Genomic DNA, 70,282 nt, shown 5'->3' with positions numbered 1-70,282 from the left:
GGACCTGACCCGACCTAGATGTGAGCGTTCAAAGTCAGCGCGTTTGTTTAAACTTTCTCCTCCAATTCGTTGCAACTGTACAAGCGTTTCTTGCTCATCCGACTGGAGCGTAAGGCTTTATCGGTTAATATCTCTGGGCTCCTTGGGAGAAGCAAGTCTTTTCATGGCTCATTGGAAAGGGCTGCATCTCCCCTGTAATCGCCTTCGAGCGGCACGTGGAGCGGACACACGGTTTTCACGCTACGATTTTTTAAACGTGGCGGGCGGCGGAGAAAAGGCGGGCGCCGGACGTCATTGCGGCTTAATATCTCTGGGCTCCTTGGGAGTAGAAAGTCTGTTCATGGTTCTTTGGAAAGGGCTGTATCTCCCCTGTAATCGCCTTCGAGCGGCACGCGGATCGGACCCACCGTTCTCACGCTACGATTTTTTAATGCCGCCAGGGACGGGCCGAAAGCGTGGCAGGCGCCGTTCGTTAGGGAAAGTCATGGAGGTGATGCGCACCGAGTTGCAGGCCATTTGGACCTGGCCCGGTCTAGATGTGAGTATTCAAAGTCAGCACGTTTGTTTCAAAGTTCTCCGCCAATTCGTTGCAATTGCGCATGCGCGTCAAGTGTGTGTGTGCGTGCGTGCGTGCATGTGTGCGTGCGTGCCACTCGCGGTGACGCAACTTCTCGCTCATCTGTCTTGAGCATAACGCTTCATCTCTTAATATCTCTGGGCTCCTTGGGAGTAGAAAGTCTGTTCATGGCTCTTTGGAAAGGGCTGCATCTCCCCTCTAATCGCCTTCGAGCGGCACGTGGAGCGGACCCACGGTTTTCACGCTACGATTTTTTGACATGCTGGAGGCAAATGAAAATGAAGTCATTAGAATAGGGCGTGTCAAAAGAGGAGCTTTGAGTAGAAAGATGTTTTACATATAAAACTTTACCGATTACACCACTGTTTACACCACACATATTTAGATTTTTCTATTATTTAACAATGATTGACTTTTTTATTGTTGAATATTTTAATTGTCTGCATGTTTCCAGTTCAGAATGATTATATTAATGACATTAATATATTAAAAATATATAGAAAATATATGCAAGTAATCAAATTAGAGTAATGCAGGGTGGCCCGAGTGCCAAAGGGTGAGGGGCAGGACGCACAGGCTCCAGCGACGTGGACGAACATTTATTATCATGTGACAACGGCACTCACACGTGTGACAAACACGAGAGACATGAATGTAAAACGATTAACATTAAACAAGATAAACACGAATACAGTTAACATTACCATTAACACATCACATCAACATTAACATGCTATGTCAACATTGACCTTACATTAACACGTTACATCAGCAATGACCAACACTCTGCACACATCGAAACGTGTTTAAATACATATAAAACAAACAAGGTGCAGGTGTGTGCAGGTGTGGCCACAAACAGGTCCTCCCACTACAGGTGGCTGGCCAAACCACATGACTCGGGGGAGGCGAGCATTCTGTGACAGTTAGAAATCAAGCACACAGTTCATACTGTTGGTCTGTCATCCATTATATATATATATATATATATATATATATATATATATATATATATATATATACATATATACTAGTTTATTCCCTGTACTGTGCAATTTAATTTGTTAATTGCGTTATTGCTTTTGTCAATTATTTTACATTTTCAGTGAATTTGTAGATCACAAGTCATTCCCAGTCATACACAATTTTTGTCATTTTGTTTCATTTCTTGTATAGCTGCACTATAACTGAATCACCCAACATATCACCTCTACAAAGGGCTCTTTATCACTCTGCCACATGAACACCAGAGCAAAGCTCTGTAATCCCTCGTCTCTTGTATCTGGGATCAGATCTGTAATTCCTCGTCTCCTGTATCTGGGATCAAGTTCAAGTTCAAGTTCGGTTTATTCGTCACATACATAGTCATACACAGTATAACCCGCAGTGAAATGGTGGAGAGTGCTCTGTCCAAACTGAGGAAGAGAAACAGGGGTGCATAGAGAAAAATATATATGCAGATAAATATATATATTCTATGTATGTACAAAAATATATTAACAATGTATGTACAATATATGTATATTATGATTATATACACAATGTATATGGTTGGGTATATATGTACACAATCTACAGAATGTACAGATCCATTTTGTATAATAACATATCTACAGTTGTTGTGTAACAGGGTAATTGAGTATAAATCTATATATACACATGTACAGATATACAGTCATGTTACATGGTGGTGGTGGTGGTCCCCACAGTTTATCGGTTTCCCTGATTCAGGGCCCGAATGGCCTGTGGGAAGAAGCTCCTCTTCAGCCTCTCTGTCTTGGTCTTCAGAGAGCGGAAGCGCCTCCCTGACCTCAACAGAGAGAAGAGTCTATTGTTGGGATGGGTGGGGTCCTTCACAATTTTCCTGGCCTTGGTCTGGCACCGCTTGTAGTAGATGGTCTGCAGGTCAGGAAGTTCCGTGTGATCAGCTCTGTGATCAGCTCTGTAATCCCTTGTCTCCTGTATTTGGGATCAGCTCTGTAATCCCTCGTCTCCTGTATCTGGGATCAGCTCTGTAATCGCTCGTCTCCTGTATCTGGGATCAGCTCTCTAATCCCTCGTCTCCTGTATCTGGGATCACCTGTATTATCCTGTTACACCTCAGCTACTGACTACGCACTGTCATCTTGTACACTCTGCATATCACATTTCATGCATACCCACTTACATTATACAATTACTTTATTTGACACTAATTTTAATTTTATTCTTCTTTCTCTTCTATTTACAAATATGTAAATGCACTTTTAAATTCTGCATAATTATATTTGACTGTATCATCACTTTACTTGTGCTGCTCATACTGCACATCTAATTCAGTGTAATTTATAAGTTATACTGTAATTTATCATTTATACTGCAATTTTACTCTAACAGTCTATCTATCTATCTATCTATCTATCTATCTATCTATCTATCTATCTATCTATCTATCTATATAAGCTGCCTTGGGGAGCTTGGCAAACAAAATTTATTTGAAGTATAACAGCAATAAAGACTTACATTAAAGACTTACAATAAAGACTTCCTCTTATTTACTTACTTTAAGATGCCCTCTTGTGTTGATTTGCAGTAATGTAGTTTCAGTCCACTGTAGCATTTATTCTTTTTTTTTTGCATGCATGAGCACTGTTTTGAGAATTAAACTTTTTTTTTATTACATATTGTTGGCCATTGTAAGGTTATGTTAACTGAAACAGTCTAAAGGGTTTGTATCTAAGGGTCTCTTTTAAACCGCACTAGTCATTTGATTGTTGTGTTGGGGTCAGTCAGAGGAGGATGGCCCCTTTGATTTCTGGTATTCAGACGCATCATGTATAGAAACTAAAAACTGACCAGCCTCACCCTCATTCAGGTCATATCCAACCAAAGACAGTTTCAAAGGTTGTGCCATTGTTAGGTTGGAGAGTATCATAACAAATTAAGTGTTCAGAAAGAAAACAATTAGTTCCCTATCAGAAAATGAATATTTTTAGAGTTTACACAAAATCTACTGAGGAAACATTAGGAAGGTTACAGTATGGAGGGAAGGATTCAACAACCCTGCACCATTGCAGTATTTATCTCACTCAAAGCAGCGCACCTGTCTCACCTGAGCCATCTGTTCATCCTGACACACCCGACCTGCCTGCCCTACCTGACCCAAATACCAGACGTGTGTTCTCACCATGAAAAACTGACCAAGGTCTTTTACCATAATGACCAAAGCTGTTATTTTTGTCTGGTGCAGGAACACGGAGGCCATGAAACAGTGTGAACTGCAGCAGAAAGAACCCAGAAACTCGTTAGACTTTAACAACTTGTACCAGTTGTACAGAGTCTCTACCACAATGTCCTCCCTACACAGAGTCCACATTCACTTAGCCCCTCTGTGCTGGCTTCTGGGTGACTGAAGATTCAGATGGGCTCTGTGATCCTAAATGTGACCTGCATGTGGTATATATGGAATATTAAAGTGCAGGAACATGTGACATTCTCCTGATTACATCATCATTACATCATCATGGCCTCATCATGCTTCTCCTGCTCACTGCTATGCTGGACCTGCAGATGATGAGTGTCAACTCATCTTAAACCACACTGTTGACTCTCTAGTCTCAAATACCACAAGCTGGTCAAAATGTGCTCACAACTCCAAGATAAGGTGAGGGTTGGGGCTTTCACCTTGGCAAACTAACTGAGCTGCACTATTGTACAGACCAAATCTGCACATGTTATTGATGTGTGATATCATTCAAGACACAGCAGCACTGTCTTTTAGTAATATGTTGCCTTAATCTATAATAGGATTTAAACTGTCATTCCAATGGTTTGATTACCAGAACTAATTCTGACTTATTAAACGTAAACCTATTTAATATGATAAAAGTATTTCATGTGGTTTACAGGTTCATAGTGACACATGAGTGTCTAAGCCCTACAAAATAAAACATAGAGCTGTCAGGAGTAATAGCTTCTCTAGTATTGTTGCTGTCTGCAGTCTTTTATACCTTTAGGGTACTAAACCTTTATGTATGTAACATGCCTTTACTATCAAGCTTTTGAGCTGGTGAGACATAGTGATGCAGTTCTCACTTTCTCCTTTAGGTGTCAGTGTTGTATTTAATTTTGATAATTACATGTACATTTCAGACGTTTTCATATATAATTCTAATTTTATGTAAATAAATATGAAATTCAAATTTAGTGAAATACTATATTTAATAATTATTGACTTCTTTTTTTATTGTTGAACATTTTAAATATTGTCTGTATGTTTCCAGTTCAGATCTAATATATTTATAAAATATAGGAATAAATAGCAAATATAGTCCAGCTAGAAATCAAGATGTAAGGAGGCGGACGCAAGTGCAGAGAAGAGCAAGATTTATTAGGGGCAAATCCAGATTCAGAGTCATTATAATGGTCCAGGGTCATTGAGCCAATACAGAGTACAGAGATACATGACAAACAAACCAAAGCACACAAAGGCACACAGGGGAAGCAGCTATAACTCGGAGGCTAAGAAAAATGAGTCTAGGATAAACACAAAGGCACAGAGAACAAACTTGCATGCATACATACATACATACAGGTTTTTAAAGACTTCCATACAGACATTGATCCAATGAACAGCCAAGACAAAGGGAACCAGGCAAGGTTTAAATCCATGATCTTAACAGGACTAGAAAGGAGGAACAGGTGAAAGTAATGACGGGTGTGGGAAACCAAATGAGAGGTAGAGAAAACAAAATTACAGAACAGAACCAAAACACACGACAGGGAAACTATGGACCACGGAAGCTGGAAGGGACTAACCATGACACTGTAATGAATGTAAAGTAGAGGAAGATCCAGTTGCAGAGGTTTTATTTTAGCAACCAAACTAATACGTGCAATAGGACAGGTAAGCGTGGTCAGGTCGGTCCAGGGTCGATGCACAGGGTGGCATTCAGGAGGTGTCCAAGGGTGAGGCAGCAGACGAGGTCTAGAAAGCGAGCAGGAGGAGGAAACGCTCGGTACGCCACATAGGAGCAATACTTCATGACTGGTATGAGGGGAGGAGAAGCTTCTAAAGGGGTAGGTAATGAGGGGAATAGAAATCAGGTGTGCGCTAGAATTCCGGTGAGTCAGATCGAGGGTGTGTGCGAGTGGGCGTGGCTGTGCGGGGCTGAGGGTTGTTCCTGGGGTTCATAATAGACACAAGCATTCACACTGTTCATGCTGATGGTCTGTAATTTGTCATAATAATAATAATAATAATAATCTTTCGTTCGCCTATTGATTGTTTTCTGGTTGTATAGGAATTTCCCCTCTGCTTTTGTTTGGGGTCTATGGATGGAGTGTGAGATTATGTGATTCAACATGAATTTATTGTGCATATTTTATAAATTGTGACAAATAACTTCATATTTTTTTCTACTGTACTTTTGAATAGAGCACATTTCTCATGCCTCTTTGGTTTAAATATCCTTAAAGATGCAGTCTGAGCCGTTGCAGAGGTGGATAATGAGTAAGAGTTATATTATCAGTTGAGAAATACATTTCACTGTTTTCATCACACTCCAGGCATCTTATAAGACATTAAATCCTCTTTTTGGCAAGAAATACAATGAAATACATGTAGTGGATTCAGAAAGAATTCACACACATTCACTTTTAGCACATTTAATTATGATTTAGATTTAATTTTAAATGGAACAAATTGCCATCAATCTACACTCGATAATCCACAACAGAGAGAATACATATAACATCATTTAGATATTTATATTTATACATTATATTATACCAATGACAGATTTCAGTTTTGATTTTTAATAAATTTGCATAAAATTCTAAAAAACATATTTTAGCCTTTTCATTATAGATTATTGAGTAGTTTGACGAGAAATTTTATCCATTTAAAATCTTCACCATCAGCATCATCTTCATCTTTATTGTGTGCTGGTTTATTGTGTACTGGTTTACACTAAGGGGGTTTGGCCACAGAAAAGGTAAACAAGAAATAAAATCACATACATTTGAAAGACTAATTCTAATAAAATCCACTGATTAAAACAATAAGACAATACAACAGTAAATCAGTAAAACATTGAATTGTGATTTTAAAAAATCTAAATAGCAAAAAAATAAAAAATATTAAGATAATTAACTAAAAAATACAATCAGAGATAAAATAAATACAAAGACAGATTTTAAAACTTCTTAGAGAAAAATAAAGTCTACAACAATATGCATTGTGCATAAAGTAAACAGAGTTCTGAATCCACTGTACACATTTGATCAGTGACACTGAATTTGTTGTGCTTGCTCTGTTCTCAAGCACACTAGACATTGTCAGCCTCTTGTCATACACCATCCCAAAATGGCTTGTTATAACAGTCAAAATAGCCCCAACACCAAATTGAAGTGACTGAAGCCCTGTACAAATTCTGGTAACGAATTAGAAAATACATCAAACTATCAAAACAGGCAGAGCAGGGGAGTAGCAGGCCAAGCCACATGAGGACCAAATGTATAACTGAAACAAAATGTCATGGCAGATAAGTTGTGGATGGTGAACTGCTAATACCCAACATACATTTGAGTTGACATTGATTTATCTTCTGTACATACAATCAAACCCCTAACACAAGGAATGAGACAACTCCCACAGAATGCTAGCAAAACAATTCCTACCACTATGCTAGTTAACACAGACATAACGATACCCTTCCATTTTCCAAACAAGCTATCAAACCATGCAGTGACACGTGTATTGACCCCAGAGTTCCTGGCAACTTTGTGTCTCTAAGATTCCAGTTTGGACAGGGCTATAGTAATAGAACCATTCGGGACTGTGTTATTTCGATGAATGACTGTACAGCATGATTCACCAAACAGAACACAAACACCTCCCTATTATGCTAATAACACATCCAAAGCCATATGATGTTACCAGGTCGTTAGGGAAGTGGCCTGTAATTGCTCTGCTATGGCTGCATCATGAGTGTAATTAATAAGGCGCTGCTTGTTGTAATGTATGTAATGTATCTGGTCTACGTTTGTATTCATCGTAACCCACCAGAAAAGTGCTGATTCAAATCCCGCTGCAATTTGACTACTGGCCTTGAATTCATATGAACCCCCCTAGAAGCTCTGATAGCATCAAGGTGTTGTAACGCTGCCCGAATGCCGCAGGGCGAAGAGCAGGACGCACAGACTCCCGTGACGTGGACATACGTTTATTACCACAAATTGAAAAACAGTGGCACTCACACATAACATAAACGGCGATCTCGGATAACATATAATCCAAGAACTGAACATGAAGATACATACGGTAATCATAGACACTGTGAACAAACACGTAAACGAGGTGAACGACGACAATAACCAACAACCTGAACATTTCGACTGGGGTTTAAATACACAAACAAAACACTAACCCGGTGCAGGTGTGTGCAGGCCTGGTTACCAATACACAAACAGGGCCCTCCTACTGCACGTGGCTGGCCAATCCATGTGACATGCAGGAGGTGAGCATTCCATGACTGGTGTACTTTGTCATTGAAACTTCCTGCTACTACAGCACCTTTTTCAATGTGATCATGTATTTGTGGAGCATAATGATGAGTTTCCGTTAATGCTGATTCTAGTCCTGGAATCATAGAAAATGGCACTATTAGCATAACTCGGGCACATAAACCTGTCCAATTCGCAGTTAGGGTCACAAATAATGTCTTATGTCCACATACCCTATAAACATCAGGAACCACTACACTATCCCAATAAATGGTGATTTGGGCATGACTATGTGAAATTCTCAAGTATGATATTTTACTAGTTTCACTATCAAAATACACGGGGGTATCATTTATACCATACACATGGCTAGGGGAATGGTCTGAAATCCAAATTCTTTCACATTTCCCTGAAAAATTTCTCATCTTTGGACCTGTTCCTCCCATACTATATAAATCTAGAAATATTGTAGTGTTTATCCACTCTGCCTTTATGTCAGTTTCATTACCTCCTACAATACGATGTGGGATGGACGAAAGGACACTATTATACCTATTTAGGAAGTGCTTGCATTCTGGCCTACTTATTGAAATATAATGGGTGCAGCTTTTATCAGACACCAGAAGGCCCCCTAACGCATGTGGAGGAGTTGAAGGGAATAGGCCAAATGATTGGCTTGATTTTCCCATTAGCGCGTGCAATGCAACTATCTTATGTAACAGTATGAGCAGTGTAACGAACATATGATAACCATACATTATCTGGATGTTAAAATGCAGTATACATCTTTTGCTCCCGCAAAGTTGTGAGCAGATTTTGCATGGAGGAGGCAACAGTATGTTTATGGCCTACATACCTCTGGGTACCTGTCTGGTTGCTGTAGTTAAGAGCACTCGTGTGATTTGCGCCTTCTATTACAGTGAGATTATCACAGCATGACATGTTATCACAATCAACTGGGTTACTTCTGTGTGAAAACCAAATAGTAGAAACAATAACAGTACAAATAAAAACCAAATTAAACCATATGCAGTTCATTCTTCTCAGCCAATTCTGTCCATCAATGTCCCTTTGAAACTTCATGATTGACTTGTTAGTCCTTGATGTACTTGTAATCCAATCATCGCAGGATGTTTAATGATGACGGTATTGGTCGCGCTAGGTTCACACCCTTACTGTGTTATCTGCGTTGCAGTCTGAATGGCTGTTTTACCAGCCATAGTCAAGACTCTTAATTGGAATACTCATGGTCTGTAACTGCTCAACAGGTGGTGTCTGACGAGGGACACTTTTTGTCACTGTTCTGGAAAGTCCACTAGGTTCTGCCTCAGTCCATTCTCTTGTTGCTAGCAGTGGATACATTTTTGTTGTTTTCTTTTAGACCCTCTATGCTGGGTTTGGGGTCACTGTTTGATGAACTGTGAGGTTATGTTATTCAAAATAATAACAAAAACAACAAAACAATCCCTCTACACACTTTACAAATGACCACATGAGTAGATGAAACATTCATGCACATTGTTACACTGACAAGCAAGACTGATGAATAAAAATAGAATTGTTAGTATAGGTTGTGTTTAAGTCCAAAGAACAGTAACAAGTATAAAGTAATCTTCCAGGTAAGAGACTTCTGTAACTCCTGTATCTCAGCTAGTAGAGCAGGTAGGTCAAGGTGTTCACACCCACAAACTCATCGGCTCAGATCACAAGGAGCTCACGTACTCTCATAGTGATAGATATGTAGGTCACTCTGGATATGTACATGTGGAAGATTTCACTGTTTACTCCTAAAAAAAAATGTAATTTTTTCTGTTTTTAATTAATATATTTGTGATATTACTTTTATTCCTAAATACATTTAATATGACAGCCACAGTCTGTCCTTTCAAATTAGTTTTTCTTTGTATGTGTACAAACATTTAGTTTCTTGGTTGAGTTGCGGGTTTTAGTTTGTGTGCTGTTTGAAAATGAGTTGATATTTTCTGTGAAGTTTAGGTGAACATAAATCATTCTCTCACACAGAGCAGATCATGTCATTTTGTTAGTGTCTTACATCACTACACTTTTAACAGAATCATCCTACATCACATCTGTAAAGGAGTCTTAATCCCTCTACAACACAAAAACACGCACAGTTCCTCTATCAACTACTGTATCCTGGATCAACTGGATTTGTTTAATCAACCTGTTTTCATTTTATCCTGAAGAATTTGGGATTGATTAAGTAATTGTGTGGTGGTTGAGAGTAACACATTATCATAAAGACATTCCAGGATCTCTGAGAGTCTTTTTCTAGAAGAATAGGCTTTTGAAAATTGCCTTTTCTTTTCTGAAATGTGTCTTTCAGCCTAAGGTGTATGTCCCTAAATGTGTAGCGTTTGAGTGTGTAACGGTGACCGGTAAGAAGGCAGACAAAAGTGCAGAGAACAGCGAGATTTATTTAGGGAAAATTCAGAATCAGAGTCGTAGTCGTAGTCCAGGGTCATAGTACCAATACGAAGAGTCGGAGAGTACATGATAAAACACACGGAGGCAAACAGGGGAAGCAGGCTATAACAAAGACTAGGGAAAACCCGGGGTTAAGAAACACGAAGGATACACAGAGCACAAACCAACACAGCTATCCAAACACACTCAATGTACAGCAAAAACATAGGGATCAAGACAGGGATTAAATGCATGAACTAAACGAGGGACAGGTGTTGAAAATCAAACGAGGGGAGGAGAAAAAACTATGGAATGGAACTAAAAAACACAAGACAAGGAAAATCTCAACACAGTGTTACTTAAATCAGAGAGCAAAGAGACAAACTAGGGGTTTTTGGGAGCAGGGCAGGTGGATGGTGTGTGTGTGTGTGTGTGTGTGTGTGTGTGTTTGTCAGTGGGTGTTTCAAAAAAATATTTCATAGTTCTGTTTTGATTTATGGATAAAATAACAGTAGCTAGTTGAAAATACTTCTCAAGGGTCCTCTCAGCAGACTGTAACCACAAATGCTCACGCCAGTTCCTTTAACTACACAGATCATAGGCCTACGTAGAATGGCTGAATTGTAACTAAGTGCGTTATGTTTGTTTCTGTTCCTCTTTTCACAGGTGAACATTCTCTGTATGTATTTTCAACGTTCATCATTGGAAAAACACCGTTCCCAGAGTTCAGTTCAGTGGTGATGCTGGATGATATTCAGATGTTCTATTACGACTCCGATGTAAAGAAGTTAATCTACAGAGTACAAACCAGAACATGAAGAAACAGTACAGCGCAGTAAATTAACATTTGATCATCAGTCCAGAAGCATGAAATACAGGGCTTTGTATTCTGCAAAACAACTCAACATTACACATGAGCATATAAATACATTTCAAAAGGTAGTGTAATGTGATCAGCAGGAGCAGTGCATGCAGTAATTTCATGCCTGCTTTTAAGTTACTGCTGCCAATATAAACAGAAAGTATGAGGGCGGTCAGTGTTCCACTGACTTGTCAGGATCTGATTTCAGCAAAAAACCAGACAGAATTTTTTTTTTTTTTATTTAATCCTTGTGTTCGAAATGGCAGCAAGGAGCATAAAAGGTTGCAGCTAACTCAACTGATACCTCAACATCATCAATAAAACAACCATTACCAATACCTCAGCATCACCAATTAAACCACTATCACCTCATCACTAACCAAACAACCATTACCAATATCTCAACATCAATTAAAACAACCATTACCAATACCTCAGCATCACCAACTAAAACAACCATCACCAATATCTCAACATCACCAATTAAAGCACCATCACCTCATCATTAATAAAACAACCATCACCAATACCTCAACATCGCCAATAAAACAACCATCATCACATCGCTAATAAAGCAACCAATCACCATAACCTCAACATAACATCAGCAATTAAACAACCATCACCAATACCTCAACATCACCAATAAAACAACCATCACCAATACCTCAACATTGGTGGACAACAGTAAACAACTCCATGATCATACACCAACACTGCCTTGGACTGCAAATTTTCAAGTGCTGGTTCTTAAGATTCCAAAGATATTTTGGAATTTGATGAATCTGCAGTGACAGTGGGGGTGACTGTATATCATAACAGAGCAATGTAATGATTTAGATTTGAGCCAGAGATAGAAGAAACTGACCCAGAGAGCACGAACAACCTGACCCAGTAGTCAGAACTGGTAAAAACCTTTTTGTGTGCCATTACACTGAAAACTGATCCTAAAACTAAAAAGTATTACTAAAAGTAAACTTGTTTATTAACAATTATTTTTAGAAGGAGCATTTGAATAGCTAGCTAGCTACTGGATATATTTCTCATTTTACTGGATTGTCATGTATTTAGCTAATTAACCTAACTAGGCTAGTCAGCAGTGCTCCCTATTGCTAATAACCAATGTCTTTTAGCTAAGCTGGCTAATGCATTTGCCTTAGTGGTGTAATGTGTGTTTGGTAGGTTAATCATATGTGTCTAGCTAAGTGGGCTTTAGTACTTTAGTGGTCTAATGTGTGTTTGGTAGGTTAATCAGGTTAATCATATGTGTCAAGGTTATCTGTCTAGCTAAGTGGGCTTTAGTGGTTTAATGTGTGTTTGGTAGGTTAAACATCCTCTTTAGTTTCTTTACATGCCCATATTGTTAGAAAAGCAGCAGTCCTAAAATCATGTCGTCATGTGAGCTTGGTTTTCCACATCCCATAGTTGTGGTAATCTTCAGGTGTGAAACGAGCACTACAGATAACGGAGTGAACGAATGGTGCTTTTCCAGTGTGCCCTTTAGTTGGACACTTTTCTATTAGTTGGTGCTTAGCATTTAAACATCATCAGGTAAACAACCATCACCAAAATCTCATCACCATTAACTCAAATTCAGGAATAATATCATCAATAAATCATCACCAATAACTCAACATTGAACATTAAAACGATTAACTCAAATTCACAATACTTCTACACTTACCAGTAACACGAATAACATCAACGTATATACAAACAGAGTAGAGAGAATGAACTAGTGTGTGTGTGTGTGTGTGTGTCTGTGTATAATGAATATTTTACTAATTTTATGACTGGCCTTAAGTAGGTTACACACACAGTCAGTAATATTCCTAATTGTTTAATTACTGTGCGAAAATAAAATTAATTTAATATCGTTTTTTTTATGCCTTAAAAAATTTACTATTCCAAAGCCCATTGGTGATATAATTTGATTTTACACACACACACACACACACACACACACACACACACACACACACACACACACACACACACACACACACACACAGAGGGGCGATTGAGAGAAAGAACAGAGAGAAACTGAGACAGCAATGAAGAGAAAGAATCTTCCTGAATATACTGACTGAACTTTGCCAATATCAGTTATTCACAGTAAGATTCAGGAATGTTTTGTTTTAAAAAAAATAATCCACATATATTCCCACTGTTAGTCTGATCTGTTTCTGGATGGAGCATTTAGGCCTCATTCTTTCATTCATTCATTCTGCTGGACATTTTGATTCTGTTTCTCCACAGCTGCAGCAGTTCAGATTTTACCACCAGAGCCAAAGACCAGAGAAGATTTCCTGAAATGTAACACACACACACAAACACAGAGAGAGAAACACATTTATCTGATTTCAGTATGAATCTGCCGTTGCTACCATGGTAACTGACACAGAATAATCTTGAAATATTATACACAGAAATGTATGAAAACAGTAAGCAACAGAAAAATTTATCTTTACTGAAATTAATATAAATTAATATATTTTGTGAATTAAACGTAAAATGCTCTTTTTCAGATTTCTGTAAGATGACTCCCAACACAGCACATCGTTTCCTCATTCTGTCTGAGAAGAACAGAGTGGTGACAAACAGTGGGAGAGACCAGCCATACTCTGATCATCCAGAGAGATTTGACTACGAGACTCAGGCGTTGTGTAAGGAGAGTGTGTGGATCCTGTTACTGGGAGGCTGAGTGGAGCAGTGGGGGAGGGGTGTTCATATCAGTCTCATATAAAGATATCAGCAGGAAAGGACTGGGTTATGACTGTAGGTTTGGACACAACACTCAGTCCTGGAGTCTGCAGTGTTCTTCTACTCTCTCTTTCTGGCACAACAACATTAAGACTGAGATCTCAGACCCACCGTCCTCCAGAATAGGAGTGTATGTGGATCAAAGTGCAGGAACTCTGTCCTTCTACAGAGTCTCTGACACAATGACCCTCTTACACACAGTCCAAACCACATTCACTGAGCCCTTCTATGCTGGGTTTGGGGTCTATGGAGGACCAACTGTGAGGTTATGTGATATAAAATATTGTTTTGATATTTTACTATTCTAATTAAGTTTATTTAATTAGGAGTCAGATCAGTTTTAGTCTGTATCTACAGTACATACAATAGTCTTTCACAACACATTTACTCAGCCCCTCTATGCTGGTTCAGAAAAACAAGACGTTTCAAACAGAGGTCGTTCATCAGCTGTGCAAGCAAAGTGTTTCTGAAGTTCAAAGAGGTGAAATCATCTTTTTGTGATAATTAGATCATAAATCATATTGAGGATTATCTCTGAAATAAATTCCTCACAATACATGAGCCCATGTCACATCTACACAGGGCCCCACTAAACTTTGAAACATGTATCTGGGATAAATTGAATTTCTGTATTTTCTACTGTAAAACTGTATCAGATTGTTTACTTGTTATATTTTAATCAGTGAATTCTCTTCTCCTCTCCATCTGTAAAAAGCAGAAGTCCAATTAACCAGATGAATGTCAGTGTACTGTATGAAGGTCCTGTAGTAGATAAACCAGCAGTATCAGGGTCTTAATCTGCATTAGCTAAGAAATCCAAGAACAACAAAACAGGGTCACTACAACAAACAGGCAGTGGAATAAACCACTCACCATTCACTAAGAGTGGTGGCAATACTGCCCTAAGACAGGAACAAACAGGCAGGCTTAAATAGACAGGTGTAGCTGAATACAGGTATAATCAGCAGTCCAGTGATGAGGAACGTGAGAGTGTGTGATGACTGGATAATAGTTCTCCTTGGCTGTGCATGGGATTCTGGGACTTGTAGTGTCAATAGGTGTAAATAATTTTGTAAATAACTGTGTAAATAATTGTGTGACAAACTGTGTGACAAAGTGCTTCTGAAGTTCTAAGAGGAGGTGAAATCATCTTTTATTGTGATTATCATAAATCACATTGTGGATTAACACTGAAATAAATTCAACACGAACCAGTATCACCTCACATCACCCCTACAAAAGGCCTCACTAAACCTAGAAACCTGGAACTGGCATAAATTGTATTTCTGGAATTCCTTTATGCTCTAACTGGGTTAAAGTTCTATTCACTCAAACTATATTCTTGAAGTTTAGGTCTGATTGAAATTGAATGTGCTGGAGGTCTGGCATTTCCATTATTTAAAAGGTCAAATGGCCTGAAGTGTGCCCAGGCCCAGCTCTACTTTGCTGGACATGACCGTGCAACATCTTGGGCCTGGAAGTCTGTTTCTAGTTTTATTTAAAGGGTCAAACTACATGAAGTGTGTCCAGGCCCAGAGCTACTTTGCTGGGCATGACTGTGTGACCTCTTGGGTCTGGAAAGATTTACAAAGTGAAACGGTCTGAAGTTTGCTCAGATTTAAAGCAACCTTGCTGGGCATGACACTGACCTCTTGGGCCAGGAAGTCTGTTTCTAGTTTGATTTAAAGGGTCAAACTGCGTGAACTGCGCCCAGGCCCAGAGCTACTTTGCTGGACATGACCGTGTGACATCTTGGGCCTGGAAGTCTGTTTCTAGTTTTATTTAAAGGGTCAAACTGCGTGAAGTGTGCCCAGGCCCAGAGCTACTTTGCTGAGCATGACTATGTGACCTCTTTGGCCTGCAGGTCTGGTGTTTCCATTATTTAAAAGTTAAAATGGCCTGAAGTATCCCCAGGCCCAGAGCTAATTTGCTGGGTATGATTCTGTGACCTCTTGGGCCCAGAAATCTGGTCATAGTATTATTTAAAGGGTCAAATGTGATGGTGTGCCCAGGCCTAGAGCTCCTTTGCTGGGCATGACTATGTGACCTGGTGGGCCTGGAAGTCTGGTTGTAGTATGATTTAAAGGGTCAAATGGTCTCAATTGTGTGCCCAGGTTTAAGGCTACTTTGCTGGGCATTTGATTTAGAGAGCATTGGAAGTCTGGATCCTGTATTATTTAAAGGCTCAAATCACAAGAAAGTGTGCCCAGGGATGAGGCCACTTTGCCCTGCATGGTTGGTGTGACACGGTGGGCCTGGAAGTATGTTTCTTTGCATCTATCCATTCACTTGAAGGGGGTCAAAGTGTCCGAATTGTGCCCGGGCACGGAGCTATGTCGCCGGTCATCAGCATGTGCGCTCTTTGACCCTTGAAAACATGAGCCCCAGGGGCCGTGCGGCATCGAATATGCACGGCCTTCGAGCTACAAACTGGCCATGAGGGCTGGACCCATCAGGTACGGAAGCCTTTCTGACACATGCTCGTTTTTCACGCCTTCAGCGCAGGTAGCCTGCAAATTTAAAACCGACGCGCATTTTATTCTTTTCCCCTTTTATCCTTTCATATCTCTCTGCTACTCTGGAGAAGAGAGACGTACCCAGGCTCGTTGGAAAGCTCTGGATCTCAGCTTTCAGCGGGTGCTAGCGCCATCTGAATCGGACCCACCGTTCTCACGCTACGGTTTGCGCATGCGCATTGAGAGTTTCTGTTACCCGCAGTGACGCCGGTTCACGCTCATCCGTCTGGAGCATAACGCTTTATTGGTTAATATCTCTGGGCTCTTTGGGAGTAGAAAGTCTGTTCATGGCTCTTTGGAAAGGGCTGCATCTCCCCTGTAATCCTCTTCGAGCAGCACGCGGATCGGACCCACCGTTTTCACGCTACGATTTTTTTAATCCGCCAGGGACGGAACGAACGCTTGGCAGGTGGCGTTCGTGATGGACAGTCAAGCAGTTAATGCACACCGAGCTGCAGGCCATTTGGACCTGGCCCAGCCTAGATGTGAGTATTCAAAGTTAGCATGTTTGTTTCAAAGTTCTCCGCCAATTCGTTGTAATTGCATGTGTGTGAGTGAACACCAGGTTTGTGGAGGGGTGCGTCCCTGGACGGTACAATGGGAGACAGTGTGTGGCATGGCTGGGTGAGGTTGCAGTTTGCTGGGCATGAGAGATAGGCATGTGGTGCCCTGGAGGTGTGGTTGTTCCAGGAGGGGCAAGGTGGCATAGTGTGGCTGGGTGAGGGTGCGTTTCACTGGGCATGTGGTTTTGAGTTGCAGGCCCATTGCTTTGAATGACAGAAAGGGTCAGATTTGTTCACAGGTTTAAACGTATTTTGCTGGACATGACCGTGTGACATCTTGGGCCTGGAAGTCTGTTTCTAGTTTTATTTAAAGGGTCAAACTGCATGGTCTGCCCAGGCCCAGAGCTACTTTGCAGGGCATGATCCTGTGACCTCTTGGGCCTTGAAATGTTGTGCTTTGAATGATTTAAATAGTGAAACGGTAAAGGATAGTCACCCCCCCTTCCCACTTCACACATTGTTGAGAATTGCTGTCACTCCAAGACAATGGCGCTGCAATGGCCAATAGAAATCAATAGAAAATACAAAAGGGCGGTCTAATGCTCTATTCATGAACACTTTTAAGTCTGTAACATGCATTTTGAGGTAACTAAAAGGTTTGCATAGTTTGTGTTATCTTGCGAAGGAAATGAACATGTTTTTGTGCAAAGACTTGAGCATGCAATTAAAGAAATTTACCATCCCTTTGTATACCAATTAAACCTGTCATGCAGTTGCTTTGATGATAATTTCATTTTCTGTGAAGAAATCTGATGTTATCTTATCCTGGAAAAAGCATGTTTTAAAAATGCCATTTAAAAGGCCAGGGCCGATTGTTGGAAATTTACCAGAAAAACACCGTGTATTCAGCTTGGGATTTCTGGCGAACGGTTGCATGTAGATGGCTGAAAATCGGTAAGCAGGTACTTGTTTTAGTCCTAAGAAATATTACTTTGATAAATGTACTGTACTTTAAGAATATTTGATGCTATGGAGTGATTTATTTGAGTATGCAAGTTTGGGTCCGCCGGCAGGGCCCGCTACGGGGCCATTTTAAAAGGGCAGCTGCGTAGCTCTTTACCTTGATGCTGGGGGCAAGCTGATCTAGTGCAACATCTTGTCTTATTTGGGCTGTGTACCTAAAACTGGGTGCCGGGTATTTTTTTAAATAGTTCGATTCGTTGCGGACATAGACGACGGACGACGAGGTGGTCTTAAATTTGCAGCTTTTGATGAATGTCCTTCTTTGTGAGCATTGTGCTTATAATCATTTGTTGAAGAAAAGTGCTGTGATTTGTATTTATACCTTTCTATGTAGCATGTAAGATTTCAGTCAGTGACACCCTCTTTTAACAAGTTCTTTTTGATTTATTACCAAATTCTAAATGTTGTCCCTAAACCTAGCTAAGATGAAAAACCTTAAAGCAACTGTCAATCTGAGAGTGTGAATTGATTCCACAAATAAGGTGCTTGGCTAGTTTTGGATTTCCTTTCATCATGGCTTTGGATCAAGGTTTCAAACGTCAGGTTAGGGTTATTGTTTGATGTAAAAAATTATCAAGTTTTTTTGGGAGACACGGGGAGGCTGGTTTTGCTCCATGAGTGGGTGGAGTCACCTTCCTGTCCTCTGACGAATCATAACGGTGACCTACGGGCCTCTGAGACCTGCCGTCTTGCAGAGACCTCTTCCCGGAATGGGCAGTTATATGTGTGCCCCGTGCAGCAGTGGTGACGTGCTTGTTACGGCAGCACATATACTAAAATTGGATCGATACAGAGAAGATTAGCATGGCCCCTGCGAAAGGATGACACGCAAATCCGTGAAGCGCTCCACATTTTTGGCCACCGGAGACGTGGCATGCCAATCCGGCAGGTCCTGCCATCTGTGGACCAAGAATTACGACGCTTCCGCTTCACTTATAAAACTAGCACCTTTTCTACGGCTCAACGTCACGTTTCAGAGACAGTCTAAGTTAGGAGCATAACTTTGAGATTGAGCAAAATACATTAAACTGTAGGGTATGGCTAAAGCACTGCGCACACACTGTGATTTTCAACAACGAACTAATGGAGATGTCACTGACTGACTGGTTTTTAGTTGTTGTTCAAATACAGAAATTGACAAAAAGTCACAGAGACTCTCTCCACACCTAGATATCAGTCCATGAATGAGTGAACGATGCTTGCCGGTGCTGGATAAATTAATATCCAGTGGGTAGAGGGTGCTATACATATGTATTTTTGTCCTTTGCTGGGTTGGAAGTGCAAGATGAGAATTTCCTCCAGCGCCTTCCCTTCCCTTTAATCAAGTCTCCGCCCCTTGCCCTGCAATCTCACCCCCTAACTCCCCCTTCCTGCCTTGTCAGGGTCTGCCCCACCACTTGATCTTTACCCTTATCCTTTTCCTGTGTTGTGCAGTGGGGAAAGGGTCCTTCTATATCTACCTTCTCCAAGCATGCATACCTGGCTGGGTGGGATGAGGTTATAATCAGAAATGGGGATAAGGCAAGGCAAGGCAAGGCAAGGCAAGGCAAGGCTATGCTATGCTATGCTCAGCCGTACTCAGCCATGGTGCTTGGGCTGTTTTTACCTTTGTAAATTCTTCACATGCAGGAATCTCAACTTTGTGGTTTTCCTGGATGTTTTTTGTTAATGGTATGCTGCTCTTGCTGTTTTAAACTCATTTTGAATGCTTTGTACTTGTTTGGTCTAACGCTATCTGTTTGGAGTTGTGCATGTATTTAAACTGAAGAATTTAAACTGAAGTAGGCAGTTGGGATAAGCAATCCATTTACATCCAGACTTATTTGTCCATCATTATGTTTCCATTTGAGCTCTTCCAATACAGAAACAAATGTTAAAAAAACAAAGTGACTGATTTTTTTGGGTGTATAATGTGTTCTTTGATTTCATTCATGCTCTACATTTTCTGATTCACCAGGGTCTTGTCTAGTAATCTGAACAGTTTTGAGCATATACATGAAATGACTAAGTAGCTACACAGTATTTTCCACCAGATGTCCTAGACGTCTCCAAAGTGTCCAAAAACCTGTCCAAATGCACACAAAGTCGTCATTCACTATACATCAAGTTTGCATGTTTCTTTTTGCTAAAACATCACAGTATGTTACTTTAGTAAGTTTCACAACAATATTAGCTTCATAGCATCATTGTTATTAAGGGAAAAAACTGTAGCTAATACTGTAAATGCTGGGGAAAATGCAGTAAATTCTGTAATACTGCAAAAAAAATTATACTTTCTCATATATACTGACAATTTGTAGCAAGATTATGAATTTTTCCAGCAGTGAATGAAAACATCCAGTGATTTGCTATGCAAACATCAAAGCTTGCCCATGCTGACAGCCAAGATAGTCTATACTAGCAGCACCCAATCAACTCCGCATAAACTTCAGCTAAAATAAGCCTCTTCCTTTCCGTGCTTTAAAAAAAGTATTGGTAATCAAATTATTCTTATGGCTGTACGAGATTCGTAAAACAGCATCAAACCCATGCGCTACACTTTATCGGCTAACGACACTGAAGCACTGGGTGATAGTATGCAGACCTTTAAACATTAAAGGTATGACTAAATAAAGCAATTGTGTGGGGTCTAGGTTTTCGTCTACACGTCCACTATTTGATGAAACAGCTGCCAATCGTGTTACTTGCCCTGGATTCACTTGGGAAGTAAAGGATAGTCACCCCCCCTTCCCACTTCACACATTGTTGAGAATTGCTGTCACTCCAAGACAATGGCGCTGCAATGGCCAATAGAAATCAATAGAAAATACAAAAGGGCGGTCTAATGCTCTATTCATGAACACTTTTAAGTCTGTAACATGCATTTTGAGGTAACTAAAAGGTTTGCATAGTTTGTGTTATCTTGCGAAGGAAATGAACATGTGTTTTTGTGCAAAGACTTGAGCACGCAATTAAAGAACTTTACCATCCCTTTGTATAACAATTAAACCTGTCATGCAGTTGCTTTGATGATAATTTCATTTTCTGTGAGGAAATCTGATGTTATCTTATCCTGGAAAAAGCATGTTTTAAAAATGCCATTTAAAAGGCCAGGGACGATTGTTGGAAATTTACCAGAAAAACACCGTGTATTCAGCTTGGGATTTCTGGCGAACGGTTGCATGTAGATGGCTGAAAATCGGTAAGCAGGTACTTGTTTTAGTCCTAAGAAATATTACTTTGATAAATGTACTGTACTTTAAGAATATTTGATGCTATGGAGTGATTTATTTGAGTATGCAAGTTTGGGCCCGCCGGCAGGGCCCGCTACGGGGCCATTTTAAAAGGGCAGCTGCGTAGCTCTTTACCTTGATGCTGGGGGCAAGCTGATCTAGTGCAACATCTTGTGTTATTTGGGCTGTGTACCTAAAACTGGGTGCCGGGTATTTTTTTAAATAGTTCGATTCGTTGCGGACATAGACGACGGACGACGAGGTGGTCTTAAATTTGCAGCTTTTGATGAATGTCCTTCTTTGTGAGCATTGTGCTTATAATCATTTGTTGAAGAAAAGTGCTGTGATTTGTATTTATACCTTTCTATGTAGCATGTAAGATTTCAGTCAGTGACACCCTCTTTTAACAAGTTCTTTTTGATTTATTACCAAAATCTAAATGTTGTCCCTAAACCTAGCTAAGATGAAAAACCTTAAAGCAACTGTCAATCTGAGAGTGTGAATTGATTCCACAAATAAGGTGCTTGGCTAGTTTTGGATTTCCTTTCATCATGGCTTTGGATCAAGGTTTCAAACGTCAGGTTAGGGTTATTGTTTGATGTAAAAAATTATCAAGTTTTTTTTGGGAGACACGGGGAGGCTGGTTTTGCTCCATGAGTGGGTGGAGTCACCTTCCTGTCCTCTGACGAATCATAACGGTGACCTACGGGCCTCTGAGACCTGCCGTCTTGCAGAGACCTCTTCCCGGCATGGGCAGTTATATGTGTGCCCCGTGCAGCAGTGGTGACGTGCTTGTTACGGCAGCACATATACTAAAATTGGATCGATACAGAGAAGATTAGCATGGCCCCTGCGAAAGGATGACACGCAAATCCGTGAAGCGCTCCACATTTTTGGCCACCGGAGACGTGGCATGCCAATCCGGCAGGTCCTGCCATCTGTGGACCAAGAATTACGACGCTTCCGCTTCAATTATAAAACTAGCACCTTTTCTACGGCTCAACGTCACGTTTCAGAGACAGTCTAAGTTAGGAGCATAACTTTGAGATTGAGCAAAATACATTAAACTGTAGGGTATGGCTAAAGCACTGCGCACACACTGAGATTTTCAACAACGAACTAATGGAGATGTCACTGACTGACTGGTTTTTAGTTGTTGTTCAAATACAGAAATTGACAAAAAGTCACAGAGACTCTCTCCACACCTAGATATCAGTCCATGAATGAGTGAACGATGTTTGCCGGTGCTGGATAAATTAATATCCAGTGGGTAGAGGGTGCTATACATATGTATTTTTGTCCTTTGCTGGGTTGGAAGTGCAAGATGAGAATTTCCTCCAGCGCCTTCCCTTCCCTTTAATCAAGTCTCCGCCCCTTGCCCTGCAATCTCACCCCCTAACTCCCCCTTCCTGCCTTGTCAGGGTCTGCCCCGCCGCTTGATCTTTACCCTTATCCTTTTCCTGTGTTGTGCAGTGGGGAAAGGGTCATTCTATATCTACCTTCCCCAAGCATGCATACCTGGCTGGGTGGGATGAGGTTATAATCAGAAATGGGGATAAGGCAAGGCAAGGCAAGGCAAGGCAAGGCAAGGCTATGCTATGCTCAGCCGTACTCAGCCATGGTGCTTGGGCTGTTTTTACCTTTGTAAATTCTTCACATGCAGGAATCTCAACTTTGTGGTTTTCCTGGATATTTTTTGTTAATGGTATGCTGCTCTTGCTATTTTAAACTCATTTTGAATGCTTTGTACTTGTTTGGTCTAACGCTGTCTGTTTGGAGTTGTGCATGTATTTAAACTGAAGTAGGCAGTGGGGATAAGCAATCCATTTACATCCAGACTTATTTGTCCATCATTATGTTTCCATTTGAGCTCTTCCAATACAGAAACAAATGTTAAAAAAACAAAGTGACTGATTTTTTTGGGTTTATAATGTGTTCTTTGATTTCATTCATGCTCTACATTTTCTGATTCACCAGGGTCTTGTCTAATAATCTGAACAGTTTTGAGCATATACATGAAATGACTAAGTAGCTACACAGTATTTTCCACCAGATGTCCTAGACGTCTCCAAAGTGTCCAAAAACCTGTCCAAATGCACACAAAGTCGTCATTCACTATACATCAAGTTTGCATGTTTCTTTTTGCTAAAACATCACAGTATGTTACTTTAGTAAGTTTCACAACAATATTAGCTTCATAGCATCATTGTTATTAAGGGAAAAAACTGTAGCTAATACTGTAAATGCTGGGGAAAATGCAGTAAATTCTGTAATACTGCAAAATAAATTATACTTTCTCATATATACTGACAATTTGTAGCAAGATTATGAATTTTTCAGCAGTGAATGAAAACATCCAGTGATTTGCTATGCAAACATCAAAGCTTGCCCATGCTGACAGCCAAGATAGTCTATACTAGCAGCACCCAATCAACTCCGCATAAACTTCAGCTAAAATAAGCCTCTTCCTTTCCGTGCTTTAAAAAAAGTATTGGTAATCAAATCATTCTTATGGCTGTACGAGATTCGCAAAACAGCATCAAACCCATGTGCTACACTTTATCGGCTAACGACACTGAAGCACTGGGTGATAGTATGCAGACCTTTAAACATTAAAGGTATGACTAAATAAAGCAAGTGTGTGGGGTCTAGGTTTTCGTCTACACGTCCACTATTTGATGAAACAGCTGCCAATCGTGTTACTTGCCCTGGATTCACTTGGGAAGTAAAGGATAGTCACCCCCCCTTCCCACTTCACACATTGTTGAGAATTGCTGTCACTCCAAGACAATGGCGCTGCAATGGCCAATAGAAATCAATAGAAAATACAAAAGGGCAGTCTAATGCTCTATTCATGAACACTTTTAAGTCTGTAACATGCATTTTGAGGTAACTAAAAGTTTTGCATAGTTTGTGTTATCTTGCGAAGGAAATGAACATGTGTTTTTGTGCAAAGACTTGAGCATGCAATTAAAGAACTTTACCATCCCTTTGTATACCAATTAAACCTGTCATGCAGTTGCTTTGATGGTAATTTCATTTTCTGTGAGGAAATCTGATGTTATCTTATCCTGGAAAAAGCATGTTTTAAAAATGCCATTTAAAAGGCCAGGGACGATTGTTGGAAATTTACCAGAAAAACACCGTGTATTCAGCTTGGGATTTCTGGCGAACGGTTGCATGTAGATGGCTGAAAATCGGTAAGCAGGTACTTGTTTTAGTCCTAAGAAATATTACTTTGATAAATGTACTGTACTTTAAGAATATTTGATGCTATGGAGTGATTTATTTGAGTATGCAAGTTTGGGCCCGCCGGCAGGGCCCGCTACGGGGCCATTTTAAAAGGGCAGCTGCGTAGCTCTTTACCTTGATGCTGGGGGCAAGCTGATCTAGTGCAACATCTTGTGTTATTTGGGCTGTGTACCTAAAACTGGGTGCCGGGTATTTTTTTAAATAGTTCGATTCGTTGCGGACATAGACGACGGACGACGAGGTGGTCTTAAATTTGCAGCTTTTGATGAATGTCCTTCTTTGTGAGCATTGTGCTTATAATCATTTGTTGAAGAAAAGTGCTGTGATTTGTATTTATACCTTTCTATGTAGCATGTAAGATTTCAGTCAGTGACACCCTCTTTTAACAAGTTCTTTTTGATTTATTACCAAATTCTAAATGTTGTCCCTAAACCTAGCTAAGATGAAAAACCTTAAAGCAACTGTCAATCTGAGAGTGTGAATTGATTCCACAAATAAGGTGCTTGGCTAGTTTTGGATTTCCTTTCATCATGGCTTTGGATCAAGGTTTCAAACGTCAGGTTAGGGTTATTGTTTGATGTAAAAAATTATCAAGTTTTTTTGGGAGACACGGGGAGGCTGGTTTTGCTCCATGAGTGGGTGGAGTCACCTTCCTGTCCTCTGACGAATCATAACGGTGACCTACGGGCCTCTGAGACCTGCCGTCTTGCAGAGACCTCTTCCCGGAATGGGCGGTTATATGTGTGCCCCGTGCAGCAGTGGTGACGTGCTTGTTACGGCAGCACATATACTAAAATTGGATCGATACAGAGAAGATTAGCATGGCCCCTGCGAAAGGATGACACGCAAATCCGTGAAGCGCTCCGCATTTTTGGCCACCGGAGACGTGGCATGCCAATCCGGCAGGTCCTGCCATCTGTGGACCAAGAATTACGACGCTTCCGCTTCACTTATAAAACTAGCACCTTTTCTACGGCTCAACATCACGTTTCAGAGACAGTCTAAGTTAGGAGCATAACTTTGAGATTGAGCAAAATACATTAAACTGTAGGGTATGGCTAAAGCACTGCGCACACACTGTGATTTTCAACAACGAACTAATGGAGATGTCACTGACTGACTGGTTTTTAGTTGTTGTTCAAATACAGAAATTGACAAAAAGTCACAGAGACTCTCTCCACACCTAGATATCAGTCCATGAATGAGTGAACGATGCTTGCCGGTGCTGGATAAATTAATATCCAGTGGGTAGAGGGTGCTATACATATGTATTTTTGTCCTTTGCTGGGTTGGAAGTGCAAGATGAGAATTTCCTCCAGCGCCTTCCCTTCCCTTTAATCAAGTCTCCGCCCCTTGCCCTGCAATCTCACCCCCTAACTCCCCCTTCCTGCCTTGTCAGGGTCTGCCCCGCCGCTTGATCTTTACCCTTATCCTTTTCCTGTGTTGTGCAGTGGGGAAAGGGTCCTTCTATATCTACCTTCCCCAAGCATGCATACCTGGCTGGGTGGGATGAGGTTATAATCAGAAATGGGGATAAGGCAAGGCAAGGCAAGGCAAGGCAAGGCTATGCTATGCTATGCTCAGCCGTACTCAGCCATGGTGCTTGGGCTGTTTTTACCTTTGTAAATTCTTCACATGCAGGAATCTCAACTTTGTGGTTTTCCTGGATGTTTTTTGTTAATGGTATGCTGCTCTTGCTGTTTTAAACTCATTTTGAATGCTTTGTACTTGTTTGGTCTAACGCTGTCTGTTTGGAGTTGTGCATGTATTTAAACTGAAGAATTTAAACTGAAGTAGGCAGTTGGGATAAGCAATCCATTTACATCCAGACTTATTTGTCCATCATTATGTTTCCATTTGAGCTCTTCCAATACAGAAACAAATGTTAAAAAAACAAAGTGACTGATTTTTTTGGGTGTATAATGTGTTCTTTGATTTCATTCATGCTCTACATTTTCTGATTCACCAGGGTCTTGTCTAGTAATCTGAACAGGTTTGAGCATATACATGAAATGACTAAGTAGCTACACAGTATTTTCCACCACATGTCCTAGACGTCTCCAAAGTGTCCAAAAACCTGTCCAAATGCACACAAAGTCGTCATTCACTATACATCAAGTTTGCATGTTTCTTTTTGCTAAAACATCACAGTATGTTACTTTAGTAAGTTTCACAACAATATTAGCTTCATAGCATCATTGTTATTAAGGGAAAAAACTGTAGCTAATACTGTAAATGCTGGGGAAAATGCAGTAAATTCTGTAATACTGCAAAAAAAATTATACTTTCTCATATATACTGACAATTTGTAGCAAGATTATGAATTTTTCCAGCAGTGAATGAAAACATCCAGTGATTTGCTATGCAAACATCAAAGCTTGCCCATGCTGACAGCCAAGATAGTCTATACTAGCAGCACCCAATCAACTCCGCATAAACTTCAGCTAAAATAAGCCTCTTCCTTTCCGTGCTTTAAAAAAAAGTATTGGTAATCAAATCATTCTTATGGCTGTACGAGATTCGTAAAACAGCATCAAACCCATGCGCTACACTTTATCGGCTAACGACACTGAAGCACTGGGTGATAGTATGCAGACCTTTAAACATTAAAGGTATGACTAAATAAAGCAAGTGTGTGGGGTCTAGGTTTTCGTCTACACGTCCACTATTTGATGAAACAGCTGCCAATCGTGTTACTTGCCCTGGATTCACTTGGGAAGTAAAGGATAGTCACCCCCCCTTCCCACTTCACACATTGTTGAGAATTGCTGTCACTCCAAGACAATGGCGCTGCAATGGCCAATAGAAATCAATAGAAAATACAAAAGGGCAGTCTAATGCTCTATTCATGAACACTTTTAAGTCTGTAACATGCATTTTGAGGTAACTAAAAGGTTTGCATAGTTTGTGTTATCTTGCGAAGGAAATGAACATGTGTTTTTGTGCAAAGACTTGAGCATGCAATTAAAGAACTTTACCATCCCTTTGTATACCAATTAAACCTGTCATGCAGTTGCTTCGATGATAATTTCATTTTCTGTGAGGAAATCTGATGTTATCTTATCCTGGAAAAAGCATGTTTTAAAAATGCCATTTAAAAGGCCAGGGACGATTGTTGGAAATTTACCAGAAAAACACCGTGTATTCAGCTTGGGATTTCTGGCGAACGGTTGCATGTAGATGGCTGAAAATCGGTAAGCAGGTACTTGTTTTAGTCCTAAGAAATATTACTTTGATAAATGTACTGTACTTTAAGAATATTTGATGCTATGGAGTGATTTATTTGAGTATGCAAGTTTGGGCCCGCCGGCAGGGCCCGCTACGGGGCCATTTTAAAAGGGCAGCTGCGTAGCTCTTTACCTTGATGCTGGGGGCAAGCTGATCTAGTGCAACATCTTGTGTTATTTGGGCTGTGTACCTAAAACTGGGTGCCGGGTATTTTTTTAAATAGTTCGATTCGTTGCGGACATAGACGACGGACGACGAGGTGGTCTTAAATTTGCAGCTTTTGATGAATGTCCTTCTTTGTGAGCATTGTGCTTATAATCATTTGTTGAAGAAAAGTGCTGTGATTTGTATTTATACCTTTCTATGTAGCATGTAAGATTTCAGTCAGTGACACCCTCTTTTAACAAGTTCTTTTTGATTTATTACCAAATTCTAAATGTTGTCCCTAAACCTAGCTAAGATGAAAAACCTTAAAGCAACTGTCAATCTGAGAGTGTGAATTGATTCCACAAATAAGGTGCTTGGCTAGTTTTGGATTTCCTTTCATCATGGCTTTGGATCAAGGTTTCAAACTTCAGGTTAGGGTTATTGTTTGATGTAAAAAATTATCAAGTTTTTTTGGGAGACACGGGGAGGCTGGTTTTGCTCCATGAGTGGGTGGAGTCACCTTCCTGTCCTCTGACGAATCATAACGGTGACCTACGGGCCTCTGAGACCTGCCGTCTTGCAGAGACCTCTTCCCGGCATGGGCAGTTATATGTGTGCCCCGTGCAGCAGTGGTGACGTGCTTGTTACGGCAGCACATATACTAAAATTGGATCGATACAGAGAAGATTAGCATGGCCCCTGCGAAAGGATGACACGCAAATCCGTGAAGCGCTCCACATTTTTGGCCACCGGAGACGTGGCATGCCAATCCGGCAGGTCCTGCCATCTGTGGACCAAGAATTACGACGCTTCCGCTTCACTTATAAAACTAGCACCTTTTCTACGGCTCAACGTCACGTTTCAGAGACAGTCTAAGTTAGGAGCATAACTTTGAGATTGAGCAAAATACATTAAACTGTAGGGTATGGCTAAAGCACTGCGCACACACTGTGATTTTCAACAACGAACTAATGGAGATGTCACTGACTGACTGGTTTTTAGTTGTTGTTCAAATACAGAAATTGACAAAAAGTCACAGAGACTCTCTCCACACCTAGATATCAGTCCATGAATGAGTGAACGATGCTTGCCGGTGCTGGATAAATTAATATCCAGTGGGTAGAGGGTGCTATACATATGTATTTTTGTCCTTTGCTGGGTTGGAAGTGCAAGATGAGAATTTCCTCCAGCGCCTTCCCTTCCCTTTAATCAAGTCTCCGCCCCTTGCCCTGCAATCTCACCCCCTAACTCCCCCTTCCTGCCTTGTCAGGGTCTGCCCCGCCGCTTGATCTTTACCCTTATCCTTTTCCTGTGTTGTGCAGTGGGGAAAGGGTCCTTCTATATCTACCTTCCCCAAGCATGCATACCTGGCTGGGTGGGATGAGGTTATAATCAGAAATGGGGATAAGGCAAGGCAAGGCAAGGCAAGGCAAGGCTATGCTATGCTATGCTCAGCCGTACTCAGCCATGGTGCTTGGGCTGTTTTTACCTTTGTAAATTCTTCACATGCAGGAATCTCAACTTTGTGGTTTTCCTGGATGTTTTTTGTTAATGGTATGCTGCTCTTGCTGTTTTAAACTCATTTTGAATGCTTTGTACTTGTTTGGTCTAACGCTGTCTGTTTGGAGTTGTGCATGTATTTAAACTGAAGAATTTAAACTGAAGTAGGCAGTTGGGATAAGCAATCCATTTACATCCAGACTTATTTGTCCATCATTATGTTTCCATTTGAGCTCTTCCAATACAGAAACAAATGTTAAAAAAACAAAGTGACTGATTTTTTTGGGTGTATAATGTGTTCTTTGATTTCATTCATGCTCTACATTTTCTGATTCACCAGGGTCTTGTCTAGTAATCTGAACAGGTTTGAGCATATACATGAAATGACTAAGTAGCTACACAGTATTTTCCACCACATGTCCTAGACGTCTCCAAAGTGTCCAAAAACCTGTCCAAATGCACACAAAGTCGTCATTCACTATACATCAAGTTTGCATGTTTCTTTTTGCTAAAACATCACAGTATGTTACTTTAGTAAGTTTCACAACAATATTAGCTTCATAGCATCATTGTTATTAAGGGAAAAAACTGTAGCTAATACTGTAAATGCTGGGGAAAATGCAGTAAATTCTGTAATACTGCAAAAAAAATTATACTTTCTCATATATACTGACAATTTGTAGCAAGATTATGAATTTTTCCAGCAGTGAATGAAAACATCCAGTGATTTGCTATGCAAACATCAAAGCTTGCCCATGCTGACAGCCAAGATAGTCTATACTAGCAGCACCCAATCAACTCCGCATAAACTTCAGCTAAAATAAGCCTCTTCCTTTCCGTGCTTTAAAAAAAAGTATTGGTAATCAAATCATTCTTATGGCTGTACGAGATTCGTAAAACAGCATCAAACCCATGCGCTACACTTTATCGGCTAACGACACTGAAGCACTGGGTGATAGTATGCAGACCTTTAAACATTAAAGGTATGACTAAATAAAGCAAGTGTGTGGGGTCTAGGTTTTCGTCTACACGTCCACTATTTGATGAAACAGCTGCCAATCGTGTTACTTGCCCTGGATTCACTTGGGAAGTAAAGGATAGTCACCCCCCCTTCCCACTTCACACATTGTTGAGAATTGCTGTCACTCCAAGACAATGGCGCTGCAATGGCCAATAGAAATCAATAGAAAATACAAAAGGGCGGTCTAATGCTCTATTCATGAACACTTTTAAGTCTGTAACATGCATTTTGAGGTAACTAAAAGGTTTGCATAGTTTGTGTTATCTTGCGAAGGAAATGAACATGTGTTTTTGTGCAAAGACTTGAGCACGCAATTAAAGAACTTTACCATCCCTTTGTATACCAATTAAACCTGTCATGCAGTTGCTTCGATGATAATTTCATTTTCTGTGAGGAAATCTGATGTTATCTTATCCTGGAAAAAGCATGTTTTAAAAATGCCATTTAAAAGGCCAGGGACGATTGTTGGAAATTTACCAGAAAAACACCGTGTATTCAGCTTGGGATTTCTGGCGAACGGTTGCATGTAGATGGCTGAAAATCGGTAAGCAGGTACTTGTTTTAGTCCTAAGAAATATTACTTTGATAAATGTACTGTACTTTAAGAATATTTGATGCTATGGAGTGATTTATTTGAGTATGCAAGTTTGGGCCCGCCGGCAGGGCCCGCTACGGGGCCATTTTAAAAGGGCAGCTGCGTAGCTCTTTACCTTGATGCTGGGGGCAAGCTGATCTAGTGCAACATCTTGTGTTATTTGGGCTGTGTACCTAAAACTGGGTGCCGGGTATTTTTTTAAATAGTTCGATTCGTTGCGGACATAGACGACGGACGACGAGGTGGTCTTAAATTTGCAGCTTTTGATGAATGTCCTTCTTTGTGAGCATTGTGCTTATAATCATTTGTTGAAGAAAAGTGCTGTGATTTGTATTTATACCTTTCTATGTAGCATGTAAGATTTCAGTCAGTGACACCCTCTTTTAACAAGTTCTTTTTGATTTATTACCAAATTCTAAATGTTGTCCCTAAACCTAGCTAAGATGAAAAACCTTAAAGCAACTGTCAATCTGAGAGTGTGAATTGATTCCACAAATAAGGTGCTTGGCTAGTTTTGGATTTCCTTTCATCATGGCTTTGGATCAAGGTTTCAAACTTCAGGTTAGGGTTATTGTTTGATGTAAAAAATTATCAAGTTTTTTTGGGAGACACGGGGAGGCTGGTTTTGCTCCATGAGTGGGTGGAGTCACCTTCCTGTCCTCTGACGAATCATAACGGTGACCTACGGGCCTCTGAGACCTGCCGTCTTGCAGAGACCTCTTCCCGGCATGGGCAGTTATATGTGTGCCCCGTGCAGCAGTGGTGACGTGCTTGTTACGGCAGCACATATACTAAAATTGGATCGATACAGAGAAGATTAGCATGGCCCCTGCGAAAGGATGACACGCAAATCCGTGAAGCGCTCCACATTTTTGGCCACCGGAGACGTGGCATGCCAATCCGGCAGGTCCTGCCATCTGTGGACCAAGAATTACGACGCTTCCGCTTCACTTATAAAACTAGCACCTTTTCTACGGCTCAACGTCACGTTTCAGAGACAGTCTAAGTTAGGAGCATAACTTTGAGATTGAGCAAAATACATTAAACTGTAGGGTATGGCTAAAGCACTGCGCACACACTGTGATTTTCAACAACGAACTAATGGAGATGTCACTGACTGACTGGTTTTTAGTTGTTGTTCAAATACAGAAATTGACAAAAAGTCACAGAGACTCTCTCCACACCTAGATATCAGTCCATGAATGAGTGAACGATGCTTGCCGGTGCTGGATAAATTAATATCCAGTGGGTAGAGGGTGCTATACATATGTATTTTTGTCCTTTGCTGGGTTGGAAGTGCAAGATGAGAATTTCCTCCAGCGCCTTCCCTTCCCTTTAATCAAGTCTCCGCCCCTTGCCCTGCAATCTCACCCCCTAACTCCCCCTTCCTGCCTTGTCAGGGTCTGCCCCGCCGCTTGATCTTTACCCTTATCCTTTTCCTGTGTTGTGCAGTGGGGAAAGGGTCCTTCTATATCTACCTTCCCCAAGCATGCATACCTGGCTGGGTGGGATGAGGTTATAATCAGAAATGGGGATAAGGCAAGGCAAGGCAAGGCAAGGCAAGGCTATGCTATGCTATGCTCAGCCGTACTCAGCCATGGTGCTTGGGCTGTTTTTACCTTTGTAAATTCTTCACATGCAGGAATCTCAACTTTGTGGTTTTCCTGGATGTTTTTTGTTAATGGTATGCTGCTCTTGCTGTTTTAAACTCATTTTGAATGCTTTGTACTTGTTTGGTCTAACGCTGTCTGTTTGGAGTTGTGCATGTATTTAAACTGAAGAATTTAAACTGAAGTAGGCAGTTGGGATAAGCAATCCATTTACATCCAGACTTATTTGTCCATCATTATGTTTCCATTTGAGCTCTTCCAATACAGAAACAAATGTTAAAAAAACAAAGTGACTGATTTTTTTGGGTGTATAATGTGTTCTTTGATTTCATTCATGCTCTACATTTTCTGATTCACCAGGGTCTTGTCTAGTAATCTGAACAGTTTTGAGCATATACATGAAATGACTAAGTAGCTACACAGTATTTTCCACCAGATGTGCTAGACGTCTCCAAAGTGTCCAAAAACCTGTCCAAATGCACACAAAGTCGTCATTCACTATACATCAAGTTTGCATGTTTCTTTTTGCTAAAACATCACAGTATGTTACTTTAGTAAGTTTCACAACAATATTAGCTTCATAGCATCATTGTTATTAAGGGAAAAAACTGTAGCTAATACTGTAAATGCTGGGGAAAATGCAGTAAATTCTGTAATACTGCAAAAAAAATTATACTTTCTCATATATACTGACAATTTGTAGCAAGATTATGAATTTTTCCAGCAGTGAATGAAAACATCCAGTGATTTGCTATGCAAACATCAAAGCTTGCCCATGCTGACAGCCAAGATAGTCTATACTAGCAGCACCCAATCAACTCCGCATAAACTTCAGCTAAAATAAGCCTCTTCCTTTCCGTGCTTTAAAAAAAGTATTGGTAATCAAATCATTCTTATGGCTGTACGAGATTCGTAAAACAGCATCAAACCCATGCGCTACACTTTATCGGCTAACGACACTGAAGCACTGGGTGATAGTATGCAGACCTTTAAACATTAAAGGTATGACTAAATAAAGCAAGTGTGTGGGGTCTAGGTTTTCGTCTACACGTCCACTATTTGATGAAACAGCTGCCAATCGTGTTACTTGCCCTGGATTCACTTGGGAAGTAAAGGATAGTCACCCCCCCTTCCCACTTCACACATTGTTGAGAATTGCTGTCACTCCAAGACAATGGCGCTGCAATGGCCAATAGAAATCAATAGAAAATACAAAAGGGCGGTCTAATGCTCTATTCATGAACACTTTTAAGTCTGTAACATGCATTTTGAGGTAACTAAAAGGTTTGCATAGTTTGTGTTATCTTGCGAAGGAAATGAACATGTGTTTTTGTGCAAAGACTTGAGCACGCAATTAAAGAACTTTACCATCCCTTTGTATACCAATTAAACCTGTCATGCAGTTGCTTCGATGATAATTTCATTTTCTGTGAGGAAATCTGATGTTATCTTATCCTGGAAAAAGCATGTTTTAAAAATGCCATTTAAAAGGCCAGGGACGATTGTTGGAAATTTACCAGAAAAACACCGTGTATTCAGCTTGGGATTTCTGGCGAACGGTTGCATGTAGATGGCTGAAAATCGGTAAGCAGGTACTTGTTTTAGTCCTAAGAAATATTACTTTGATAAATGTACTGTACTTTAAGAATATTTGATGCTATGGAGTGATTTATTTGAGTATGCAAGTTTGGGCCCGCCGGCAGGGCCCGCTACGGGGCCATTTTAAAAGGGCAGCTGCGTAGCTCTTTACCTTGATGCTGGGGGCAAGCTGATCTAGTGCAACATCTTGTGTTATTTGGGCTGTGTACCTAAAACTGGGTGCCGGGTATTTTTTTAAATAGTTCGATTCGTTGCGGACATAGACGACGGACGACGAGGTGGTCTTAAATTTGCAGCTTTTGATGAATGTCCTTCTTTGTGAGCATTGTGCTTATAATCATTTGTTGAAGAAAAGTGCTGTGATTTGTATTTATACCTTTCTATGTAGCATGTAAGATTTCAGTCAGTGACACCCTCTTTTAACAAGTTCTTTTTGATTTATTACCAAATTCTAAATGTTGTCCCTAAACCTAGCTAAGATGAAAAACCTTAAAGCAACTGTCAATCTGAGAGTGTGAATTGATTCCACAAATAAGGTGCTTGGCTAGTTTTGGATTTCCTTTCATCATGGCTTTGGATCAAGGTTTCAAACGTCAGGTTAGGGTTATTGTTTGATGTAAAAAATTATCAAGTTTTTTTGGGAGACACGGGGAGGCTGGTTTTGCTCCATGAGTGGGTGGAGTCACCTTCCTGTCCTCTGACGAATCATAACGGTGACCTACGGGCCTCTGAGACCTGCCGTCTTGCAGAGACCTCTTCCCGGCATGGGCAGTTATATGTGTGCCCCGTGCAGCAGTGGTGACGTGCTTGTTACGGCAGCACATATACTAAAATTGGATCGATACAGAGAAGATTAGCATGGCCCCTGCGAAAGGATGACACGCAAATCCGTGAAGCGCTCCACATTTTTGGCCACCGGAGACGTGGCATGCCAATCCGGCAGGTCCTGCCATCTGTGGACCAAGAATTACGACGCTTCCGCTTCACTTATAAAACTAGCACCTTTTCTACGGCTCAACGTCACGTTTCAGAGACAGTCTAAGTTAGGAGCATAACTTTGAGATTGAGCAAAATACATTAAACTGTAGGGTATGGCTAAAGCACTGCGCACACACTGTGATTTTCAACAACGAACTAATGGAGATGTCACTGACTGACTGGTTTTTAGTTGTTGTTCAAATACAGAAATTGACAAAAAGTCACAGAGACTCTCTCCACACCTAGATATCAGTCCATGAATGAGTGAACGATGCTTGCCGGTGCTGGATAAATTAATATCCAGTGGGTAGAGGGTGCTATACATATGTATTTTTGTCCTTTGCTGGGTTGGAAGTGCAAGATGAGAATTTCCTCCAGCGCCTTCCCTTCCCTTTAATCAAGTCTCCGCCCCTTGCCCTGCAATCTCACCCCCTAACTCCCCCTTCCTGCCTTGTCAGGGTCTGCCCCGCCGCTTGATCTTTACCCTTATCCTTTTCCTGTGTTGTGCAGTGGGGAAAGGGTCCTTCTATATCTACCTTCCCCAAGCATGCATACCTGGCTGGGTGGGATGAGGTTATAATCAGAAATGGGGATAAGGCAAGGCAAGGCAAGGCAAGGCTATGCTATGCTATGCTATGCTCAGCCGTACTCAGCCATGGTGCTTGGGCTGTTTTTACCTTTGTAAATTCTTCACATGCAGGAATCTCAACTTTGTGGTTTTCCTGGATGTTTTTTGTTAATGGTATGCTGCTCTTGCTGTTTTAAACTCATTTTGAATGCTTTGTACTTGTTTGGTCTAACGCTGTCTGTTTGGAGTTGTGCATGTATTTAAACTGAAGTAGGCAGTGGGGATAAGCAATCCATTTACATCCAGACTTATTTGTCCATCATTATGTTTCCATTTGAGCTCTTCCAATACAGAAACAAATGTTAAAAAAACAAAGTGACTGATTTTTTTGGGTGTATAATGTGTTCTTTGATTTCATTCATGCTCTACATTTTCTGATTCACCAGGGTCTTGTCTAGTAATCTGAACAGTTTTGAGCATATACATGAAATGACTAAGTAGCTACACAGTATTTTCCACCAGATGTCCTAGACGTCTCCAAAGTGTCCAAAAACCTGTCCAAATGCACACAAAGTCGTCATTCACTATACATCAAGTTTGCATGTTTCTTTTTGCTAAAACATCACAGTATGTTACTTTAGTAAGTTTCACAACAATGTTAGCTTCATAGCATCATTGTTATTAAGGGAAAAAACTGTAGCTAATACTGTAAATGCTGGGGAAAATGCAGTAAATTCTGTAATACTGCAAAAAAAATTATACTTTCTCATATATACTGACAATTTGTAGCAAGATTATGAATTTTTCCAGCAGTGAATGAAAACATCCAGTGATTTGCTATGCAAACATCAAAGCTTGCCCATGCTGACAGCCAAGATAGTCTAAACTAGCAGCACCCAATCAACTCCGCATAAACTTCAGCTAAAATAAGCCTCTTCCTTTCCGTGCTTTAAAAAAAGTATTGGTAATCAAATCTTTCTTATGGCTGTACGAGATTCGTAAAACAGCATCAAACCCATGCGCTACACTTTATCGGCTAACGACACTGAAGCACTGGGTGATAGTACGCAGACCTTTAAACATTAAAGGTATGACTAAATAAAGCAAGTGTGTGGGGTCTAGGTTTTCGTCTACACGTCCACTATTTGATGAAACAGCTGCCAATCGTGTTACTTGCCCTGGATTCACTTGGGAAGTAAAGGATAGTCACCCCCCCTTCCCACTTCACACATTGTTGAGAATTGCTGTCACTCCAAGACAATGGCGCTGCAATGGCCAATAGAAATCAATAGAAAATACAAAAGGGCGGTCTAATGCTCTATTCATGAACACTTTTAAGTCTGTAACATGCATTTTGAGGTAACTAAAAGGTTTGCATAGTTTGTGTTATCTTGCGAAGGAAATGAACATGTGTTTTTGTGCAAAGACTTGAGCATGCAATTAAAGAACTTTACCATCCCTTTGTATACCAATTAAACCTGTCATGCAGTTGCTTCGATGATAATTTCATTTTCTGTGAGGAAATCTGATGTTATCTTATCCTGGAAAAAGCATGTTTTAAAAATGCCATTTAAAAGGCCAGGGACGATTGTTGGAAATTTACCAGAAAAACACCGTGTATTCAGCTTGGGATTTCTGGCGAACGGTTGCATGTAGATGGCTGAAAATCGGTAAGCAGGTACTTGTTTTAGTCCTAAGAAATATTACTTTGATAAATGTACTGTACTTTAAGAATATTTGATGCTATGGAGTGATTTATTTGAGTATGCAAGTTTGGGCCCGCCGGCAGGGCCCGCTACGGGGCCATTTTAAAAGGGCAGCTGCGTAGCTCTTTACCTTGATGCTGGGGGCAAGCTGATCTAGTGCAACATCTTGTGTTATTTGGGCTGTGTACCTAAAACTGGCTGCCGGGTATTTTTTTAAATAGTTCGATTCGTTGCGGACATAGACGACGGACGACGAGGTGGTCTTAAATTTGCAGCTTTTGATGAATGTCCTTCTTTGTGAGCATTGTGCTTATAATCATTTGTTGAAGAAAAGTGCTGTGATTTGTATTTATACCTTTCTATGTAGCATGTAAGATTTCAGTCAGTGACACCCTCTTTTAACAAGTTCTTTTTGATTTATTACCAAATTCTAAATGTTGTCCCTAAACCTAGCTAAGATGAAAAACCTTAAAGCAACTGTCAATCTGAGAGTGTGAATTGATTCCACAAATAAGGTGCTTGGCTAGTTTTGGATTTCCTTTCATCATGGCTTTGGATCAAGGTTTCAAACGTCAGGTTAGGGTTATTGTTTGATGTAAAAAATTATCAAGTTTTTTTGGGAGACACGGGGAGGCTGGTTTTGCTCCATGAGTGGGTGGAGTCACCTTCCTGTCCTCTGACGAATCATAACGGTGACCTACGGGCCTCTGAGACCTGCCGTCTTGCAGAGACCTCTTCCCGGCATGGGCAGTTATATGTGTGCCCCGTGCAGCAGTGGTGACGTGCTTGTTACGGCAGCACATATACTAAAATTGGATCGATACAGAGAAGATTAGCATGGCCCCTGCGAAAGGATGACACGCAAATCCGTGAAGCGCTCCACATTTTTGGCCACCGGAGACGTGGCATGCCAATCCGGCAGGTCCTGCCATCTGTGGACCAAGAATTACGACGCTTCCGCTTCACTTATAAAACTAGCACCTTTTCTACGGCTCAACGTCACGTTTCAGAGACAGTCTAAGTTAGGAGCATAACTTTGAGATTGAGCAAAATACATTAAACTGTAGGGTATGGCTAAAGCACTGCGCACACACTGTGATTTTCAACAACGAACTAATGGAGATGTCACTGACTGACTGGTTTTTAGTTGTTGTTCAAATACAGAAATTGACAAAAAGTCACAGAGACTCTCTCCACACCTAGATATCAGTCCATGAATGAGTGAACGATGCTTGCCGGTGCTGGATAAATTAATATCCAGTGGGTAGAGGGTGCTATACATATGTATTTTTGTCCTTTGCTGGGTTGGAAGTGCAAGATGAGAATTTCCTCCAGCGCCTTCCCTTCCCTTTAATCAAGTCTCCGCCCCTTGCCCTGCAATCTCACCCCCTAACTCCCCCTTCCTGCCTTGTCAGGGTCTGCCCCGCCGCTTGATCTTTACCCTTATCCTTTTCCTGTGTTGTGCAGTGGGGAAAGGGTCCTTCTATATCTACCTTCCCCAAGCATGCATACCTGGCTGGGTGGGATGAGGTTATAATCAGAAATGGGGATAAGGCAAGGCAAGGCAAGGCAAGGCAAGGCTATGCTATGCTATGCTATGCTCAGCCGTACTCAGCCATGGTGCTTGGGCTGTTTTTACCTTTGTAAATTCTTCACATGCAGGAATCTCAACTTTGTGGTTTTCCTGGATGTTTTTTGTTAATGGTATGCTGCTCTTGCTGTTTTAAACTCATTTTGAATGCTTTGTACTTGTTTGGTCTAACGCTGTCTGTTTGGAGTTGTGCATGTATTTAAACTGAAGTAGGCAGTGGGGATAAGCAATCCATTTACATCCAGACTTATTTGTCCATCATTATGTTTCCATTTGAGCTCTTCCAATACAGAAACAAATGTTAAAAAAACAAAGTGACTGATTTTTTTGGGTGTATAATGTGTTCTTTGATTTCATTCATGCTCTACATTTTCTGATTCACCAGGGTCTTGTCTAGTAATCTGAACAGTTTTGAGCATATACATGAAATGACTAAGTAGCTACACAGTATTTTCCACCAGATGTCCTAGACGTCTCCAAAGTGTCCAAAAACCTGTCCAAATGCACACAAAGTCGTCATTCACTATACATCAAGTTTGCATGTTTCTTTTTGCTAAAACATCACAGTATGTTACTTTAGTAAGTTTCACAACAATATTAGCTTCATAGCATCATTGTTATTAAGGGAAAAAACTGTAGCTAATACTGTAAATGCTGGGGAAAATGCAGTAAATTCTGTAATACTGCAAAAAAAATTATACTTTCTCATATATACTGACAATTTGTAGCAAGATTATGAATTTTTCCAGCAGTGAATGAAAACATCCAGTGATTTGCTATGCAAACATCAAAGCTTGCCCATGCTGACAGCCAAGATAGTCTAAACTAGCAGCACCCAATCAACTCCGCATAAACTTCAGCTAAAATAAGCCTCTTCCTTTCCGTGCTTTAAAAAAAGTATTGGTAATCAAATCTTTCTTATGGCTGTACGAGATTCGTAAAACAGCATCAAACCCATGCGCTACACTTTATCGGCTAACGACACTGAAGCACTGGGTGATAGTACGCAGACCTTTAAACATTAAAGGTATGACTAAATAAAGCAAGTGTGTGGGGTCTAGGTTTTCGTCTACACGTCCACTATTTGATGAAACAGCTGCCAATCGTGTTACTTGCCCTGGATTCACTTGGGAAGTAAAGGATAGTCACCCCCCCTTCCCACTTCACACATTGTTGAGAATTGCTGTCACTCCAAGACAATGGCGCTGCAATGGCCAATAGAAATCAATAGAAAATACAAAAGGGCGGTCTAATGCTCTATTCATGAACACTTTTAAGTCTGTAACATGCATTTTGAGGTAACTAAAAGGTTTGCATAGTTTGTGTTATCTTGCGAAGGAAATGAACATGTGTTTTTGTGCAAAGACTTGAGCATGCAATTAAAGAACTTTACCATCCCTTTGTATACCAATTAAACCTGTCATGCAGTTGCTTCGATGATAATTTCATTTTCTGTGAGGAAATCTGATGTTATCTTATCCTGGAAAAAGCATGTTTTAAAAATGCCATTTAAAAGGCCAGGGACGATTGTTGGAAATTTACCAGAAAAACACCGTGTATTCAGCTTGGGATTTCTGGCGAACGGTTGCATGTAGATGGCTGAAAATCGGTAAGCAGGTACTTGTTTTAGTCCTAAGAAATATTACTTTGATAAATGTACTGTACTTTAAGAATATTTGATGCTATGGAGTGATTTATTTGAGTATGCAAGTTTGGGCCCGCCGGCAGGGCCCGCTACGGGGCCATTTTAAAAGGGCAGCTGCGTAGCTCTTTACCTTGATGCTGGGGGCAAGCTGATCTAGTGCAACATCTTGTGTTATTTGGGCTGTGTACCTAAAACTGGCTGCCGGGTATTTTTTTAAATAGTTCGATTCGTTGCGGACATAGACGACGGACGACGAGGTGGTCTTAAATTTGCAGCTTTTGATGAATGTCCTTCTTTGTGAGCATTGTGCTTATAATCATTTGTTGAAGAAAAGTGCTGTGATTTGTATTTATACCTTTCTATGTAGCATGTAAGATTTCAGTCAGTGACACCCTCTTTTAACAAGTTCTTTTTGATTTATTACCAAATTCTAAATGTTGTCCCTAAACCTAGCTAAGATGAAAAACCTTAAAGCAACTGTCAATCTGAGAGTGTGAATTGATTCCACAAATAAGGTGCTTGGCTAGTTTTGGATTTCCTTTCATCATGGCTTTGGATCAAGGTTTCAAACGTCAGGTTAGGGTTATTGTTTGATGTAAAAAATTATCAAGTTTTTTTGGGAGACACGGGGAGGCTGGTTTTGCTCCATGAGTGGGTGGAGTCACCTTCCTGTCCTCTGACGAATCATAACGGTGACCTACGGGCCTCTGAGACCTGCCGTCTTGCAGAGACCTCTTCCCGGCATGGGCAGTTATATGTGTGCCCCGTGCAGCAGTGGTGACGTGCTTGTTACGGCAGCACATATACTAAAATTGGATCGATACAGAGAAGATTAGCATGGCCCCTGCGAAAGGATGACACGCAAATCCGTGAAGCGCTCCACATTTTTGGCCACCGGAGACGTGGCATGCCAATCCGGCAGGTCCTGCCATCTGTGGACCAAGAATTACGACGCTTCCGCTTCACTTATAAAACTAGCACCTTTTCTACGGCTCAACGTCACGTTTCAGAGACAGTCTAAGTTAGGAGCATAACTTTGAGATTGAGCAAAATACATTAAACTGTAGGGTATGGCTAAAGCACTGCGCACACACTGTGATTTTCAACAACGAACTAATGGAGATGTCACTGACTGACTGGTTTTTAGTTGTTGTTCAAATACAGAAATTGACAAAAAGTCACAGAGACTCTCTCCACACCTAGATATCAGTCCATGAATGAGTGAACGATGCTTGCCGGTGCTGGATAAATTAATATCCAGTGGGTAGAGGGTGCTATACATATGTATTTTTGTCCTTTGCTGGGTTGGAAGTGCAAGATGAGAATTTCCTCCAGCGCCTTCCCTTCCCTTTAATCAAGTCTCCGCCCCTTGCCCTGCAATCTCACCCCCTAACTCCCCCTTCCTGCCTTGTCAGGGTCTGCCCCGCCGCTTGATCTTTACCCTTATCCTTTTCCTGTGTTGTGCAGTGGGGAAAGGGTCCTTCTATATCTACCTTCCCCAAGCATGCATACCTGGCTGGGTGGGATGAGGTTATAATCAGAAATGGGGATAAGGCAAGGCAAGGCAAGGCAAGGCAAGGCTATGCTATGCTATGCTCAGCCGTACTCAGCCATGGTGCTTGGGCTGTTTTTACCTTTGTAAATTCTTCACATGCAGGAATCTCAACTTTGTGGTTTTCCTGGATGTTTTTTGTTAATGGTATGCTGCTCTTGCTGTTTTAAACTCATTTTGAATGCTTTGTACTTGTTTGGTCTAACGCTGTCTGTTTGGAGTTGTGCATGTATTTAAACTGAAGTAGGCAGTGGGGATAAGCAATCCATTTACATCCAGACTTATTTGTCCATCATTATGTTTCCATTTGAGCTCTTCCAATACAGAAACAAATGTTAAAAAAACAAAGTGACTGATTTTTTTGGGTGTATAATGTGTTCTTTGATTTCATTCATGCTCTACATTTTCTGATTCACCAGGGTCTTGTCTAGTAATCTGAACAGTTTTGAGCATATACATGAAATGACTAAGTAGCTACACAGTATTTTCCACCAGATGTCCTAGACGTCTCCAAAGTGTCCAAAAACCTGTCCAAATGCACACAAAGTCGTCATTCACTATACATCAAGTTTGCATGTTTCTTTTTGCTAAAACATCACAGTATGTTACTTTAGTAAGTTTCACAACAATATTAGCTTCATAGCATCATTGTTATTAAGGGAAAAAACTGTAGCTAATACTGTAAATGCTGGGGAAAATGCAGTAAATTCTGTAATACTGCAAAAAAAATTATACTTTCTCATATATACTGACAATTTGTAGCAAGATTATGAATTTTTCCAGCAGTGAATGAAAACATCCAGTGATTTGCTATGCAAACATCAAAGCTTGCCCATGCTGACAGCCAAGATAGTCTAAACTAGCAGCACCCAATCAACTCCGCATAAACTTCAGCTAAAATAAGCCTCTTCCTTTCCGTGCTTTAAAAAAAAGTATTGGTAATCAAATCATTCTTATGGCTGTACGAGATTCGTAAAACAGCATCAAACCCATGCGCTACACTTTATCGGCTAACGACACTGAAGCACTGGGTGATAGTATGCAGACCTTTAAACATTAAAGGTATGACTAAATAAAGCAAGTGTGTGGGGTCTAGGTTTTCGTCTACACGTCCACTATTTGATGAAACAGCTGCCAATCGTGTTACTTGCCCTGGATTCACTTGGGAAGTAAAGGATAGTCACCCCCCCTTCCCACTTCACACATTGTTGAGAATTGCTGTCACTCCAAGACAATGGCGCTGCAATGGCCAATAGAAATCAATAGAAAATACAAAAGGGCAGTCTAATGCTCTATTCATGAACACTTTTAAGTCTGTAACATGCATTTTGAGGTAACTAAAAGGTTTGCATAGTTTGTGTTATCTTGCGAAGGAAATGAACATGTGTTTTTGTGCAAAGACTTGAGCATGCAATTAAAGAACTTTACCATCCCTTTGTATACCAATTAAACCTGTCATGCAGTTGCTTCGATGATAATTTCATTTTCTGTGAGGAAATCTGATGTTATCTTATCCTGGAAAAAGCATGTTTTAAAAATGCCATTTAAAAGGCCAGGGACGATTGTTGGAAATTTACCAGAAAAACACCGTGTATTCAGCTTGGGATTTCTGGCGAACGGTTGCATGTAGATGGCTGAAAATCGGTAAGCAGGTACTTGTTTTAGTCCTAAGAAATATTACTTTGATAAATGTACTGTACTTTAAGAATATTTGATGCTATGGAGTGATTTATTTGAGTATGCAAGTTTGGGCCCGCCGGCAGGGCCCGCTACGGGGCCATTTTAAAAGGGCAGCTGCGTAGCTCTTTACCTTGATGCTGGGGGCAAGCTGATCTAGTGCAACATCTTGTGTTATTTGGGCTGTGTACCTAAAACTGGGTGCCGGGTATTTTTTTAAATAGTTCGATTCGTTGCGGACATAGACGACGGACGACGAGGTGGTCTTAAATTTGCAGCTTTTGATGAATGTCCTTCTTTGTGAGCATTGTGCTTATAATCATTTGTTGAAGAAAAGTGCTGTGATTTGTATTTATACCTTTCTATGTAGCATGTAAGATTTCAGTCAGTGACACCCTCTTTTAACAAGTTCTTTTTGATTTATTACCAAATTCTAAATGTTGTCCCTAAACCTAGCTAAGATGAAAAACCTTAAAGCAACTGTCAATCTGAGAGTGTGAATTGATTCCACAAATAAGGTGCTTGGCTAGTTTTGGATTTCCTTTCATCATGGCTTTGGATCAAGGTTTCAAACGTCAGGTTAGGGTTATTGTTTGATGTAAAAAATTATCAAGTTTTTTTGGGAGACACGGGGAGGCTGGTTTTGCTCCATGAGTGGGTGGAGTCACCTTCCTGTCCTCTGACGAATCATAACGGTGACCTACGGGCCTCTGAGACCTGCCGTCTTGCAGAGACCTCTTCCCGGCATGGGCAGTTATATGTGTGCCCCGTGCAGCAGTGGTGACGTGCTTGTTACGGCAGCACATATACTAAAATTGGATCGATACAGAGAAGATTAGCATGGCCCCTGCGAAAGGATGACACGCAAATCCGTGAAGCGCTCCACATTTTTGGCCACCGGAGACGTGGCATGCCAATCCGGCAGGTCCTGCCATCTGTGGACCAAGAATTACGACGCTTCCGCTTCACTTATAAAACTAGCACCTTTTCTACGGCTCAACGTCACGTTTCAGAGACAGTCTAAGTTAGGAGCATAACTTTGAGATTGAGCAAAATACATTAAACTGTAGGGTATGGCTAAAGCACTGCGCACACACTGTGATTTTCAACAACGAACTAATGGAGATGTCACTGACTGACTGGTTTTTAGTTGTTGTTCAAATACAGAAATTGACAAAAAGTCACAGAGACTCTCTCCACACCTAGATATCAGTCCATGAATGAGTGAACGATGCTTGCCGGTGCTGGATAAATTAATATCCAGTGGGTAGAGGGTGCTATACATATGTATTTTTGTCCTTTGCTGGGTTGGAAGTGCAAGATGAGAATTTCCTCCAGCGCCTTCCCTTCCCTTTAATCAAGTCTCCGCCCCTTGCCCTGCAATCTCACCCCCTAACTCCCCCTTCCTGCCTTGTCAGGGTCTGCCCCGCCGCTTGATCTTTACCCTTATCCTTTTCCTGTGTTGTGCAGTGGGGAAAGGGTCCTTCTATATCTACCTTCCCCAAGCATGCATACCTGGCTGGGTGGGATGAGGTTATAATCAGAAATGGGGATAAGGCAAGGCAAGGCAAGGCAAGGCAAGGCTATGCTATGCTATGCTCAGCCGTACTCAGCCATGGTGCTTGGGCTGTTTTTACCTTTGTAAATTCTTCACATGCAGGAATCTCAACTTTGTGGTTTTCCTGGATGTTTTTTGTTAATGGTATGCTGCTCTTGCTGTTTTAAACTCATTTTGAATGCTTTGTACTTGTTTGGTCTAACGCTGTCTGTTTGGAGTTGTGCATGTATTTAAACTGAAGTAGGCAGTGGGGATAAGCAATCCATTTACATCCAGACTTATTTGTCCATCATTATGTTTCCATTTGAGCTCTTCCAATACAGAAACAAATGTTAAAAAAACAAAGTGACTGATTTTTTTGGGTGTATAATGTGTTCTTTGATTTCATTCATGCTCTACATTTTCTGATTCACCAGGGTCTTGTCTAGTAATCTGAACAGTTTTGAGCATATACATGAAATGACTAAGTAGCTACACAGTATTTTCCACCAGATGTCCTAGACGTCTCCAAAGTGTCCAAAAACCTGTCCAAATGCACACAAAGTCGTCATTCACTATACATCAAGTTTGCATGTTTCTTTTTGCTAAAACATCACAGTATGTTACTTTAGTAAGTTTCACAACAATATTAGCTTCATAGCATCATTGTTATTAAGGGAAAAAACTGTAGCTAATACTGTAAATGCTGGGGAAAATGCAGTAAATTCTGTAATACTGCAAAAAAAATTATACTTTCTCATATATACTGACAATTTGTAGCAAGATTATGAATTTTTCCAGCAGTGAATGAAAACATCCAGTGATTTGCTATGCAAACATCAAAGCTTGCCCATGCTGACAGCCAAGATAGTCTAAACTAGCAGCACCCAATCAACTCCGCATAAACTTCAGCTAAAATAAGCCTCTTCCTTTCCGTGCTTTAAAAAAAGTATTGGTAATCAAATCTTTCTTATGGCTGTACGAGATTCGTAAAACAGCATCAAACCCATGCGCTACACTTTATCGGCTAACGACACTGAAGCACTGGGTGATAGTACGCAGACCTTTAAACATTAAAGGTATGACTAAATAAAGCAAGTGTGTGGGGTCTAGGTTTTCGTCTACACGTCCACTATTTGATGAAACAGCTGCCAATCGTGTTACTTGCCCTGGATTCACTTGGGAAGTAAAGGATAGTCACCCCCCCTTCCCACTTCACACATTGTTGAGAATTGCTGTCACTCCAAGACAATGGCGCTGCAATGGCCAATAGAAATCAATAGAAAATACAAAAGGGCGGTCTAATGCTCTATTCATGAACACTTTTAAGTCTGTAACATGCATTTTGAGGTAACTAAAAGGTTTGCATAGTTTGTGTTATCTTGCGAAGGAAATGAACATGTGTTTTTGTGCAAAGACTTGAGCACGCAATTAAAGAACTTTACCATCCCTTTGTATACCAATTAAACCTGTCATGCAGTTGCTTCGATGATAATTTCATTTTCTGTGAGGAAATCTGATGTTATCTTATCCTGGAAAAAGCATGTTTTAAAAATGCCATTTAAAAGGCCAGGGACGATTGTTGGAAATTTACCAGAAAAACACCGTGTATTCAGCTTGGGATTTCTGGCGAACGGTTGCATGTAGATGGCTGAAAATCGGTAAGCAGGTACTTGTTTTAGTCCTAAGAAATATTACTTTGATAAATGTACTGTACTTTAAGAATATTTGATGCTATGGAGTGATTTATTTGAGTATGCAAGTTTGGGCCCGCCGGCAGGGCCCGCTACGGGGCCATTTTAAAAGGGCAGCTGCGTAGCTCTTTACCTTGATGCTGGGGGCAAGCTGATCTAGTGCAACATCTTGTGTTATTTGGGCTGTGTACCTAAAACTGGGTGCCGGGTATTTTTTTAAATAGTTCGATTCGTTGCGGACATAGACGACGGACGACGAGGTGGTCTTAAATTTGCAGCTTTTGATGAATGTCCTTCTTTGTGAGCATTGTGCTTATAATCATTTGTTGAAGAAAAGTGCTGTGATTTGTATTTATACCTTTCTATGTAGCATGTAAGATTTCAGTCAGTGACACCCTCTTTTAACAAGTTCTTTTTGATTTATTACCAAATTCTAAATGTTGTCCCTAAACCTAGCTAAGATGAAAAACCTTAAAGCAACTGTCAATCTGAGAGTGTGAATTGATTCCACAAATAAGGTGCTTGGCTAGTTTTGGATTTCCTTTCATCATGGCTTTGGATCAAGGTTTCAAACGTCAGGTTAGGGTTATTGTTTGATGTAAAAAATTATCAAGTTTTTTTTGGGAGACACGGGGAGGCTGGTTTTGCTCCATGAGTGGGTGGAGTCACCTTCCTGTCCTCTGACGAATCATAACGGTGACCTACAGGCCTCTGAGACCTGCCGTCTTGCAGAGACCTCTTCCCGGCATGGGCAGTTATATGTGTGCCCCGTGCAGCAGTGGTGACGTGCTTGTTACGGCAGCACATATACTAAAATTGGATCGATACAGAGAAGATTAGCATGGCCCCTGCGAAAGGATGACACGCAAATCCGTGAAGCGCTCCACATTTTTGGCCACCGGAGACGTGGCATGCCAATCCGGCAGGTCCTGCCATCTGTGGACCAAGAATTACGACGCTTCCGCTTCACTTATAAAACTAGCACCTTTTCTATGGCTCAACGTCACGTTTCAGAGACAGTCTAAGTTAGGAGCATAACTTTGAGATTGAGCAAAATACATTAAACTGTAGGGTATGGCTAAAGCACTGCGCACACACTGTGAGTTTCAACAACGAACTAATGGAGATGTCACTGACTGACTGGTTTTTAGTTGTTGTTCAAATACAGAAATTGACAAAAAGTCACAGAGACTCTCTCCACACCTAGATATCAGTCCATGAATGAGTGAACGATGCTTGCCGGTGCTGGATAAATTAATATCCAGTGGGTAGAGGGTGCTATACATATGTATTTTTGTCCTTTGCTGGGTTGGAAGTGCAAGATGAGAATTTCCTCCAGCGCCTTCCCTTCCCTTTAATCAAGTCTCCGCCCCTTGCCCTGCAATCTCACCCCCTAACTCCCCCTTCCTGCCTTGTCAGGGTCTGCCCCGCCGCTTGATCTTTACCCTTATCCTTTTCCTGTGTTGTGCAGTGGGGAAAGGGTCCTTCTATATCTACCTTCCCCAAGCATGCATACCTGGCTGGGTGGGATGAGGTTATAATCAGAAATGGGGATAAGGCAAGGCAAGGCAAGGCAAGGCAAGGCAAGGCTATGCTATGCTCAGCCGTACTCAGCCATGGTGCTTGGGCTGTTTTTACCTTTGTAAATTCTTCACATGCAGGAATCTCAACTTTGTGGTTTTCCTGGATGTTTTTTGTTAATGGTATGCTGCTCTTGCTGTTTTAAACTCATTTTGAATGCTTTGTACTTGTTTGGTCTAACGCTGTCTGTTTGGAGTTGTGCATGTATTTAAACTGAAGTAGGCAGTGGGGATAAGCAATCCATTTACATCCAGACTTATTTGTCCATCATTATGTTTCCATTTGAGCTCTTCCAATACAGAAACAAATGTTAAAAAAACAAAGTGACTGATTTTTTTGGGTGTATAATGTGTTCTTTGATTTCATTCATGCTCTACATTTTCTGATTCACCAGGGTCTTGTCTAGTAATCTGAACAGTTTTGAGCATATACATGAAATGACTAAGTAGCTACACAGTATTTTCCACCAGATGTCCTAGACGTCTCCAAAGTGTCCAAAAACCTGTCCAAATGCACACAAAGTCGTCATTCACTATACATCAAGTTTGCATGTTTCTTTTTGCTAAAACATCACAGTATGTTACTTTAGTAAGTTTCACAACAATATTAGCTTCATAGCATCATTGTTATTAAGGGAAAAAACTGTAGCTAATACTGTAAATGCTGGGGAAAATGCAGTAAATTCTGTAATACTGCAAAAAAAATTATACTTTCTCATATATACTGACAATTTGTAGCAAGATTATGAATTTTTCCAGCAGTGAATGAAAACATCCAGTGATTTGCTATGCAAACATCAAAGCTTGCCCATGCTGACAGCCAAGATAGTCTAAACTAGCAGCACCCAATCAACTCCGCATAAACTTCAGCTAAAATAAGCCTCTTCCTTTCCGTGCTTTAAAAAAAGTATTGGTAATCAAATCTTTCTTATGGCTGTACGAGATTCGTAAAACAGCATCAAACCCATGCGCTACACTTTATCGGCTAACGACACTGAAGCACTGGGTGATAGTACGCAGACCTTTAAACATTAAAGGTATGACTAAATAAAGCAAGTGTGTGGGGTCTAGGTTTTCGTCTACACGTCCACTATTTGATGAAACAGCTGCCAATCGTGTTACTTGCCCTGGATTCACTTGGGAAGTAAAGGATAGTCACCCCCCCTTCCCACTTCACACATTGTTGAGAATTGCTGTCACTCCAAGACAATGGCGCTGCAATGGCCAATAGAAATCAATAGAAAATACAAAAGGGCGGTCTAATGCTCTATTCATGAACACTTTTAAGTCTGTAACATGCATTTTGAGGTAACTAAAAGGTTTGCATAGTTTGTGTTATCTTGCGAAGGAAATGAACATGTGTTTTTGTGCAAAGACTTGAGCACGCAATTAAAGAACTTTACCATCCCTTTGTATACCAATTAAACCTGTCATGCAGTTGCTTCGATGATAATTTCATTTTCTGTGAGGAAATCTGATGTTATCTTATCCTGGAAAAAGCATGTTTTAAAAATGCCATTTAAAAGGCCAGGGACGATTGTTGGAAATTTACCAGAAAAACACCGTGTATTCAGCTTGGGATTTCTGGCGAACGGTTGCATGTAGATGGCTGAAAATCGGTAAGCAGGTACTTGTTTTAGTCCTAAGAAATATTACTTTGATAAATGTACTGTACTTTAAGAATATTTGATGCTATGGAGTGATTTATTTGAGTATGCAAGTTTGGGCCCGCCGGCAGGGCCCGCTACGGGGCCATTTTAAAAGGGCAGCTGCGTAGCTCTTTACCTTGATGCTGGGGGCAAGCTGATCTAGTGCAACATCTTGTGTTATTTGGGCTGTGTACCTAAAACTGGGTGCCGGGTATTTTTTTAAATAGTTCGATTCGTTGCGGACATAGACGACGGACGACGAGGTGGTCTTAAATTTGCAGCTTTTGATGAATGTCCTTCTTTGTGAGCATTGTGCTTATAATCATTTGTTGAAGAAAAGTGCTGTGATTTGTATTTATACCTTTCTATGTAGCATGTAAGATTTCAGTCAGTGACACCCTCTTTTAACAAGTTCTTTTTGATTTATTACCAAATTCTAAATGTTGTCCCTAAACCTAGCTAAGATGAAAAACCTTAAAGCAACTGTCAATCTGAGAGTGTGAATTGATTCCACAAATAAGGTGCTTGGCTAGTTTTGGATTTCCTTTCATCATGGCTTTGGATCAAGGTTTCAAACGTCAGGTTAGGGTTATTGTTTGATGTAAAAAATTATCAAGTTTTTTTGGGAGACACGGGGAGGCTGGTTTTGCTCCATGAGTGGGTGGAGTCACCTTCCTGTCCTCTGACGAATCATAACGGTGACCTACAGGCCTCTGAGACCTGCCGTCTTGCAGAGACCTCTTCCCGGCATGGGCAGTTATATGTGTGCCCCGTGCAGCAGTGGTGACGTGCTTGTTACGGCAGCACATATACTAAAATTGGATCGATACAGAGAAGATTAGCATGGCCCCTGCGAAAGGATGACACGCAAATCCGTGAAGCGCTCCACATTTTTGGCCACCGGAGACGTGGCATGCCAATCCGGCAGGTCCTGCCATCTGTGGACCAAGAATTACGACGCTTCCGCTTCACTTATAAAACTAGCACCTTTTCTATGGCTCAACGTCACGTTTCAGAGACAGTCTAAGTTAGGAGCATAACTTTGAGATTGAGCAAAATACATTAAACTGTAGGGTATGGCTAAAGCACTGCGCACACACTGTGAGTTTCAACAACGAACTAATGGAGATGTCACTGACTGACTGGTTTTTAGTTGTTGTTCAAATACAGAAATTGACAAAAAGTCACAGAGACTCTCTCCACACCTAGATATCAGTCCATGAATGAGTGAACGATGCTTGCCGGTGCTGGATAAATTAATATCCAGTGGGTAGAGGGTGCTATACATATGTATTTTTGTCCTTTGCTGGGTTGGAAGTGCAAGATGAGAATTTCCTCCAGCGCCTTCCCTTCCCTTTAATCAAGTCTCCGCCCCTTGCCCTGCAATCTCACCCCCTAACTCCCCCTTCCTGCCTTGTCAGGGTCTGCCCCGCCGCTTGATCTTTACCCTTATCCTTTTCCTGTGTTGTGCAGTGGGGAAAGGGTCCTTCTATATCTACCTTCCCCAAGCATGCATACCTGGCTGGGTGGGATGAGGTTATAATCAGAAATGGGGATAAGGCAAGGCAAGGCAAGGCAAGGCAAGGCTATGCTATGCTATGCTCAGCCGTACTCAGCCATGGTGCTTGGGCTGTTTTTACCTTTGTAAATTCTTCACATGCAGGAATCTCAACTTTGTGGTTTTCCTGGATGTTTTTTGTTAATGGTATGCTGCTCTTGCTGTTTTAAACTCATTTTGAATGCTTTGTACTTGTTTGGTCTAACGCTGTCTGTTTGGAGTTGTGCATGTATTTAAACTGAAGTAGGCAGTGGGGATAAGCAATCCATTTACATCCAGACTTATTTGTCCATCATTATGTTTCCATTTGAGCTCTTCCAATACAGAAACAAATGTTAAAAAAACAAAGTGACTGATTTTTTTGGGTGTATAATGTGTTCTTTGATTTCATTCATGCTCTACATTTTCTGATTCACCAGGGTCTTGTCTAGTAATCTGAACAGTTTTGAGCATATACATGAAATGACTAAGTAGCTACACAGTATTTTCCACCAGATGTCCTAGACGTCTCCAAAGTGTCCAAAAACCTGTCCAAATGCACACAAAGTCGTCATTCACTATACATCAAGTTTGCATGTTTCTTTTTGCTAAAACATCACAGTATGTTACTTTAGTAAGTTTCACAACAATATTAGCTTCATAGCATCATTGTTATTAAGGGAAAAAACTGTAGCTAATACTGTAAATGCTGGGGAAAATGCAGTAAATTCTGTAATACTGCAAAAAAAATTATACTTTCTCATATATACTGACAATTTGTAGCAAGATTATGAATTTTTCCAGCAGTGAATGAAAACATCCAGTGATTTGCTATGCAAACATCAAAGCTTGCCCATGCTGACAGCCAAGATAGTCTAAACTAGCAGCACCCAATCAACTCCGCATAAACTTCAGCTAAAATAAGCCTCTTCCTTTCCGTGCTTTAAAAAAAGTATTGGTAATCAAATCTTTCTTATGGCTGTACGAGATTCGTAAAACAGCATCAAACCCATGCGCTACACTTTATCGGCTAACGACACTGAAGCACTGGGTGATAGTACGCAGACCTTTAAACATTAAAGGTATGACTAAATAAAGCAAGTGTGTGGGGTCTAGGTTTTCGTCTACACGTCCACTATTTGATGAAACAGCTGCCAATCGTGTTACTTGCCCTGGATTCACTTGGGAAGTAAAGGATAGTCACCCCCCCTTCCCACTTCACACATTGTTGAGAATTGCTGTCACTCCAAGACAATGGCGCTGCAATGGCCAATAGAAATCAATAGAAAATACAAAAGGGCGGTCTAATGCTCTATTCATGAACACTTTTAAGTCTGTAACATGCATTTTGAGGTAACTAAAAGGTTTGCATAGTTTGTGTTATCTTGCGAAGGAAATGAACATGTGTTTTTGTGCAAAGACTTGAGCACGCAATTAAAGAACTTTACCATCCCTTTGTATACCAATTAAACCTGTCATGCAGTTGCTTCGATGATAATTTCATTTTCTGTGAGGAAATCTGATGTTATCTTATCCTGGAAAAAGCATGTTTTAAAAATGCCATTTAAAAGGCCAGGGACGATTGTTGGAAATTTACCAGAAAAACACCGTGTATTCAGCTTGGGATTTCTGGCGAACGGTTGCATGTAGATGGCTGAAAATCGGTAAGCAGGTACTTGTTTTAGTCCTAAGAAATATTACTTTGATAAATGTACTGTACTTTAAGAATATTTGATGCTATGGAGTGATTTATTTGAGTATGCAAGTTTGGGCCCGCCGGCAGGGCCCGCTACGGGGCCATTTTAAAAGGGCAGCTGCGTAGCTCTTTACCTTGATGCTGGGGGCAAGCTGATCTAGTGCAACATCTTGTGTTATTTGGGCTGTGTACCTAAAACTGGGTGCCGGGTATTTTTTTAAATAGTTCGATTCGTTGCGGACATAGACGACGGACGACGAGGTGGTCTTAAATTTGCAGCTTTTGATGAATGTCCTTCTTTGTGAGCATTGTGCTTATAATCATTTGTTGAAGAAAAGTGCTGTGATTTGTATTTATACCTTTCTATGTAGCATGTAAGATTTCAGTCAGTGACACCCTCTTTTAACAAGTTCTTTTTGATTTATTACCAAATTCTAAATGTTGTCCCTAAACCTAGCTAAGATGAAAAACCTTAAAGCAACTGTCAATCTGAGAGTGTGAATTGATTCCACAAATAAGGTGCTTGGCTAGTTTTGGATTTCCTTTCATCATGGCTTTGGATCAAGGTTTCAAACGTCAGGTTAGGGTTATTGTTTGATGTAAAAAATTATCAAGTTTTTTTTGGGAGACACGGGGAGGCTGGTTTTGCTCCATGAGTGGGTGGAGTCACCTTCCTGTCCTCTGACGAATCATAACGGTGACCTACAGGCCTCTGAGACCTGCCGTCTTGCAGAGACCTCTTCCCGGCATGGGCAGTTATATGTGTGCCCCGTGCAGCAGTGGTGACGTGCTTGTTACGGCAGCACATATACTAAAATTGGATCGATACAGAGAAGATTAGCATGGCCCCTGCAAAAGGATGACACGCAAATCCGTGAAGCGCTCCACATTTTTGGCCACCGGAGACGTGGCATGCCAATCCGGCAGGTCCTGCCATCTGTGGACCAAGAATTACGACGCTTCCGCTTCACTTATAAAACTAGCACCTTTTCTATGGCTCAACGTCACGTTTCAGAGACAGTCTAAGTTAGGAGCATAACTTTGAGATTGAGCAAAATACATTAAACTGTAGGGTATGGCTAAAGCACTGCGCACACACTGTGAGTTTCAACAACGAACTAATGGAGATGTCACTGACTGACTGGTTTTTAGTTGTTGTTCAAATACAGAAATTGACAAAAAGTCACAGAGACTCTCTCCACACCTAGATATCAGTCCATGAATGAGTGAACGATGCTTGCCGGTGCTGGATAAATTAATATCCAGTGGGTAGAGGGTGCTATACATATGTATTTTTGTCCTTTGCTGGGTTGGAAGTGCAAGATGAGAATTTCCTCCAGCGCCTTCCCTTCCCTTTAATCAAGTCTCCGCCCCTTGCCCTGCAATCTCACCCCCTAACTCCCCCTTCCTGCCTTGTCAGGGTCTGCCCCGCCGCTTGATCTTTACCCTTATCCTTTTCCTGTGTTGTGCAGTGGGGAAAGGGTCCTTCTATATCTACCTTCCCCAAGCATGCATACCTGGCTGGGTGGGATGAGGTTATAATCAGAAATGGGGATAAGGCAAGGCAAGGCAAGGCAAGGCAAGGCAAGGCAAGGCTATGCTATGCTCAGCCGTACTCAGCCATGGTGCTTGGGCTGTTTTTACCTTTGTAAATTCTTCACATGCAGGAATCTCAACTTTGTGGTTTTCCTGGATGTTTTTTGTTAATGGTATGCTGCTCTTGCTGTTTTAAACTCATTTTGAATGCTTTGTACTTGTTTGGTCTAACGCTGTCTGTTTGGAGTTGTGCATGTATTTAAACTGAAGTAGGCAGTGGGGATAAGCAATCCATTTACATCCAGACTTATTTGTCCATCATTATGTTTCCATTTGAGCTCTTCCAATACAGAAACAAATGTTAAAAAAACAAAGTGACTGATTTTTTTGGGTGTATAATGTGTTCTTTGATTTCATTCATGCTCTACATTTTCTGATTCACCAGGGTCTTGTCTAGTAATCTGAACAGTTTTGAGCATATACATGAAATGACTAAGTAGCTACACAGTATTTTCCACCAGATGTCCTAGACGTCTCCAAAGTGTCCAAAAACCTGTCCAAATGCACACAAAGTCGTCATTCACTATACATCAAGTTTGCATGTTTCTTTTTGCTAAAACATCACAGTATGTTACTTTAGTAAGTTTCACAACAATATTAGCTTCATAGCATCATTGTTATTAAGGGAAAAAACTGTAGCTAATACTGTAAATGCTGGGGAAAATGCAGTAAATTCTGTAATACTGCAAAAAAAATTATACTTTCTCATATATACTGACAATTTGTAGCAAGATTATGAATTTTTCCAGCAGTGAATGAAAACATCCAGTGATTTGCTATGCAAACATCAAAGCTTGCCCATGCTGACAGCCAAGATAGTCTAAACTAGCAGCACCCAATCAACTCCGCATAAACTTCAGCTAAAATAAGCCTCTTCCTTTCCGTGCTTTAAAAAAAGTATTGGTAATCAAATCTTTCTTATGGCTGTACGAGATTCGTAAAACAGCATCAAACCCATGCGCTACACTTTATCGGCTAACGACACTGAAGCACTGGGTGATAGTACGCAGACCTTTAAACATTAAAGGTATGACTAAATAAAGCAAGTGTGTGGGGTCTAGGTTTTCGTCTACACGTCCACTATTTGATGAAACAGCTGCCAATCGTGTTACTTGCCCTGGATTCACTTGGGAAGTAAAGGATAGTCACCCCCCCTTCCCACTTCACACATTGTTGAGAATTGCTGTCACTCCAAGACAATGGCGCTGCAATGGCCAATAGAAATCAATAGAAAATACAAAAGGGCGGTCTAATGCTCTATTCATGAACACTTTTAAGTCTGTAACATGCATTTTGAGGTAACTAAAAGGTTTGCATAGTTTGTGTTATCTTGCGAAGGAAATGAACATGTGTTTTTGTGCAAAGACTTGAGCACGCAATTAAAGAACTTTACCATCCCTTTGTATACCAATTAAACCTGTCATGCAGTTGCTTCGATGATAATTTCATTTTCTGTGAGGAAATCTGATGTTATCTTATCCTGGAAAAAGCATGTTTTAAAAATGCCATTTAAAAGGCCAGGGACGATTGTTGGAAATTTACCAGAAAAACACCGTGTATTCAGCTTGGGATTTCTGGCGAACGGTTGCATGTAGATGGCTGAAAATCGGTAAGCAGGTACTTGTTTTAGTCCTAAGAAATATTACTTTGATAAATGTACTGTACTTTAAGAATATTTGATGCTATGGAGTGATTTATTTGAGTATGCAAGTTTGGGCCCGCCGGCAGGGCCCGCTACGGGGCCATTTTAAAAGGGCAGCTGCGTAGCTCTTTACCTTGATGCTGGGGGCAAGCTGATCTAGTGCAACATCTTGTGTTATTTGGGCTGTGTACCTAAAACTGGGTGCCGGGTATTTTTTTAAATAGTTCGATTCGTTGCGGACATAGACGACGGACGACGAGGTGGTCTTAAATTTGCAGCTTTTGATGAATGTCCTTCTTTGTGAGCATTGTGCTTATAATCATTTGTTGAAGAAAAGTGCTGTGATTTGTATTTATACCTTTCTATGTAGCATGTAAGATTTCAGTCAGTGACACCCTCTTTTAACAAGTTCTTTTTGATTTATTACCAAATTCTAAATGTTGTCCCTAAACCTAGCTAAGATGAAAAACCTTAAAGCAACTGTCAATCTGAGAGTGTGAATTGATTCCACAAATAAGGTGCTTGGCTAGTTTTGGATTTCCTTTCATCATGGCTTTGGATCAAGGTTTCAAACGTCAGGTTAGGGTTATTGTTTGATGTAAAAAATTATCAAGTTTTTTTGGGAGACACGGGGAGGCTGGTTTTGCTCCATGAGTGGGTGGAGTCACCTTCCTGTCCTCTGACGAATCATAACGGTGACCTACAGGCCTCTGAGACCTGCCGTCTTGCAGAGACCTCTTCCCGGCATGGGCAGTTATATGTGTGCCCCGTGCAGCAGTGGTGACGTGCTTGTTACGGCAGCACATATACTAAAATTGGATCGATACAGAGAAGATTAGCATGGCCCCTGCAAAAGGATGACACGCAAATCCGTGAAGCGCTCCACATTTTTGGCCACCGGAGACGTGGCATGCCAATCCGGCAGGTCCTGCCATCTGTGGACCAAGAATTACGACGCTTCCGCTTCACTTATAAAACTAGCACCTTTTCTATGGCTCAACGTCACGTTTCAGAGACAGTCTAAGTTAGGAGCATAACTTTGAGATTGAGCAAAATACATTAAACTGTAGGGTATGGCTAAAGCACTGCGCACACACTGTGAGTTTCAACAACGAACTAATGGAGATGTCACTGACTGACTGGTTTTTAGTTGTTGTTCAAATACAGAAATTGACAAAAAGTCACAGAGACTCTCTCCACACCTAGATATCAGTCCATGAATGAGTGAACGATGCTTGCCGGTGCTGGATAAATTAATATCCAGTGGGTAGAGGGTGCTATACATATGTATTTTTGTCCTTTGCTGGGTTGGAAGTGCAAGATGAGAATTTCCTCCAGCGCCTTCCCTTCCCTTTAATCAAGTCTCCGCCCCTTGCCCTGCAATCTCACCCCCTAACTCCCCCTTCCTGCCTTGTCAGGGTCTGCCCCGCCGCTTGATCTTTACCCTTATCCTTTTCCTGTGTTGTGCAGTGGGGAAAGGGTCCTTCTATATCTACCTTCCCCAAGCATGCATACCTGGCTGGGTGGGATGAGGTTATAATCAGAAATGGGGATAAGGCAAGGCAAGGCAAGGCAAGGCAAGGCAAGGCAAGGCTATGCTATGCTCAGCCGTACTCAGCCATGGTGCTTGGGCTGTTTTTACCTTTGTAAATTCTTCACATGCAGGAATCTCAACTTTGTGGTTTTCCTGGATGTTTTTTGTTAATGGTATGCTGCTCTTGCTGTTTTAAACTCATTTTGAATGCTTTGTACTTGTTTGGTCTAACGCTGTCTGTTTGGAGTTGTGCATGTATTTAAACTGAAGTAGGCAGTGGGGATAAGCAATCCATTTACATCCAGACTTATTTGTCCATCATTATGTTTCCATTTGAGCTCTTCCAATACAGAAACAAATGTTAAAAAAACAAAGTGACTGATTTTTTTGGGTGTATAATGTGTTCTTTGATTTCATTCATGCTCTACATTTTCTGATTCACCAGGGTCTTGTCTAGTAATCTGAACAGTTTTGAGCATATACATGAAATGACTAAGTAGCTACACAGTATTTTCCACCAGATGTCCTAGACGTCTCCAAAGTGTCCAAAAACCTGTCCAAATGCACACAAAGTCGTCATTCACTATACATCAAGTTTGCATGTTTCTTTTTGCTAAAACATCACAGTATGTTACTTTAGTAAGTTTCACAACAATATTAGCTTCATAGCATCATTGTTATTAAGGGAAAAAACTGTAGCTAATACTGTAAATGCTGGGGAAAATGCAGTAAATTCTGTAATACTGCAAAAAAAATTATACTTTCTCATATATACTGACAATTTGTAGCAAGATTATGAATTTTTCCAGCAGTGAATGAAAACATCCAGTGATTTGCTATGCAAACATCAAAGCTTGCCCATGCTGACAGCCAAGATAGTCTAAACTAGCAGCACCCAATCAACTCCGCATAAACTTCAGCTAAAATAAGCCTCTTCCTTTCCGTGCTTTAAAAAAAGTATTGGTAATCAAATCTTTCTTATGGCTGTACGAGATTCGTAAAACAGCATCAAACCCATGCGCTACACTTTATCGGCTAACGACACTGAAGCACTGGGTGATAGTACGCAGACCTTTAAACATTAAAGGTATGACTAAATAAAGCAAGTGTGTGGGGTCTAGGTTTTCGTCTACACGTCCACTATTTGATGAAACAGCTGCCAATCGTGTTACTTGCCCTGGATTCACTTGGGAAGTAAAGGATAGTCACCCCCCCTTCCCACTTCACACATTGTTGAGAATTGCTGTCACTCCAAGACAATGGCGCTGCAATGGCCAATAGAAATCAATAGAAAATACAAAAGGGCGGTCTAATGCTCTATTCATGAACACTTTTAAGTCTGTAACATGCATTTTGAGGTAACTAAAAGGTTTGCATAGTTTGTGTTATCTTGCGAAGGAAATGAACATGTGTTTTTGTGCAAAGACTTGAGCACGCAATTAAAGAACTTTACCATCCCTTTGTATACCAATTAAACCTGTCATGCAGTTGCTTCGATGATAATTTCATTTTCTGTGAGGAAATCTGATGTTATCTTATCCTGGAAAAAGCATGTTTTAAAAATGCCATTTAAAAGGCCAGGGACGATTGTTGGAAATTTACCAGAAAAACACCGTGTATTCAGCTTGGGATTTCTGGCGAACGGTTGCATGTAGATGGCTGAAAATCGGTAAGCAGGTACTTGTTTTAGTCCTAAGAAATATTACTTTGATAAATGTACTGTACTTTAAGAATATTTGATGCTATGGAGTGATTTATTTGAGTATGCAAGTTTGGGCCCGCCGGCAGGGCCCGCTACGGGGCCATTTTAAAAGGGCAGCTGCGTAGCTCTTTACCTTGATGCTGGGGGCAAGCTGATCTAGTGCAACATCTTGTGTTATTTGGGCTGTGTACCTAAAACTGGGTGCCGGGTATTTTTTTAAATAGTTCGATTCGTTGCGGACATAGACGACGGACGACGAGGTGGTCTTAAATTTGCAGCTTTTGATGAATGTCCTTCTTTGTGAGCATTGTGCTTATAATCATTTGTTGAAGAAAAGTGCTGTGATTTGTATTTATACCTTTCTATGTAGCATGTAAGATTTCAGTCAGTGACACCCTCTTTTAACAAGTTCTTTTTGATTTATTACCAAATTCTAAATGTTGTCCCTAAACCTAGCTAAGATGAAAAACCTTAAAGCAACTGTCAATCTGAGAGTGTGAATTGATTCCACAAATAAGGTGCTTGGCTAGTTTTGGATTTCCTTTCATCATGGCTTTGGATCAAGGTTTCAAACGTCAGGTTAGGGTTATTGTTTGATGTAAAAAATTATCAAGTTTTTTTGGGAGACACGGGGAGGCTGGTTTTGCTCCATGAGTGGGTGGAGTCACCTTCCTGTCCTCTGACGAATCATAACGGTGACCTACGGGCCTCTGAGACCTGCCGTCTTGCAGAGACCTCTTCCCGGCATGGGCAGTTATATGTGTGCCCCGTGCAGCAGTGGTGACGTGCTTGTTACGGCAGCACATATACTAAAATTGGATCGATACAGAGAAGATTAGCATGGCCCCTGCGAAAGGATGACACGCAAATCCGTGAAGCGCTCCACATTTTTGGCCACCGGAGACGTGGCATGCCAATCCGGCAGGTCCTGCCATCTGTGGACCAAGAATTACGACGCTTCCGCTTCACTTATAAAACTAGCACCTTTTCTATGGCTCAACGTCACGTTTCAGAGACAGTCTAAGTTAGGAGCATAACTTTGAGATTGAGCAAAATACATTAAACTGTAGGGTATGGCTAAAGCACTGCGCACACACTGTGAGTTTCAACAACGAACTAATGGAGATGTCACTGACTGACTGGTTTTTAGTTGTTGTTCAAATACAGAAATTGACAAAAAGTCACAGAGACTCTCTCCACACCTAGATATCAGTCCATGAATGAGTGAACGATGCTTGCCGGTGCTGGATAAATTAATATCCAGTGGGTAGAGGGTGCTATACATATGTATTTTTGTCCTTTGCTGGGTTGGAAGTGCAAGATGAGAATTTCCTCCAGCGCCTTCCCTTCCCTTTAATCAAGTCTCCGCCCCTTGCCCTGCAATCTCACCCCCTAACTCCCCCTTCCTGCCTTGTCAGGGTCTGCCCCGCCGCTTGATCTTTACCCTTATCCTTTTCCTGTGTTGTGCAGTGGGGAAAGGGTCCTTCTATATCTACCTTCCCCAAGCATGCATACCTGGCTGGGTGGGATGAGGTTATAATCAGAAATGGGGATAAGGCAAGGCAAGGCAAGGCAAGGCAAGGCAAGGCTATGCTATGCTCAGCCGTACTCAGCCATGGTGCTTGGGCTGTTTTTACCTTTGTAAATTCTTCACATGCAGGAATCTCAACTTTGTGGTTTTCCTGGATGTTTTTTGTTAATGGTATGCTGCTCTTGCTGTTTTAAACTCATTTTGAATGCTTTGTACTTGTTTGGTCTAACGCTGTCTGTTTGGAGTTGTGCATGTATTTAAACTGAAGAATTTAAACTGAAGTAGGTAGTGGGGATAAGCAATCCATTTACATCCAGACTTATTTGTCCATCATTATGTTTCCATTTGAGCTCTTCCAATACAGAAACAAATGTTAAAAAAACAAAGTGACTGATTTTTTTGCGTGTATAATGTGTTCTTTGATTTCATTCATGCTCTACATTTTCTGATTCACCAGGGTCTTGTCTAGTAATCTGAACAGTTTTGAGCATATACATGAAAAGACTAAGTAGCTACACAGTATTTTCCACCAGATGTCCTAGACGTCTCCAAAGTGTCCAAAAACCTGTCCAAATGCACACAAAGTCGTCATTCACTATACATCAAGTTTGCATGTTTCTTTTTGCTAAAACATCACAGTATGTTACTTTAGTAAGTTTCACAACAATATTAGCTTCATAGCATCATTGTTATTAAGGGAAAAAACTGTAGCTAATACTGTAAATGCTGGGGAAAATGCAGTAAATTCTGTAATACTGCAAAAAAAATTATACTTTCTCATATATACTGACAATTTGTAGCAAGATTATGAATTTTTCCAGCAGTGAATGAAAACATCCAGTGATTTGCTATGCAAACATCAAAGCTTGCCCATGCTGACAGCCAAGATAGTCTATACTAGCAGCACCCAATCAACTCCGCATAAACTTCAGCTAAAATAAGCCTCTTCCTTTCCGTGCTTTAAAAAAAGTATTGGTAATCAAATCATTCTTATGGCTGTACGAGATTCGTAAAACAGCATCAAACCCATGCGCTACACTTTATCGGCTAACGACACTGAAGCACTGGGTGATAGTACGCAGACCTTTAAACATTAAAGGTATGACTAAATAAAGCAAGTGTGTGGGGTCTAGGTTTTCGTCTACACGTCCACTATTTGATGAAACAGCTGCCAATCGTGTTACTTGCCCTGGATTCACTTGGGAAGTAAAGGATAGTCACCCCCCCTTCCCACTTCACACATTGTTGAGAATTGCTGTCACTCCAAGACAATGGCGCTGCAATGGCCAATAGAAATCAATAGAAAATACAAAAGGGCGGTCTAATGCTCTATTCATGAACACTTTTAAGTCTGTAACATGCATTTTGAGGTAACTAAAAGGTTTGCATAGTTTGTGTTATCTTGCGAAGGAAATGAACATGTGTTTTTGTGCAAAGACTTGAGCACGCAATTAAAGAACTTTACCATCCTTTTGTATACCAATTAAACCTGTCATGCAGTTGCTTCGATGATAATTTCATTTTCTGTGAGGAAATCTGATGTTATCTTATCCTGGAAAAAGCATGTTTTAAAAATGCCATTTAAAAGGCCAGGGACGATTGTTGGAAATTTACCAGAAAAACACCGTGTATTCAGCTTGGGATTTCTGGCGAACGGTTGCATGTAGATGGCTGAAAATCGGTAAGCAGGTACTTGTTTTAGTCCTAAGAAATATTACTTTGATAAATGTACTGTACTTTAAGAATATTTGATGCTATGGAGTGATTTATTTGAGTATGCAAGTTTGGGCCCGCCGGCAGGGCCCGCTACGGGGCCATTTTAAAAGGGCAGCTGCGTAGCTCTTTACCTTGATGCTGGGGGCAAGCTGATCTAGTGCAACATCTTGTGTTATTTGGGCTGTGTACCTAAAACTGGGTGCCGGGTATTTTTTTAAATAGTTCGATTCGTTGCGGACATAGACGACGGACGACGAGGTGGTCTTAAATTTGCAGCTTTTGATGAATGTCCTTCTTTGTGAGCATTGTGCTTATAATCATTTGTTGAAGAAAAGTGCTGTGATTTGTATTTATACCTTTCTATGTAGCATGTAAGATTTCAGTCAGTGACACCCTCTTTTAACAAGTTCTTTTTGATTTATTACCAAATTCTAAATGTTGTCCCTAAACCTAGCTAAGATGAAAAACCTTAAAGCAACTGTCAATCTGAGAGTGTGAATTGATTCCACAAATAAGGTGCTTGGCTAGTTTTGGATTTCCTTTCATCATGGCTTTGGATCAAGGTTTCAAACGTCAGGTTAGGGTTATTGTTTGATGTAAAAAATTATCAAGTTTTTTTTGGGAGACACAGGGAGGCTGGTTTTGCTCCATGAGTGGGTGGAGTCACCTTCCTGTCCTCTGACGAATCATAACGGTGACCTACGGGCCTCTGAGACCTGCCGTCTTGCAGAGACCTCTTCCCGGCATGGGCAGTTATATGTGTGCCCCGTGCAGCAGTGGTGACGTGCTTGTTACGGCAGCACATATACTAAAATTGGATCGATACAGAGAAGATTAGCATGGCCCCTGCGAAAGGATGACATGCAAATCCGTGAAGCGCTCCACATTTTTGGCCACCGGAGACGTGGCATGCCAATCCGGCAGGTCCTGCCATCTGTGGACCAAGAATTACGACGCTTCCGCTTCACTTATAAAACTAGCACCTTTTCTACGGCTCAACGTCACGTTTCAGAGACAGTCTAAGTTAGGAGCATAACTTTGAGATTGAGCAAAATACATTAAACTGTAGGGTATGGCTAAAGCACTGCGCACACACTGTGATTTTCACAACGAACTAATGGAGATGTCACTGACTGACTGGTTTTTAGTTGTTGTTCAAATACAGAAATTGACAAAAAGTCACAGAGACTCTCTCCACACCTAGATATCAGTCCATGAATGAGTGAACGATGCTTGCCGGTGCTGGATAAATTAATATCCAGTGGGTAGAGGGTGCTATACATATGTATTTTTGTCCTTTGCTGGGTTGGAAGTGCAAGATGAGAATTTCCTCCAGCGCCTTCCCTTCCCTTTAATCAAGTCTCCGCCCCTTGCCCTGCAATCTCACCCCCTAACTCCCCCTTCCTGCCTTGTCAGGGTCTGCCCCGCCGCTTGATCTTTACCCTTATCCTTTTCCTGTGTTGTGCAGTGGGGAAAGGGTCCTTCTATATCTACCTTCCCCAAGCATGCATACCTGGCTGGGTGGGATGAGGTTATAATCAGAAATGGGGATAAGGCAAGGCAAGGCAAGGCAAGGCAAGGCAAGGCTATGCTATGCTCAGCCGTACTCAGCCATGGTGCTTGGGCTGTTTTTACCTTTGTAAATTCTTCACATGCAGGAATCTCAACTTTGTGGTTTTCCTGGATGTTTTTTGTTAATGGTATGCTGCTCTTGCTGTTTTAAACTCATTTTGAATGCTTTGTACTTGTTTGGTCTAACGCTGTCTGTTTGGAGTTGTGCATGTATTTAAACTGAAGAATTTAAACTGAAGTAGGTAGTGGGGATAAGCAATCCATTTACATCCAGACTTATTTGTCCATCATTATGTTTCCATTTGAGCTCTTCCAATACAGAAACAAATGTTAAAAAAACAAAGTGACTGATTTTTTTGCGTGTATAATGTGTTCTTTGATTTCATTCATGCTCTACATTTTCTGATTCACCAGGGTCTTGTCTAGTAATCTGAACAGTTTTGAGCATATACATGAAAAGACTAAGTAGCTACACAGTATTTTCCACCAGATGTCCTAGACGTCTCCAAAGTGTCCAAAAACCTGTCCAAATGCACACAAAGTCGTCATTCACTATACATCAAGTTTGCATGTTTCTTTTTGCTAAAACATCACAGTATGTTACTTTAGTAAGTTTCACAACAATATTAGCTTCATAGCATCATTGTTATTAAGGGAAAAAACTGTAGCTAATACTGTAAATGCTGGGGAAAATGCAGTAAATTCTGTAATACTGCAAAAAAAATTATACTTTCTCATATATACTGACAATTTGTAGCAAGATTATGAATTTTTCCAGCAGTGAATGAAAACATCCAGTGATTTGCTATGCAAACATCAAAGCTTGCCCATGCTGACAGCCAAGATAGTCTATACTAGCAGCACCCAATCAACTCCGCATAAACTTCAGCTAAAATAAGCCTCTTCCTTTCCGTGCTTTAAAAAAAGTATTGGTAATCAAATCATTCTTATGGCTGTACGAGATTCGTAAAACAGCATCAAACCCATGCGCTACACTTTATCGGCTAACGACACTGAAGCACTGGGTGATAGTACGCAGACCTTTAAACATTAAAGGTATGACTAAATAAAGCAAGTGTGTGGGGTCTAGGTTTTCGTCTACACGTCCACTATTTGATGAAACAGCTGCCAATCGTGTTACTTGCCCTGGATTCACTTGGGAAGTAAAGGATAGTCACCCCCCCTTCCCACTTCACACATTGTTGAGAATTGCTGTCACTCCAAGACAATGGCGCTGCAATGGCCAATAGAAATCAATAGAAAATACAAAAGGGCGGTCTAATGCTCTATTCATGAACACTTTTAAGTCTGTAACATGCATTTTGAGGTAACTAAAAGGTTTGCATAGTTTGTGTTATCTTGCGAAGGAAATGAACATGTGTTTTTGTGCAAAGACTTGAGCACGCAATTAAAGAACTTTACCATCCCTTTGTATACCAATTAAACCTGTCATGCAGTTGCTTCGATGATAATTTCATTTTCTGTGAGGAAATCTGATGTTATCTTATCCTGGAAAAAGCATGTTTTAAAAATGCCATTTAAAAGGCCAGGGACGATTGTTGGAAATTTACCAGAAAAACACCGTGTATTCAGCTTGGGATTTCTGGCGAACGGTTGCATGTAGATGGCTGAAAATCGGTAAGCAGGTACTTGTTTTAGTCCTAAGAAATATTACTTTGATAAATGTACTGTACTTTAAGAATATTTGATGCTATGGAGTGATTTATTTGAGTATGCAAGTTTGGGCCCGCCGGCAGGGCCCGCTACGGGGCCATTTTAAAAGGGCAGCTGCGTAGCTCTTTACCTTGATGCTGGGGGCAAGCTGATCTAGTGCAACATCTTGTGTTATTTGGGCTGTGTACCTAAAACTGGGTGCCGGGTATTTTTTTAAATAGTTCGATTCGTTGCGGACATAGACGACGGACGACGAGGTGGTCTTAAATTTGCAGCTTTTGATGAATGTCCTTCTTTGTGAGCATTGTGCTTATAATCATTTGTTGAAGAAAAGTGCTGTGATTTGTATTTATACCTTTCTATGTAGCATGTAAGATTTCAGTCAGTGACACCCTCTTTTAACAAGTTCTTTTTGATTTATTACCAAATTCTAAATGTTGTCCCTAAACCTAGCTAAGATGAAAAACCTTAAAGCAACTGTCAATCTGAGAGTGTGAATTGATTCCACAAATAAGGTGCTTGGCTAGTTTTGGATTTCCTTTCATCATGGCTTTGGATCAAGGTTTCAAACGTCAGGTTAGGGTTATTGTTTGATGTAAAAAATTATCAAGTTTTTTTTGGGAGACACGGGGAGGCTGGTTTTGCTCCATGAGTGGGTGGAGTCACCTTCCTGTCCTCTGACGAATCATAACGGTGACCTACGGGCCTCTGAGACCTGCCGTCTTGCAGAGACCTCTTCCCGGCATGGGCGGTTATATGTGTGCCCCGTGCAGCAGTGGTGACGTGCTTGTTACGGCAGCACATATACTAAAATTGGATCGATACAGAGAAGATTAGCATGGCCCCTGCGAAAGGATGACACGCAAATCCGTGAAGCGCTCCACATTTTTGGCCACCGGAGACGTGGCATGCCAATCCGGCAGGTCCTGCCATCTGTGGACCAAGAATTACGACGCTTCCGCTTCACTTATAAAACTAGCACCTTTTCTACGGCTCAACGTCACGTTTCAGAGACAGTCTAAGTTAGGAGCATAACTTTGAGATTGAGCAAAATACATTAAACTGTAGGGTATGGCTAAAGCACTGCGCACACACTGTGATTTTCAACAACGAACTAATGGAGATGTCACTGACTGACTGGTTTTTAGTTGTTGTTCAAATACAGAAATTGACAAAAAGTCACAGAGACTCTCTCCACACCTAGATATCAGTCCATGAATGAGTGAACGATGCTTGCCGGTGCTGGATAAATTAATATCCAGTGGGTAGAGGGTGCTATACATATGTATTTTTGTCCTTTGCTGGGTTGGAAGTGCAAGATGAGAATTTCCTCCAGCGCCTTCCCTTCCCTTTAATCAAGTCTCCGCCCCTTGCCCTGCAATCTCACCCCCTAACTCCCCCTTCCTGCCTTGTCAGGGTCTGCCCCGCCGCTTGATCTTTACCCTTATCCTTTTCCTGTGTTGTGCAGTGGGGAAAGGGTCCTTCTATATCTACCTTCCCCAAGCATGCATACCTGGCTGGGTGGGATGAGGTTATAATCAGAAATGGGGATAAGGCAAGGCAAGGCAAGGCAAGGCAAGGCAAGGCAAGGCAAGGCTATGCTATGCTATGCTCAGCCGTACTCAGCCATGGTGCTTGGGCTGTTTTTACCTTTGTAAATTCTTCACATGCAGGAATCTCAACTTTGTGGTTTTCCTGGATGTTTTTTGTTAATGGTATGCTGCTCTTGCTGTTTTAAACTCATTTTGAATGCTTTGTACTTGTTTGGTCTAACGCTGTCTGTTTGGAGTTGTGCATGTATTTAAACTGAAGAATTTAAATTGAAGTAGGTAGTGGGGATAAGCAATCCATTTACATCCAGACTTATTTGTCCATCATTATGTTTCCATTTGAGCTCTTCCAATACAGAAACAAATGTTAAAAAAACAAAGTGACTGATTTTTTTGGGTGTATAATGTGTTCTTTGATTTCATTCATGCTCTACATTTTCTGATTCACCAGGGTCTTGTCTAATAATCTGAACAGTTTTGAGCATATACATGAAATGACTAAGTAGCTACAAGTATTTTGCACCAGATGTCCTAGACGTCTCCAAAGTGTCCAAAAACCTGTCCATATGCACACAAAGTCGTCATTCACTATACATCAAGTTTGCATGTTTCTTTTTGCTAAAACATCACAGTATGTTGCTTTAGTAAGTTTCACAACAATATTAGCTTCATAGCATCATTGTTATTAAGGGAAAAACTGTAGCTAATACTGTAAATGCTGGGGAAAATGCAGTAAATTCTGTAATACTGCAAAAAAAATTATACTTTCTCATATATACTGACAATTTGTAGCAAGATTATGAATTTTTCCAGCAGTGAATGAAAACATCCAGTGATTTGCTATGCAAACATCAAAGCTTGCCCATGCTGACAGCCAAGATAGTCTATACTAGCAGCACCCAATCAAGTCCGCATAAACTTCAGCTAAAATAAGCCTCTTCCTTTCCGTGCTTTAAAAAAAGTATTGGTAATCAAATCATTCTTATGGCTGTACGAGATTCGCAAAACAGCATCAAACCCATGCGCTACACTTTATCGGCTAACGACACTGAAGCACTGGGTGATAGTACGCAGACCTTTAAACATTAAAGGTATGACTAAATAAAGCAAGTGTGTGGGGTCTAGGTTTTCGTCTACACGTCCACTATTTGATGAAACAGCTGCCAATCGTGTTACTTGCCCTGGATTCACTTGGGAAGTAAAGGATAGTCACCCCCCCTTCCCACTTCACACATTGTTGAGAATTGCTGTCACTCCAAGACAATGGCGCTGCAATGGCCAATAGAAATCAATAGAAAATACAAAAGGGCGGTCTAATGCTCTATTCATGAACACTTTTAAGTCTGTAACATGCATTTTGAGGTAACTAAAAGGTTTGCATAGTTTGTGTTATCTTGCGAAGGAAATGAACATGTGTTTTTGTGCAAAGACTTGAGCACGCAATTAAAGAACTTTACCATCCCTTTGTATACCAATTAAACCTGTCATGCAGTTGCTTCGATGATAATTTCATTTTCTGTGAGGAAATCTGATGTTATCTTATCCTGGAAAAAGCATGTTTTAAAAATGCCATTTAAAAGGCCAGGGACGATTGTTGGAAATTTACCAGAAAAACACCGTGTATTCAGCTTGGGATTTCTGGCGAACGGTTGCATGTAGATGGCTGAAAATCGGTAAGCAGGTACTTGTTTTAGTCCTAAGAAATATTACTTTGATAAATGTACTGTACTTTAAGAATATTTGATGCTATGGAGTGATTTATTTGAGTATGCAAGTTTGGGCCCGCCGGCAGGGCCCGCTACGGGGCCATTTTAAAAGGGCAGCTGCGTAGCTCTTTACCTTGATGCTGGGGGCAAGCTGATCTAGTGCAACATCTTGTGTTATTTGGGCTGTGTACCTAAAACTGGGTGCCGGGTATTTTTTTAAATAGTTCGATTCGTTGCGGACATAGACGACGGACGACGAGGTGGTCTTAAATTTGCAGCTTTTGATGAATGTCCTTCTTTGTGAGCATTGTGCTTATAATCATTTGTTG

General features: G+C 40.9%; 16 non-coding genes across 16 annotated transcripts; all 16 read left to right on the top strand.

Moving 5' to 3' along the window:
* The first annotated feature begins 18,905 nt into the window (after positions 1–18,905).
* Positions 18,906–19,012, top strand: LOC118241945 (U6 spliceosomal RNA). The gene has a single exon (XR_004776438.1). It is a non-coding gene; the product is annotated as a U6 spliceosomal RNA (small nuclear RNA).
* A 3,144-nt stretch (positions 19,013–22,156) lies between these two features.
* On the top strand, positions 22,157–22,263 carry LOC118241946 (U6 spliceosomal RNA). Its single transcript, XR_004776439.1, has one exon. It is a non-coding gene; the product is annotated as a U6 spliceosomal RNA (small nuclear RNA).
* Positions 22,264–25,386: 3,123 nt separating this feature from the next.
* Positions 25,387–25,493, top strand: LOC118241947 (U6 spliceosomal RNA). Its single transcript, XR_004776440.2, has one exon. It is a non-coding gene; the product is annotated as a U6 spliceosomal RNA (small nuclear RNA).
* A 3,139-nt stretch (positions 25,494–28,632) lies between these two features.
* Positions 28,633–28,739, top strand: LOC118241948 (U6 spliceosomal RNA). Its single transcript, XR_004776441.1, has one exon. It is a non-coding gene; the product is annotated as a U6 spliceosomal RNA (small nuclear RNA).
* Positions 28,740–31,878: 3,139 nt separating this feature from the next.
* Positions 31,879–31,985, top strand: LOC118241957 (U6 spliceosomal RNA). The gene has a single exon (XR_004776450.2). It is a non-coding gene; the product is annotated as a U6 spliceosomal RNA (small nuclear RNA).
* A 3,138-nt stretch (positions 31,986–35,123) lies between these two features.
* On the top strand, positions 35,124–35,230 carry LOC118241949 (U6 spliceosomal RNA). Its single transcript, XR_004776442.1, has one exon. It is a non-coding gene; the product is annotated as a U6 spliceosomal RNA (small nuclear RNA).
* Positions 35,231–38,354: 3,124 nt separating this feature from the next.
* Positions 38,355–38,461, top strand: LOC118241950 (U6 spliceosomal RNA). Its single transcript, XR_004776443.1, has one exon. It is a non-coding gene; the product is annotated as a U6 spliceosomal RNA (small nuclear RNA).
* A 3,129-nt stretch (positions 38,462–41,590) lies between these two features.
* On the top strand, positions 41,591–41,697 carry LOC145653236 (U6 spliceosomal RNA). The gene has a single exon (XR_014119611.1). It is a non-coding gene; the product is annotated as a U6 spliceosomal RNA (small nuclear RNA).
* A 3,125-nt stretch (positions 41,698–44,822) lies between these two features.
* LOC145653235 (U6 spliceosomal RNA) lies at positions 44,823–44,929 on the top strand. The gene has a single exon (XR_014119610.1). It is a non-coding gene; the product is annotated as a U6 spliceosomal RNA (small nuclear RNA).
* A 3,125-nt stretch (positions 44,930–48,054) lies between these two features.
* LOC145653234 (U6 spliceosomal RNA) lies at positions 48,055–48,161 on the top strand. Its single transcript, XR_014119609.1, has one exon. It is a non-coding gene; the product is annotated as a U6 spliceosomal RNA (small nuclear RNA).
* Positions 48,162–51,285: 3,124 nt separating this feature from the next.
* LOC145653233 (U6 spliceosomal RNA) lies at positions 51,286–51,392 on the top strand. Its single transcript, XR_014119608.1, has one exon. It is a non-coding gene; the product is annotated as a U6 spliceosomal RNA (small nuclear RNA).
* Positions 51,393–54,517: 3,125 nt separating this feature from the next.
* LOC145653238 (U6 spliceosomal RNA) lies at positions 54,518–54,624 on the top strand. Its single transcript, XR_014119615.1, has one exon. It is a non-coding gene; the product is annotated as a U6 spliceosomal RNA (small nuclear RNA).
* A 3,129-nt stretch (positions 54,625–57,753) lies between these two features.
* Positions 57,754–57,860, top strand: LOC145653231 (U6 spliceosomal RNA). Its single transcript, XR_014119605.1, has one exon. It is a non-coding gene; the product is annotated as a U6 spliceosomal RNA (small nuclear RNA).
* A 3,129-nt stretch (positions 57,861–60,989) lies between these two features.
* Positions 60,990–61,096, top strand: LOC145653232 (U6 spliceosomal RNA). The gene has a single exon (XR_014119607.1). It is a non-coding gene; the product is annotated as a U6 spliceosomal RNA (small nuclear RNA).
* Positions 61,097–64,235: 3,139 nt separating this feature from the next.
* Positions 64,236–64,342, top strand: LOC118241944 (U6 spliceosomal RNA). The gene has a single exon (XR_004776437.2). It is a non-coding gene; the product is annotated as a U6 spliceosomal RNA (small nuclear RNA).
* Positions 64,343–67,480: 3,138 nt separating this feature from the next.
* On the top strand, positions 67,481–67,587 carry LOC145653228 (U6 spliceosomal RNA). Its single transcript, XR_014119603.1, has one exon. It is a non-coding gene; the product is annotated as a U6 spliceosomal RNA (small nuclear RNA).
* Positions 67,588–70,282: the final 2,695 nt, after the last annotated feature.

This window comes from Electrophorus electricus, chromosome 2 (genome assembly GCF_041902795.1).
Source record: "Electrophorus electricus isolate QZ-2024a chromosome 2, ASM4190279v1, whole genome shotgun sequence".
NCBI classification, from domain to species: Eukaryota; Metazoa; Chordata; class Actinopteri; order Gymnotiformes; family Gymnotidae; genus Electrophorus; species Electrophorus electricus.
This window is presented reverse-complemented; position numbering and strand designations above follow the sequence as displayed.